The sequence below is a fragment of the Lycorma delicatula genome, chromosome 3 (genome assembly GCF_047948215.1).
Source record: "Lycorma delicatula isolate Av1 chromosome 3, ASM4794821v1, whole genome shotgun sequence".
Taxonomy (NCBI): Eukaryota; Metazoa; Arthropoda; class Insecta; order Hemiptera; family Fulgoridae; genus Lycorma; species Lycorma delicatula.
Window position 1 is genome coordinate 153,349,823 of NC_134457.1, and position 69,936 is coordinate 153,419,758.

The window sequence follows — 69,936 nt, forward strand, 5'->3', positions numbered from 1 at the left end:
CTACTGCAACACAAGGGCCGTATGCCATCAAGTGTTATGGGTGCTATGTGGAAATAAACTATGTCGATATCATTTCTCGGAAAACTCCATAATCGGTTGTTTGTAGAAAGTTACGAGAAAGCTACCTTGTGTAGATCAGTACATTCACAGCCACCGACCGGACTAAAAAGTAACGGCATCCTCGTTACCGCACCAGCTGGTGTGGCGAACACGTTTTGTAAATATTTTATGTCAGTTTCACAAACATCATCTTACTCATCTGAGTTTATCATTTATAATTTGCAGGAGAAAGTGTGCCTTCTACTGACGGAGATTTACAAAATGAATTAAACATTCTTTTTTCTTTTGATGAACTAAGGTGTGTGTTGAAAAATTCTCATGATACTTCTCCTGGAAATAATAATATCAGGTTCAGTATGTTTTCTCACCTCCCAAATAGTTCATTACAACATCTTTTGTTTATTTACAATAAAATATTCTGTGACTAGGTGTTTCCAAATTCCTGGTCAGAAGTGTTCAGGAGTAAGTCTACTGGTGGAAAGTGTTGAGGCATTCCTTTGGAACAGACGGAATCAATACATATTAAATGTATTAGATGGAATACGTAGCTCGTATTAAAGCACAACTAAATCAGCCAACCTTTGATGTGGTGTTCTCTATTGAACATGTTATTTGATACCAGGAACAGCCAAGATCTAGTTCTCCACTAGGCATCAGAGCTCACCGCCTTTTCTCTGCTCTAAATGTACAATTACCTCCAGTCCTTACTGTTGCTCCATCTTATAGAGCAACGAGATAAGACCTTTGGTCTTTAATAATAATTAACATGAAGTTAATTACTGCTATACTTTATATGGATGGTTCTACAAATGTTAAATTCTGATGGTTATGCTTTTGTGATTGGCAACAGAACATAGATATTTGGCCTTCCCAGCATCGCCATTATTTTCATTGCGGAGCTGCATGCTGTTAAGAAGGCTTTACATAAAATTAGCCCAGCATTTTGATATGTACTTGTTTGCTCAGATTCCATGAGTTCCTTGCATACAATTAGTGACCTGTACTCCAGACACCCGGTTGTCTGTGAGATTCAGTGTGTTATTTCGCAACTGAATTTCGAATCTGTTATACAGCATTGCATCACAAGTTTAAAATAGGGGCTATCGTGCAAACTAGGGGATAATGAAATATTGTTATCTTGTATTTTACGATTTGTTAGAGCCATCCGGTTATATTAATATATTTGATTACTGTAGTGTATTTCAGCTATTTATGCTATTTGCTGCAAAGCAGATGGTAATTTTATTATTTTAATTGAGATACAGGCTTTTTCCTTTTAAGATGTATTTTTATGTTGCTGGGTTTTAGTTTTTAATTAATTTTTAATTGTATATTTTTAAATTTATTTTATTACAACTATTACATTGATAACGCTTTTGCGTTATCATCACCCAAAAAAAATCAATCTATACACTTCAATTTAACTTTCTGGCCAATTTGCAAATCTATAAATGCTGCACCAACCTCTATCTACCTCTGTTCAAATAACAGGTAGAAAACTGACATAATTCAATATTTCTTGTCACTGATTTGCTGCTGTTAGCATAAGCATGAAGTAACAATAATGTTTATTAGTTCATATTACATAAAGAGACTACTTCACACTTACACTCTAAACTCCTATATCAAATTGTACTGTAGTCTATACTTCTTCACTCGATGCAGTTTAGTTTGTCTGAAGTTTAACTTGTTTACTAGACCTTTACATATGTATGTACATTTCTTAAGTGTACTTTCAAAATAAACGGGCAGTGTTCTTCCAAAGGTATTTTCAAAACTAATCATGCAGATGCTTCTTTAATAGAATTACTACTATTAGAGTTAATTGTGTTCATCTTAAAAATTTTAAGAAACTCATTAGTATGTAGTGAAATAAACTTATTTTTTATATGGATAGAATTTGCATTTGTGATTAATATCTTTATACAAAGTTACTGATTTCTATGAAGTGATTTGTAAAAGTTGGCTTTATTGTTGTGAGTATGACCAGTAATTTGAATCTGTAGGTAGGTATGAACAAGTATTCCAATAATTTTTAAGTGAAATTGCTTTTCAACATTTTATTTATTTTAATGCACAAATAAGCACCTAACACATTCTAATGATTAATACGAGGATAAGTCAATTATTATCCGCAATGTAGTTATAAATTTTATTGCAATACAAATAGGAAACTTACGTGTCATTTTTCAACTTAGTCCCCTTGCATTTCAACGCACTTGGTCAATCATTGCACAAGCTTCCTGATCATAAAAGAGGGTTTTTGGTTGAGCTGCGAGCCAAGATTGCACCGCTTCTTTCACTGTTTCGTCTGAGGTAAATCGACGGCCCCTTAATGCCTCTTCAAGTGGACCAAGCAAGTGGTAGTCAGAAGGGGCAAGATCCTGATCTTGCCCCTTCTGACTACCACCGTATAGTCCTGAGCCTTCTGGCTCATACTCCGTATAGTCCTGACTATACCGAGGATGAGCCAGTACTTTAAAGTTGAGTTTCTGGAGCGATTCAGTAGTGTGGGCAGCAGTATGTAGACGGGCATTGTCGTACAACACAACACCTTTTGACAGCAGTCCTCGGCGTTTGCTTCGAATTGCAGGCTTCAGCTTGGCAGTAAGCATCTTACTGTAATGCGCACTGTTTGTTGTCCTGCCTCTTTCGTCATAATGTTCTAGTACTGGGCCTTGTAAGTCCAAAAAAAGTAAAAAAAAACCGTAAGCATCAGTTTTCCTGCGGATGGTTTTTGCAGGGCGAATTTGGACGTTTCCATTCCATACTCTGCCGTTTACTCTCCGGCTCGTAAAGATGGATCCATGTTTCGTCACCAGTGATGATTCTGTCTAAGATGTCCCGTTTGTTACCATAGCGATCCAAATGTTTTTGGCAGATATCCAAGCGTATTTGTTTATGCAACTGTGTGAGTTGTTTTGAAATCCATCTTGCACAGGCTTTATGAAACCCAAGTCTGTTGTGGATGATTTCGTAGGCAGAACCGTGACTAATTTGCAGACAATGTGCCACTTCATCAATAGTTAGTCGTCTGTCTCAGAAAACCATGTCACGTGCACGCTCAATGTTTTCCTCATTTATGGCGGTAAACGGTTGTCCGGCTCCTTCGTCGTGAGTAACACTTATGCGAACATTTTTGAATTTTTCAATCTATTCGTAGACACTCCGTTGCGGCAACACTGTTCCCGTACTGTACCGAAAGTCTTCGATGAATTTCGGCCCCTGATACAACTTCCGAGAACGTTGCTCTTCTTTGGTGCAAACAGAAAGCGGAGCTGCCATGGTTAACGGCAGGACAGCGATAATGGAACTAACCTAGCAGCATCAAATCTGCACAGACATAACAACAATTAAACCATGCATGCGTCAACAAAAATATAACTAAATTGCGGATAATTGACTTACTCTCATATTTTATGTTTATTATGGTATGCTTTATAATATACAGAATATGAATAAAATATTAGTGACATAAAAAGTACATACCACTATTATATATCGAATACCACTCATATTCTCAGTATCTTTTTATAATTACTCAGTAATACTCAAAAACATTAAACAAAATATAAAAATTTAGTACGTGTAACATATATTAAAATGTATAATTTTATTTTTCCTCTTTGTGTAAAATTTCAATAAATGAAAAAATTTCAAAAATCTTTGAAAATGCATCTGAATTTTATAATTAACATCTATAAAACATAAAACAATGAAAATTATTTAATGTAATGATAAATATCAGATTTTATTAAAGTTAAAATAGTTTTTTTACACACACATGTGTGTACATGCATGCACGTACATGCTCACACATACATTCAAACATCCTTTCTATTATTTGTGAGTACAAAAAATAAAAATTTGAATCTGTTTTATATTTTTATAGAGATGAAATATTTGAATGTGTAACAACTTTCAAAACCTTCATGTTTGATTATTTAATAATTAAATAAGTCACGGTATAGTAACAAATATAGAGTTTAAAAGGAAAATCATAAAGAAATTAAGAGTGACAACCAGTAAATGGAGTGGAGAACAACATTGGAGAAAGGGTACTGCAGTCATTAAATTTGAATGCTCAAGCTACAAGCAGCAGAAATGTAGCATCAGTTGAGAACAAAAGTAAAGCGATACTTGTGTTAATGGTAATGACTGTAGATGTGGTCTGGCTTCAATAGGCTTTTCACAGTGAGAAAAGATGTCAGCAGAAGGTTGCTCTTTTGATTTGTTGAGAGTAGAAAATGGACAATAATGTCAGTATCTTAGTAGATAATCTTGACTTTCTCTCTCACTTTTACTCTTTTCATCCATCTTCCTTGATATCCCTCCCTTCTCAAATTTTCTTGGTTAAAAACCGTATTGTATAAGATTTTTACGCTTAAAAACAAGATTTTTAAGTGTTGTTTTTTATTTCTATTGGTGTATTAATAAACATAACTTAAAACTGTTTCTGAATTAATTGCATGTTTTCTCCATAATTGTAAAATTATATTATTTTTTTTATAAATTTCTTCTAATTATAATTTTAATTTTCCTTTAAAACATTTTAAGGTAGTTCAATGATTTTTTAATTAAAAATCTCTTCAATTAATGTCATTTTATAATTTTAAGGTTAAATTTTACTATATTATTAGTGAATGAATATTTAACAACTTTTTAAAAAAACAAATAAAATTTGGGTGGACAAGATTTTTACTTTATGGAGTATGAGATAACTGTGAATTAAGATATTAATGTTACATCAAAATGAGAACAAAATCATTAGCGTAATTCATTCATTGTATCTCCCCATATGAAAAGAATTCACTTTCAATATGAAAAAAAATTCATTCTATAATATAATTTGGCACTTAATCCCTGGATGATGAAAAAATCTCATTAAATTTACAATATTCTTTAAAAAGAATAAAGGTTAAAATGGAGGAAAGTTTTATACAACATTCTACTCATTTATAAGATTATTTTTTGATAGTCAATAAATATAATAAAAAAATATCTTTATTTATGCAAAATTTTACAATATAAAGGATTTGATTTATAAAGTTTAAAATTTATAAATTTTATAAAGTTTGATTTATATCTGATGATATAAGTATCATCACATACCTAATGATACTCCTAATAAATAACCATCAGAGGAATTCTCAAGGATAATAATTTATAAATAATAGCATAAAAAATTAAAATAATGAACAAAAAATAAACATAAGAAGCTGCAAAAATCACTTCATTAAAATAATAGAAAATTTATTAGTACTTAAATATTAGTTAAATTTGTAATGTCCTTGTACTCTTACACAAGACAAATTTGTAGTCCATTTCATGCCATTAGGAAAAGAACAATGAGTTATAATAATATAATATTAGCATTAAACAATGACAGAAAAAGAAAAAAAACACTAATTAGTAAAAATTAACAGTAAGTGTTACTAAATACCTTCATTACTTAATAGGTTCAAAATGAACAATTAAGCTCAAAATAAATCATAAATTATAAGTGGAAGTGTAAAAATTAAATTAATAAACAGCCTGACTAATAATAAAATGTATGACGGTTTGTATTAATGTGAATTGTATCAATATATTAACAGAATAAAAAAATATCAAATACACAGTTAAAAATAAGCACAATTGTCTTTGTCGTAATGAGTACTTTATTAAACATAATTTGTATTTAAAAATAAACACAACTAATCAAAATAAAATTAGTAATAGTGCAATTATATAATGTAACGAATACAATTAATATATAATTTGCTTAAGTAATATACAAATTAACAAATACAAATATGGTTATCAATAAAACAATTAATACTACTTTACATGCAATTATTGAAAAAAAAGTTGTTTATAAGATGGTTGTTTATAAATTAACCTTCAGTCAAGTAATAAAAATAAACAAAATAAATTGAAAAAAATTTACTGTAACAAAAGCTGCACACATACTTATATTAATTTTCAAAATAGTACCTGGCCAAATTCAAGCTCTTTTATTGTGATACCAGCTTGTCTATTTGCACTTCAAAGAATGGCATCGCCAAAGTACCCATCCATTCATTGATTCCATCCATGAGTTCATTATTGCTTTTGAAGTATTCGAGAAGCCAGCCAATTCTTCAGTTTTGTGAACAGATGAAAATCAGGGCTGTGAGGGAAGTGACCAAAAATTTGCCACTTAAACTTGTTTACTACACCCACAGAGCTAGCAGATTTGTGATAACATGCATTTCCATGCAAATAAATAATGCCGTCATTAGCATCCCTTGCCATTTATTCTGTATTGCTCTCCTAAACTTTGTCAGTGTTTCACAATAAACATCTATGATTACTGTCATACCCGGTTTCATAAACTATGCCAATGAAATTCCTTTACAATCTCAAAATACAGTAGCCAAAATTCAAGCAATTTTTTGCTTGAATTTTTTAGTTAATTTGGTAATTAGAATCTAAAACTACCAAAGAGTGATGAATTTTACTTTGTCAAGAGTTATAAATTTGAACCAAATGTGATATTAAACAAGAGTTTTTCTTTCTTTATGAGAAAGATAACATTTTTTAATACATTTAAAAAAAAATTTCAATATTGCAATTCAATGTGATTTCAAACAATAGTAATTCAGAAGTGATCATCAAACTGCTATTATAACTGCTAACATTAATTTTATAAAATCTCTTGGTATTTGCTTAAGATGTCATAGTAATTTTCTATTGTTGTAGGCTGTAGGTCAGATATGTTTTGTAATACTTCAGGAGTTCCCTAGGAAGTAACCTAAGCCCTCTTTTATTTTTATTATTAATCAACAACCTCCTATTCATGATATGTCTCAGTTATTCAAGATGTTTTATGTATGCAGATGATATTAAAATTTAGCTGGATCCTTTCTAATGATGACTGCATTTTGCTCCAGCAGGATATGATTTTAAGAGGGTGTCATAAAAATGGTCTTGAATTAAGTATTATATAAATGTAAATGCATACATTTATCATGAAATTATGAGATCTAAAATTATTCTATAAACGATACAAATTTGAGAGAAGTATTTGTGATGAAAGACCTTGGAATACTGGACTCTACACTGACTTATTCACAACAGGTTGAGTCCTTAATTAATAGTGCAGATAAATTACTTGGTTTTGTAATTACAAAACCTCTGCATGATTCACTTGACTCCGTACGATACACACAGTTCCTAACGGTTCACTCAGCCCCATCTATACTATAAAAGCCAGCTCCGCACTAGAATCTGGCATTATCTTTTATAACTTATCATTCATCATTGATATATTTGTGAATTACATATACAAAAACTATAATAAATACAATTTCTGTTCATAATTAATTCAAGGTTTTTTATTTAAAAAGTTTAAAGCTTTTTAAGTTTAAAAAGTTATTTAAAAGTTTGTCTCTTGTTAATAAATTAATCCGACTATTAATATATTTAATGATAGTTTATCTCATGTTGTAAAGTTGTCAACAATTGCTCATTAGTCATAGCAAATGAATAATTAAAACCAGTATGTCTAATTATATCTTGTTTAGTTTAATTTTGTGTAATTTAGTTAATATAATTAGTTGTAATTCAAATAAGCTGTAAAATTTATTAAATATCAATAAGGTTTTTATATGGAGCAGTCTGTTAACGTTTATATTATTGTTAAATAAATAAATTATTACTAAGGATGAATTGGTAATTAAAAGAGTGTATTGCAGCAAATTGAATTCAAAAAGGCAAAGCTATCACTAAATACACTTTTTGAATACTTATACTTTTAAACAAATATTATAAGACAGACTGTTAAACTTTGAATGGATGCATGTTTTTTTCAGTACACGCAGTAGAATTTTTTTCATTTTATCCCTCAAAAAGGCCTACATTTACATTTCGCATTAAAATAATTGCAAATTAGAAAAACTAATCTAAAAGTATCAGTTTATTATTTTAATTTTCTTAAATTAAATTTGGTATATAGAATTGATAATGGCCATTTTCATTTTGATAAAAAAAAAATACATAAACCTCTTCTTCTACCTATGCTTTAAAACTTGAAACCACCCAAAACCAACTTCTGACAGTTCTTGTACATTTAAATAAATTAATTTATACTTTAAATATATAGTATGTATAGTTGTACAGTATTTTGTTTTATAACAAAAGTTATTATCAAACAAACTTAAGAACCATTACAGTAACTAAAATTAATTTATATTATACCTCAGTACACATTAATTACCTTTATAGAGATTTTTTTTTTTTTAGAAAGCTATTTTATTTAAACAAAAGCAAGTGCTATGTAAATCATTTTGGAAAAATAAATTATACTAATTACAAAAATATACTATATGTTTGAGTTGGCATTATATTTCATAAATAGATATATATAATAAACATATTTCATAAGGGGTTTTTTCATTTTCTAAGGATATTATGGTTTTTTAAAGTATAAGTTGGTCTTATATATTTCTCATTTTATAATTTATGAAGGTTACATTCACTAGGTACTCTGCGGTATATTCCTGGACATTGTTTTCCATCTGACAGCATTAATTCTGGATGTAGGAACGGCTAGTCGGGTAGGTGGGGGATGGAGTTTTGGGTTGCTACCAGTGTACAACTAATCATTCATCATTGCTAAATTATTACTCGATGACAACTCTAATTCTTCCAAATGTGCATTTCCAGAACTGTTTGTCCACTATAAATAAATCAAACAGAGCAATAGTTTATAGTTCAGTTTATCTGTGTTTACATGGACTAAGGTTATGTAACAAATTATAGTGTGGTAGGTAAAAATAATAAATATGAAATAAAAGATGAGAAACTAATGTGATATATGCAGTGCAGTAGGAAAAAATTCAGGTAATATTTTAATCTGTCAACTGATATAAAATCATAAACCATATTGTCTACAATATGAATAAAAGATTTTTTCATTTTAACAAATGATAAATTTTATATGCTGACATTTTAAAATCTTTTCAGAGATTGAAATTTCTGAATATTATTTTATTTTCATTAGTTTACTAATATACTTCTCTTATCACCACAGGTTTATGCACTTTGAAGAGGTAATTTCCTAAATATTGTTTTTGTTAATTGATTAATACTTTCCTAAACTGTAGCAGCTAATAATAGATTTCTTAAAAAAAGAAGATATGCTAAAATATTTATTTTCAAAACATTCAATAATTTTTAATCTACTTTAAGTATTAAGCTTTTGTAATAATTTTTCAAAAATAAGTTCAAAAATGTTTTTTTTACTTTCTTATCCATAAGGAAGCAGTTGAGTACCATGTATTATTCAAAACTAATTTTCACCATATATGAATTTATGAATCTTAAAACAAAAAGAAATGGTTTAGCTTGACACCTTCAGATAATGGTGTGCGCGCATGTGTGTAGATTATTGGTTATTTGCATTTATTGTTTTACATCAATGAACAGTTAATTTAATGTTAATTAGAGCAATAGTGTGTCCTGTAGTCTATTATGTTAGGTACCATGACTACCATGGCCTCCCTCTTGATGTTTTTAAGTACATCAACATATCCCTTACACTCTGCAGATACAACGACCATCTCCACTTTGTGGGTAGAATCTCTACTTGCACCCGACATGTCAGTTGCAATGTCACTCCCGAATACACTGTAAAGTGCACATCTTCATGGTGACCAACCCTCTCCAACACCTTCCTGATCAGGAACAATACCCTGAGCCTGACGACAACACATCTGTTTGGAATCTCTTTCAGATGCACCTTTGCCGTTTTGAAACCATCCAAAAGCACATTTAGTGTGTCCTCATTGCTACCATCAGAGTCCAACGATGATGCTGTTCCACAATTGTGAGCACACGTCCTTGTCAACAATAGCTACAGAAGACCAGAGAGTGTATACTTTGCCCTTCTGCAGCTTCCTCGCCTTAATCATACCCAGGAGCGGCTGGCTGATGTGAGCAAGCGTACCCTTATCTCTAAGTCTATCCAAATCTACTATGATGAGAACATCTCCGCCATCATAAATTGGTTGCCCCTTCTCAACGACAGACCTCGCCAAGAAGTTCTTCCACTTCTTGAGCAACAGCACCTTTAACCTGGAGTAGAACAATAAGCAAGCCCTCATCCACTTTGTCTCACAGCCTGCCATCCATCTCCTTTACTGGCATGTGTCCGGCAACATCAATGCCATTTCCACCTGGGCTAACTGCCCTGGAAAAATCTCTTAATTCCTCCACTGGAGCCTACAACTCAACCCTGACTTAAGTTCTTTTTTAGTATTTCGGTCGAAGTGTCTGAGCATACTACCCACATGACTGGCAACTTTTTCGACCACTTCAACTAATGGCTCGGGCACCACATTGAGATCCTCGATGGATTACTTCTACTTTTGGAGACAGTCCAATGAGTCTGTCTGTTTGGGCGACTTCAAAACACCATGGCTATCCCTGGGTTTGTATCCAGGAATGTGCCCTCACCTTCCCACAGTCACAGTCCCAGCCTTGGAAGTTGAAGCTCCAACCTTCTCTGATGTTCAGGGGATTGTTTAATTTGTACTAGGACCCACTGCAGAGTCCGAGCCTCCTTTCGAAACTGGAGACCACAGCGATGACCTTTTTGGCTTAAACATTTCCTCCATCATGAATCAATAAAGGAGGTTCAAGAATGATAGGGTTTAAGAGTGCATAAGGAGTAGAAATAATAAAGTAGTGGAAATTAGAGGAATTAAAAAGAGGTTTAAGGGAGTTATAAAGGTTTTACACAGTTAGGAGGGGGCAAGAATTGACCCCTGGCAGAACAAGAAACAAAGAAAGTAAAATGAAAATAAAATTATCCTTGACACTTTCCTACACCTACTACTTGCAAAGTAAAAATTTTCCATTTAACAAGTGACGTCAGCAAATACAATTCAACCGGCAATAATCTACAAACTAATTCCAAAAAAACAACCACAAAGCTGTTATTCCCAGGCCGACATCAAACCTATGACATGTATATATGCATAGCGACAATATAATATATATTTTAATTGCCATCCTGTATTGTGTTTACCAATAAAATTGGTAGATTTGTGTTGATGTTAGTTTGGCGTGAAGAATCCTTGTTGTGTATGATGTGTTCAAAGAGAATGTGTGATTTTTACTGTGTTCTTAAAAACTTTTAAAAGGTTTTATTAATGTGAACTTGTTGCATTATTAGATATTATGTAATATGTAATAATGCTATGTTGTTTTTTCATTAACGTACATCAACACAATATGACAATTTTAGACTTAAGCAATGAAGGACAAAAGTAGACTCTTTGGACTAACTCAAAATATACAAAAAAAATAAGACGTAATAACATTAATCGAAATGAATAAACATAATTTAATCACCTACACTCCTTCAGTGGATTTCCAAAGATTCTTCAAACACCAGCACAATGTTCAACAGCACTACACTCAGCATTTCCTGAAGTCTTTGAAGAAGCTTGATTTAGTGCAAAAGCTAGCTCTTACAAACATAAGAGATATTTTATTCACCTTAAAATAAAATATCTAAAATACAATATATTTTAGTTAAATTGAAGTCAGTTTTATGCTTTTTTAAAGATAGTGCATTTATCTAACTTTTTATTTTATTTACAGGATGTCTTGAATAACAAAATTGAAATATTTATCACAGCGGAAATTAATTATGAGAAATCACTTCCTTAAGAATAAGTAATTTAAATAACAGAATAATGTGGTAAAATGTATTAAATAAAAAAAAAATTTTATCTTAAGAAATGTTATTGTTTTAGGAAAAGAATTGTTAAATTTATAATTTTCATTACTCAGTGGCAGATCTCCACCATCTTGTACTTAAGGTTACAATTTAACAAGAAATAAAAATTCTGGAGTTTCCATTCTTCAGTTGTTTCTTACTTGTAGTTTTTTCTTCAAAACTTTTAACATGTGCAAAACAATCACCAATTTGTTGAGATTTGGTTTTTAACTTGGTACTGAAGTGTAACTACTCTCAACAATAAAAGATAATTCTTTTTATCACTTCATACTATAAAAATAATGGGATTTACTTTCATTTCATTTCAAAAGAAATAGGGAGTTTTTGTTTTAATCTGACATTAAAAATAAGAATTATTTTAACATTTAAACCTAATTTATTCATACAAACTACGCATACACATCTACATCTTCAAGCTCAAATAATCAAGAAATTTTTAAACTTGTGATAGTTTAAATATTACACAAGTCTATTAGTTGTTAATTGCCTCCATAACATAGAAAAAATGATTTGAACACATTAAATGTTGAAATGAAATGTTAACAGTTTCAAACTATCAAACTTTATTTTAACTTCATTTTTAGTAATGATAATGAGACTTTACTTTAACTAGAAGTTACACTGGTTAGTAATCCAAATAACTTCAGTTCTAAATACTGGATTGCTTTAGACTTCAGAAATATATCTTTCCAGTTCTAGTTTCCTTCACAGCCTGTAAAAAGATTAGTTCTTCCAATATTTTTTATATTTTTTCCATATCTTTTCTAAATGTTATAAAATTATAAGGAATTTAATGTTCTTGGAGTTCGTAGCTTCTCTGTATCTGAAGACTGGATTCAGGCTAGATGGCAGACTGTGATTTATTAATTGACCAGTTAAAAAAGGGTGGTTTTTAAGGGAAATGAAAAAGAAAATATTTTGTTTGCAAATAATGCAATTTAATCCATACAATTGCCCAAAACTATTTTTTCTCATAAATATTTCAGTTCATGTATTCTTCAAGAGATAATAATGACACATAGTTATTTTATATGCTAATAAATAATTTATCTGTCATATGGCTTGCTATGTAAATTTAGTGAATTATAACGTTGTAGCTATGAAATAATAATGTGATTAATTTAAATATTCACTACTATTGCATAAGAGTAATAATAATAATAATGTATTTTTTTTTATTTATTTACACATTAAACTGACATTATGTTCATAGACACCTTAATCTGATTAAAATAGTTACAATTTTTTTCTAATTTATCTTTGTACCAGATTCTTTTATCAGTGTTTTGGATTTAACTGCATGCATTCTAACATTTATGTTTATCTTAAGTTTGACTAGAGAATGGGATTTTTCTGTTCAAGCTTTTCCTTCAGAATTGAGAAGTCAGAGGGTTCTAAAGACATTAATCAGCCAGCCTATGAAAAACTCATGATAGAAATTCGAGTGATTAGTATGGTAGGTGGGGGCCTTTCATCCTCTTCTTATAGAGTGATATATTAGGTCTTTATTATCAGCACTGTTTAATAATAAAACAGAAGATCACCTAAACAAAAAAAATTATAGAAATATATATATATATATTTTTTTGTAAACGTTTTATTAATAATATACTATTGATATAATATACTAATTGAAAAATTCTAATTAAACGAATAACAGCAACCACCAGATTCCACTAATGAACAAGAAGAAGTTTTTTCTTCTAATGTTTCTATATGTTATCAATGATAAACATGATGAAGTTATTAAGTACTCTGTATGGTTTTTCTTAAGAAGTTCTCTCCCCATAATTTTTTTCCTATTATTATACTCTCTACTGAAATCGTTTAGCCGTATGTTTTGATTGCAATGACCCATCATAAAACGTATCGATCTGATCTTTTGCTAAATACGCTCAAACCAGTGCGCTAGCGCAGCTGTAAAGTATAAACTTATGAAGACTTAAAAGAAGAAAATAAAAACTACATAAAAAACCTTTCAAATACCACTCTTATATTAAATGTACTAAAAAGTAGAAAATAAAAATTACGTAAAAATTTTTTTTAAAACACCACCTTAAATTAAACTCACTAAAAGGTAAAAAATAATTAATTTTAGGATGATATCTCAGAATGGATTTGACAAACAAACTTTGATGCTATGTAAGATTATGTGAAAGTCACACAAGATTATGATTCAAATTAAAAATTGATGTTTTTGCCAATTTTTTCATATGCGCGATGATTGGCCGAAAGAGGGGTAACGATTTAATTTCCGGATAATAAAGATACGATCGATCAAGGGTGTACCCGATGAGTTAATGCTCGATCTGCTAATACATCATGTATCGATCATGTATACATCATGAATCGTGAAAATCGGACGAGCGGTTGCCGAGATATTACGGTGGCACCTCATCGCACCCCCTCTCCAATTTCCGAACGGCGCCTCTGGGGCATCTGAAAATCCGGCGGGTACAACTGGGTGTGAGGACCTTATCAAGATGGGGGACGAAAAATTTTTTCAGAGCGCTAGGACCGACCGTTTTCGAGATATTTGTGATTTTCATCCGAAAATTCGGATCCGGTAAAAAAGTACTAAATTTTCCCAAAACTGCGGTCGCGAATTTCGGATCCAAACTAACAGAAACAGGCTAGGTTATGTTTCACTAAGAAAATATGCATTCAAACCAGGTTGCATAAATTCAAGGGCCATTTTTTTCACTTATCACCTTAGGAATATCTTAGCGACTTGAAAATGTTGCTAAAATGTGTTGTTATCATGAGCAAACCTATACGCAAAATTTCAGAGCGAATGAATAAGCGGAGCGCTTCAAAATTTGACTGACAGGTTTTGTGCCATGAATCTCACATAGTCCAAGAGCGAGTTAATATAATAGTAATAAATACATTTAGACCTAAACACTAACCCACCGGGTTGTTCTAGTGTTGAACGCTCTCCCGAATCAGCTGATTTGGAAGTCAAGAGTTCCAGTGTTCAAGTCCTAGTAAAGACAGTTACTTTTATACAGATTTGAATACTAGATTGTGGATACTGTGGTTGGGTTTCAATAAACCTCACATCTCAAGAATGGCCGAACTGTGCAAGACTACACTTCATTTAAACTCATACATATCATCCTCATTCATCATCTGTAGTAATACCTGAATAGTAATTCCCAGAGGCTAAACAAGAAAAAGAAAGACCTAAACACTAAGAGAAACAGTCGATTAGTCTGCATAGTATTGTATAACACATCTATTTCAGTATCGAATAAAGAAATAAATTAATTTAATAATACACTCAGATTAAATAAGTAACTAATAAATATAAGACATGAATTTGTTTATTTATTGAAATAAACAATAGTTGTTCTGAATATATACTGTCCTTAATCGAGTAGTATTATTATAAACCCCTGCTAGATAAACAGCAAAAGCTATACAACTTTATTTCTTTTAATTAGTCGAGCTTTCTTTAATTTCTTTTATTTATGCCTCGAGCTTGTTTAATACTAACAATTTTTATTATGTATATAGTAAAGTGATACTTAAGTCTCAAAGGCAAAACCTTACTCCATTAGTAAAAAAGTGTTACGAACTTTAATTTGGGTTATGAACTTTAATTCAGGGACCAAACAAGGGTCTGGGCCCCCATATCTGTTATTTATCGTGTTCTAGGCTTCTCACTGCATGGAAAAATCGACATGTCACATGTCATTTGCTATCCCTATAATTTGAAGGGAACCCAAAGGTCACTCTTCTGACTGTTATTTCTGCTTAACTAACATTAAAGGGATTAAGTCAAAATCAAAACATACAGTTGTGTACCCTGACTTGCAATCTGCAATGAGATTAGTTCCACACTGCAAAGAATTGCCCATACCAAAGCCTCCAGAACATGTGACATTAGATGAAGAGAGCTCAAAGTCTGATGGAAGTAAGAAAGAAAAAGAAATAAATTCTGGTGATAAAACCTTTGAACAACGCAGTTCATCTGAGCCTCATTTACTGACTCAAGAAAATTTTAACAATCTCATATGAGATTTAAAATTATCAAAAAACAATCTGAAACAGCTTGCTCTGGCCGGTCATAATAGATGCACTTGCTGAGAAGCACATCAGTGGCTATCTGAAATGTACAGTAAATGAGAGGAACGTCAGTAGCTGAGAGCACATCAGTGGCTACCTTCATGAGAGGAAGCCTAAATCAGCACGAAAGACAGCGGGGGGGATAGAGCTCGGTCCTTTGGCCGCTCCTCTGACCTCGCGTTTGACATGTGTTGAAATTGCGGCATGAAGGTGATGTGGAGCTAATATCCCGTGCTGATGATTTAGCTCTTTTGGTTGTTGAATATAATGAGCAGGAAGTAGAAGAAACAGCAGTGGCTGCGATTGAAAAAAAATTAGGAGCTGGTTTGGCGAGAGGGTCTTGCACCTTATGCCGAATAACTCTTTAGCTGTTGCATTCACTGAGAGAAGGAGACTTAAGGGCATTAGAGTTTGCATTGGTGACACACTTATTTTCACATCTAGGAGCGTAAAATACCTAGGTGTGCAACCTGTTTAATGCACATCTTAATTCAGTTACCGAATGTGCTGAAGGGGCGATCAGCAAGCTGAGCAGATTAATGAGCAACCGCAGGGGCCTGAGATCATCCAGAAGATTCATATTGACAGTAGTAACATCCATAATTTTTGATAACGACCAGAATAATTGGTAAAAAAGAAGGATGCCAGCGACTGAGATGAGACATAAGGATTTGGGTAGGGATTTCTGAGGGCAGCCCTACTCATGAGATTGTGGCTCGCTTAGGTGGTCCACTCTCAATGTGTGACCGGGGACCCTTCATGCTTGGATACTACAAGACCAGAATCCCAGCCAGAGCCTGCGTGGGTGGGCCCTGGTTAGAGACATGGCAAAGTGAAGATCGAGTCTAGGGTGAACAACCCCCATGGGCACTTTGTCGGATCTCATGGGGTCTCGACAGGTTTGAGGCAAGGCATCCACTGAGGTTGTGCAATGCTTTAAAAAGCAGGATCAACCTCAGAAGTTAGGGAAAAAAAGGCTGAAATGCTACCTGGCTAAAAGGATGGAATCACCTTCAAAAGAATACAAAGATATGTACTTCTTGTAGTCGTCATTCTGAATTTAAAGAATATTTTTCTGAAGAAAATGGCTTAGGGTTTTGTAATCATTTCTTCTCTTATGGAGATACTTTGTAATGAACATAATCCAACAGAATGGCACTTGTTCATTGATTCCTCTAAAGTTAGTTTAAAAGCTGTGCTTCTGCATAATGGGAATAAATTCCCATCAGTACCTGTGGCTTACTCTGCTAGTATGAAAGAAACATATGTAAATTTTTAATTTATATTGGAAAAGCTTCAATATGCAGTGTAAGAATGGAATATTTGTGGTGATTTGAAGGTAATTGCACTTATTCTTGGTCTGCAGCTTAGTTACACAAAGTACTGTTGTCTTTTGTGTGAATGGGATAATAGAGACAGAAAAGAACCATTTCATTAGAAAAGAATGGCCCAAACATGAATCACTCATTTCTGAACAGAAAAATGTGAAACATAACCCATTGTGTAATACTAAAAATGTGTATCTACCTGCGTTATATATCAAAATAGGATTAATAAAGAATTTTGTCAAGGCTATGGATAATACTCCTGGTTTCATGTACTTAAAACAGAAGTTTCCTAAAATTAGTGATCCAAAAATTAAAGAAGGAATATTTTTGGGTCCATAAATATGATCACTAACGGATGATGAAAAGTTTGAGGAACTATTGAATCCACTGGAGAAAGTAGCTTGGCAAACATTCAGAAATGTTACTCAGAGTTTGGGAAATCAAAAGGCAGAAAATTACCGTGATATTGTCAATGATCTTATAACATCTTATAAAAATTTGTGTTGTAATATATCCTTAAAAGTACACTTCCTGCACTTACACTAGATTTCTTCTTGGAAAATCTTGGTGCAGTGAGCGATGAACACTTTCATCAGAAGATTTCAGCTATGGAAAAGAGGTATCAGGGCAAATGGAATCCTAATATGCTGGAAAAAAAATCCTAATCCTAATAACAGAAAATTGTCATTTCTTACTTTCTAGGTGAGTATGTTTGAATATTGTGTGGTTGAGAAGCATTAAGTTTTAGAATATTTGAAATTATAAATGCCTCTCTCTCGGAAACCTTGTGTGATGTGGGGAAACCAATGTAATATTTGAATTCAGGAGAAAAATATCAGAATCACATATTTTTCTTCCTGAAACAAAAAAAAAATATTTTTTGTTCCCCAGTATTAGCAATATTAAAATAATATTAATTTTATCTACTAATTAACAGATTACCTAGTTATTTTGTGCTAACTCATATAAACATAGTTTATCAAAAGTAATTATCAAAAGTTAACTCAGTGTGTTGAACCAAAGACAAATATTTTTTTATTTATCTTGAATCAATTAGTAACATATATTGAACATTATGCTATTACACCTTCATAACATTTTATGGTTGTTGCATTATAGTCACTAAATTAAACACTCCACTTGCCATTCCCCCCTAGTTGAATGATATCATCCTCCATTTAGTCATCTAACCATTTTGCTGTTTTTATTAGTGGTCTGTAGCTAATAGTAGTTCAATAACCATGCACTTCATTTTATAATTGCAGCTTCTAATAATAGCATTCTTCATAACTTTTTGTAATAATTTTTTTAGTGTACTATATTGTTTTTTTCACAATGATTGTAATAATGACCAGGAAAGTGTTAGTAGTAATACTACTGTAATAGTACTACAGTATTCGTGTTAGTAGCAATGGAAGTGAGTAAAGTTTGAGGGATTAATTAGATTCATCATTAAAAAGTAATTCATGTGAGGTTGTTACGTTCATTTAGCTGAGATGCAAACAAGGAGAGAAATTAGCGAAGGTGACAATGTATCTTTTTATCTCCCAAGAATCTATTTATACGTAATATAGAAATTCATATTGTAATATATATGGGTAGTGAAAATCTTGTATTACAATTTTTTAACAACTAATTAAATAAAATAAACAAACCAATGTGCCAATCAATTTTAAATTGCTCCTACTTCTACTCTTGAGAGTTTTCGTTGCTCTGATAATTCTCTAGGTTGTACTAAAAAACATGAACAACGGCTGTATTGGATGACGATGTGTTACACTTGTGACATATAGCCTATACTTTGGGCATATACATAAAAGATTTTGTAATTATAAGATATATATTCACTCTTCAGACAACAATAGAACTTACGATCCAAATATTCACCCAAATTCAATATTAAATAAAATATGGGATGCTCATTATAAATGAAAAATTCATGTTTTAGTGTATAGTAAAAAATCTTTAAATGAAATTGATATAATTCACCAACGACGTGAGTTTTTTAAAAGTGCAAAACATGGATTCTCCCTAACAATCTTGAATGAACAACATGTTGCGTGTACAATATGCGAACAAGATAATAGGTTGATTTCTTAAAACAGATAAATAAGACGATACAGTAACTATGTTTTTCGCTTACAGAGAGGTTTTAGTTTATTGTAATATTTGTTTAACTTTTTACAGTGTTGTGTGCTACACAATTGAATTTTATTCTGTTTAATTTCAGTTGATGAAAGTAAACATTTGGTTTTTTTTATAGCTTAATGTGGCACCATTGATTATGATTTAGTCGGCTGATTTATCGGCATAACCTTAATTATGAAGCTAACCTTTAAATACTCTTACATATAGTTTATTCAGGATAAATAAAATTGTAAGAAACTAATTACGTTAGAAAGCAATAACATGCAGTGCGTTGATTTTCTTGAATTTCAGGTTAAGTGTTTTTAATTTTTACTGTGGGATTCAGTTGTTTAGTTTTACTAAGAAATGTTATTAAGGTTACAAAACTTGACGGCATGGCTATACCGGGGAAATGTAAAAAGCTTTTTGTAATAAACTTGTTTTGTTTTTTTGGAATTTATTATTTTTCCGAAATCAATTATTTAAAATAATAACAAATATTTTAAATACAGATAACTTATCATTTAGAAATATTTAATTATCCAGGAGAAACTAAATCTTTTCCAAATTTAGTGTGGTTTTTTTTAATTGAATTTTTTATTTTCAAGTTAGACCAATTTATTCTTTTATCCAACCGTTCAAGCTTAATCATATATTTTTATCAAAAACGAATTCTAGTTGTAGTTGTGTTACCAGTCTTAAATTGATTATTCTAAATCTATTATATTTTGGGAATTTATTTTATTGTATGCATGAATGATCTTTAATGTTAAATTTTAAGTAAACTGGACTATGAGTTGTTTTGATTCTTCACTTTGGAAGCTTTTGTGTTGCACAGTATTTTATTCAGCCCAATACTTTTGGTAGTTTGTCGATATTGAAATCTTTATTTCTTGTTCACACAGATTGGCAATGAAAACAATTTAAGTTAAGAATGTTTCCTTTCTTTCTATATTATAATGATATGGTTCTGTAATCTCTGAAGAAAAAATGTAATGAACAGATTACAAATTACATACATTCTTCAATCGAGTACTAAATACTTATTTTGTTGTAGAAATGGCATTTATTCAATTAACGTGGTTAAATCAATGTTATGGTACTGGTTTGTTCATGATTATCTTATAAACTTTGCTGTGTGCTAAATATTTTCAGTGCTGATTACAGAATATTTACTACAGTTTAGTCTTAAACAGTAAATATTTTTATTAAATTAAAAAGTAGAGTAAATTGTAGTCTAATATGTGAAATTTGATGTTCTGATCTCACCACTTTTGTAAATCTGTTTAATTCTTTATTTTATAGTATGCAATCTTAAATTTGCTTACTGTAGAAAAACTTTTGATGAAGTCCTGCTGATTTTTTTTCTTTTTGTAAAAAAAAATTACTTTTTTATTATTAAAAGAAAATTTTTCATTAATGATTTTTTTTTTTCTTACTTCCTGGTAAATTATTAATATATTTATTTTATGGTTGAAGTTTGTTTTTGAAGAAAAATTAAATTCTACTTAAACATCTTTGTACTTTCAAAATCTGGTAAAAACTTTGCAATCAAAGAATTTCTGTATTAGATGCTATAATCTTAAAGTTTTAGTCCACCTGACACAAGTTATTCCCAAAAATGACATCTGATTCTCAAAGAAGATATCAAATGAAATTAAGTTATTGGCGAATGCCATTAACATTAATTGAAGTAATTAAGTAGCTGAGTATTTCTTGCATTATTGTTGTTATTGGAACTTGATTAAGTTATTGTTATAAGATAAATGCTATTGAACATTTGAGGAAACACAGTTGGTAATTCTCCTTGCAAAATTAGTTAATATCTAATTGACAGTACTAAAAAATGTTTCTAGAAACATATTATATTTTAACCAAAATTACATTTTTAACAACATTGGTCAGTACTCCTCTGTAATCGTGAATGAATTGAGTATGAGGTAATCAAAACAATAAGATTTCTTAGGACCTTATTCAACATGGATATAAGTTCTTTTTGTTGGTACAACATAGAACACATTTTGAAAAATAATGGTTCAAATACAACAAAGTCTAAATTCTTGTTACTTGTGGGGGTTATCACTATTGCTTAGAATGCCTAAGCAAGGAATGAGAACTTCATGGACACTACTGTATTGTAATTTTTCTAAAGGTAAAGCACATTTAAAAAAAAAAAAAAAGACTTGATATTTCAAGATTTTGATTTTTGTTAATTGAGACAAGAAGACCGCAATCTTTCTTTCTTTTACTTGTTTATTAATTTTTTATGAAGGCAAAACACATTTCTAAAGAGAATAGTTCAGACATCAACAAATTCATTTTTTTCTGATTGATGAGAATTAAAGGGCATTAGCCCTTTGGCAGACAAGACGGTGTGAACTCCTCTATTAGTAATTTTTTAAAGTAAGAATACATTTGAAAAAAAACTTAAACACTTTCTTTGGCTTTATTAATTTATGTTAGAATGACCAGGAAGCCTGAAAGTCTTGGACAATATATTTTTTTATGGTAAATCCATTTTGGAAAAAAAAGAAAAGTTGAATAAATTTTGTTAATTTAGGGTGTATGTAATTCAGCGTGTCTGTGCCTACAGCATAGAAGTTAAAAGAAAACATGATACTTTTTCTACCATTTGATCAAAATTTAACTGTATATTTGTGAATTTGAATTATCTCTTACTATTATTATTATAGCATCTGTTATTATTAAGCTCTTACCATCTGTATTTTCTTGTAACTTATTAACTTGTGTTAGCAGAAAAACCTGTAGATAATTAGTAAATTTTAATAGTTAAAAAAAAAACACGGAATTATTTTTACAGGATGTTTTAAAGAAAATGAGGGATCTAGATGATAAAATAATTTACACTTTAAATACAACCATACCTACAACAGCAACATTTCGAAGTCAAATTGATCCTTCAAAAACTTGTCAAGATTTATATAGTAAGGTCAGTATGTATTTATTTTTAATCAAAAATTAAACAAATGATTTTAAGAACCTCTGAAGATGTGGCCTCTTAAAATCACTTTAAAAAATTCTTACAATCACATTCACTCTGTAGAATTTGTGATAGTCCTACTTGATCTTATCATTTTATAAAAAGAATTGAATTTTGTAGAAAGAATTTGAAATAGGATAAATAGTGAAATGCCAGTTCACATTCAGTACTAGTACAAGATGAACGTGCAAAGGAGGGTGCATAAAGGATGCGTCAACAAACCTGCAGGGCTGTTTTATATTTTCATATTCTGGTTTAGGTAGATGAATGGTTCAGAAAAATGGATTGCTCTATTTACATGTTTTTGTGGTGGTCAGTGCCAACCTTGGAATATCACCCTGATCCTGATTTCATTTCACATTAATTCAGTAAAAGAATTATTTTAAAAATATTATTTATATATATATATATTCTTTCTTTTTAAAGTCGGTTTTAAGATTCATATTCCTCTGTACTGTTATACAAATATAAATAAATAACTTTGATCCTCCAAGTACAGAATAAAATTAAATTAGTTAGGATGACACTTACCTTATATCATTATATATACACAATAGCACTTTCATGATTTTCTCGCATCTTCAGTTGATCCAAACTTTTAATTGTTCATGTAAAATTACATATTATAAATACACAATTTTAATAAAACAGAATCTTGATAAATACAATAAAACAAAATTTGTTAAAACTTTGCATATATACTTTAAAATCAGTTCAAATCAATATGGAATTAGAATTAAATTTTTTACCCTGTAAATTATAAATTTAAGATCAAAAGTTGAAGTTAAAAATTCTATTTATAAAAATATGTTGTCAAATAATAAAAATATTAATTAAAAGTTAAAATGATAAATGTGTTTTTAACATTCGTTTTTAACACATTTATCATTTTAACTTTTAATTAATATTTTTATTATTTATGTGTGTGTCTATATGTGTATGTGTGTGTGGTTTGGCTAGCCAATATTATATTACTATATAGGATTTTAAATAAATTAAACTAAAAATTAACAGTATTTGATAAAGTGCTGCTATATATTGCACCCATTATAATCGTGTCATCCTCATACTCTGTTGGTTGATTAAGCTGAATCCATTTTTATATTTATATGTATAAAATCTCTCTAAAACATCTAAACCCCTATTATAATTATTATTATTACTCAATTAGATTTTCTTATTTTTAATATTTCCAAATTAGTGTAAATATCAGATATTGAATGTTTATTAACAATAAGATGGTCAGAAACAAAAACCCAATTTTCAATTTTTATATCTGGTTTTGAAAGATCTAGTGGTCTTTCCTATATAAGTATGGTCACAGTCATTAACATTTTATTTTGCAAATTCCACCCAAATTATATACACTATGTGAATCGCATGTCTAATGTTTTTTAAATGTGGTATGCAGGTTTAAATTAATTTTATCATAAACCTTTGTAATATTTTCAACTCTGCTGTCAGTATATACATTGTCGATTTTTTGTGTTTAATTTATTGATATTAGACATGTATTATTGTTAATTTTTAATATTTGTTTATAAACGCAAATTCAGCCTCGTGAATCTGCAGACAGAATTTGATGGAAACATTCTTATAAATATTATTTAAGTTGGTGATACATTGATAAGAATTTTAATAAATTCAAATAATCAGCACAGTACTGTATTAAAATACATATAACATGTTAGAAGAAAATTGTGTTTAATAATAATGGGCTTCCCATGGGGACTTTGTATCAGGCTAGAGTGGTGAGGTGATGCGAGCACTCCGTGCGAGTCTAGACCATAAATCATCACCATCAACTGGTAACAAATGGGTTGCCCCTGGGGCACTGTTTTGGTGCTGTTATAATATCTCAGCAAACAATCATCTGTTTTTCAGAATTCAAGCAGAGTATTTGTTTGTAGGTTGAAGGCTAACTTTTGCATGCATCAGGGTCACTCTTGATCTAAATTGCGAAGACAAACTTTTAAAAAAAAAAAATAAAAACTGGTGTAACCAGGCAAAACAATCGATTTTGTTTAATGTTATTAAGAATAAAACCACTAGCAGATCAATTGCATACTGGAACAGTTCAGATGGGAATAATTCGACCTTCTCCCTACAGCCTGAACTCAAAATTCAAACAGGGTGTTTGCTAAATAGAAAATCACAATAGAATCTTATTAAAGAGCAGTGGTGGTTGTCTGCAATGTATTTTTTTTGGCAGTTGTGTTTTTTAATGTGTATCTCTTGTTTTTTAAGTTTCATTTTAAATAGTTGAAAATTGAATTAATGGGTACTTTCACCTTTCCAGAAGTTTAAATTAAGAAAGTTTAAATTAAGTTCCATTTAGGTATAATAAGATTATAATAGCTTTCTATTTATACTACATCCTAATTAAAGTAAATGCATTTTACCGTATGGTATCGCTAAATGAATGAATTTTAATTGGAATTGGAATTTCAAAATTGGGAAAATCTATTTTTTTGTTCCTCTGCATTTTTGTATAAGGTTATTCTCCTGGTGAGAGGTTTTACTTGAAATATCTTATAATGGTGGGTGTTGCTGTTTCTCCATCATTATTCTCTAGTTGGTGAGAGGTTTTACCTGAAAAATTGGAATAATTCACCCATAAACTTTTCTCAATGTTTCAAATCATCATCTAAAACACCTTCAGTACTTTGGGTTTACTTTTATTTGTAATTTCATTACAAATAAACAAACAGACACTTTTGATTGGTTGTAAAAATGAGTTTTATAAGAGTATTTATTACTTACATAATTTTACTGTAAATCTCTTAAAACATTTTTTCTATCTGTGTGTGTGCCACTAGTCACTCTGCAGATATATCAACATAATATTGAATTGAATTGTAAGAATATTGAAAATGTAGTTTTTTATCTTCTCATGGTACTTCTTGGTAGTATGACAGTATTTTGCTAGCCGTTCCAAAATCTTGGAAGGTGTTCTTCCACATAATTTTGAATCTCTATGAGGCAATGAAGTGGCATTCCATTTTTTACAAAAAAAAAAAATTTTTTTTTCTACAAAAAAATTCTCAGCATAAGCTGAGAATTGAGTTGAAGCATAAGCCATTCACTTAAAATTTTAAGATAAATTCTTCCAATTACTTAGTATTGTGAAAAATATGTATCTGTACATCTTGTCACAGGAAATAGTACAAAACATGCCTATTTTAGGCAAGTCTTGCACAGTTTCTCTTAGATTTTTTTGTTCCCCATAATCTTACATTCTGTATATGATATTTCCCCTAATGCTGATGAGAGAAACCACCTTCATCAGTATGTTTCTGTATGTCCACACAAAATTTTTATATAATTTTTTATCACTTAAACTTTGCAATTTCTGAATCTATAACAAAGCCATTTTCAACCAATCTCATAATTTGTAATTCTGAACTTGCTAACCTAATTTATAATTGCCATAGATAAACTACATGTTTTTATTTTATCCATTATATGAAATAAACTTACAGTACAGGTGTGAAAAATTATCAACAGGGTGGAATAATGCTATTTTTATATTTTCCCAAACACATGAATTTTATTAAAAATGTCATACTTTTATGAACTAGCTACAGGAACAAGAAGTGCAGTGTCTTCAAAATCTGAATCGTAACACTGTACATTATACACTGTTTGACTTCCAGAAATTATACTAATCAACTATTGAAATCTGTTTATGTTTATGGCTGTTATTTAATTGCAGATGTTTAAGTCAATCACACAAATTGTCAATTTAGAAATAAAGCCTTCAATTATTTTTTTTTAATATTGTACTTTAACAAAATTCATTACTGATTAGACACATGTACATTGAAAATGGTGTGAATAATAACATGTTGAAGATGGATCTGATTTTAATGAAAGATAATGATAGTGAATGCACATGAATTCTTAAGTGAATGATCATGTTTGATAATAAATTTATGTAAACTGATATTTTATGATTTCCTTACAGTTTTCTGAAATTTCACGATCAGTGCAGCATGACATCACCACACTTGTACAAGTATATATGACTATGGCAATCTACAAATAAAGCTAAAGCTATTAAATGGCTAATGATGCAATTAGCTGATATGTAGAATAAATGTTTAAATTTATTTTGCAGTTTGTAGAATTTTATATATATAAATTTTAAAATATAATTTGTTACCTTTTTCTAATCGCACTAGGTCTCTGTTACTAAAACAGAATTAACATCATCATTGAATCTTAACACTCTGACCACTCTGACCAAAAGGTGAACCATGTCATGCAAACATGACAATTCAAAAAGGACTTCACAACTTCAAAAGCATATATAAATTTATTGAAATAAACTTGCAGATTTGGCTGAGATCTCATTTTATAAAAAAACATAGTCAGTTGCTCAACATTTACTTTTCGATATGGCTTTCATTTGTAAAGAGATATACATCCCACCTGAAGTCCATTTCATTTCATACTGTAGCCAGCAAGTTGGGCATTACCTCTGCAGCTGAGGCATTAATTCGAAGTCCAACAAGATCAGCAGGCAAAGGTGGTACATAAACCTAATCTTTAATAAAAACCCCACTAGAAAAAATCTTTTTTTTTTTTTTTTGTCTTCAGTCATTTGACTGGTTTGATGCAGCTCTCCAAGATTCCCTATCTAGTGCTAGTCGTTTCATTTCAGTATACCCTCTACATCCTACATCCCTAACAATTTGTTTTACATATTCCAAACGTGGCCTGCCTACACAATTTTTCCCTTCTACCTGTCCTTCCAAAATTAAAGCGACTATTCCAGGATGCCTTAGTATGTGGCCTATAAGTCTGTCTCTTCTTTTAACTATATTTTTCCAAATGCTTCTTTCTTCATCTATTTGCCGCAATACCTCCTCATTTGTCACTTTATCCACCCATCTGATTTTTAACATTCTCCTATAGCACCACATTTCAAAACCTTCTAACCTTTTCTTCTCAGATACTCCGATTGTCCAAGTTTCACTTCCATATAAAGCGACACTCCAAACATACACTTTCAAAAATCTTTTCCTGACATTTAAATTAATTTTTGATGTAAACAACTTATATTTCTTACTGAAAGCTCGTTTAGCTTGTGCTATTCGGCATTTTATATCGCTCCTGCTTCGTCCATCTTTAGTAATTCTACTTCCCAAATAACAAAATTCTTCTACCTCCATAATCTTTTCTCCTCCTATTTTCACATTCAGTGGTCCATCTTTGTTATTTCTACTACATTTCATTACTTTTGTTTTGTTCTTGTTTATTTTCATGCGATAGTTCTTGCGTAGGACTTCATCTATGCCGTTCATTGTTTCTTCTAAATCCTTTTTATTCTCGGCTAGAATTACTATATCATCAGCAAATCGTAGCATCTTTATCTTTTCACCTTGTACTGTTACTCCGAATCTAAATTGTTCTTTAACATCATTAACTGCTAGTTCCATGTAAAGATTAAAAAGTAACGGAGATAGAGAACATCCTTGTCGGACTCCCTTTCTTATTATGGCTTCTTTCTTATGTTCTTCAATTGCTACTGTTGCTGTTTGGTTCCTGTACATGTTAGCAATTGTTCTTCTATCTCTGTATTTGAACCCTAATTTTTTTAAAATGCTGAACATTTTATTCCAGTCTACGTTATCGAATGCCTTTTCTAGGTCTATAAACGCCAAGTATGTTGGTTTGTTTTTCTTTAATCTTCCTTCTACTATTAATCTGAGGCCTAAAATTGCTTCCCTTGTCCCTATACTTTTCCTGAAACCAAATTGGTCTTCTCCTAACACTTCCTCCACTCTCCTCTCAATTCTTCTGTATAGAATTCTAGTTAAGATTTTTGATGCATGACTAGTTAAACTAATTGTTCTGTATTCTTCACATTTATCTGCCCCTGATTTCTTTGGTATCATTACTATAACACTTTTTTTGAAGTCTGACGGAAATTCCCCTTTTTCATAAATATTACACACCAGTTTGTATAATCTATCAATCGCCTCCTCCCCTGCACTGCGCAGTAATTCTACAGGTATTCCGTCTATTCCAGGAGCCTTTCTGCCATTTAAATCTTTTAATGCTCTCTTAAATTCAGATCTCAGTATTGTTTCTCCCATTTCATCCTCCTCAACTTCCTCTTCTTCCTCTATAAAACCATTTTCTAATTCATTTCCTCCGTATAACTCTTCAATATATTCCACCCATCTATCGACTTTACCTTTCGTATTATATATAGGTGTACCATCTTTGTTTAACACATTATTAGATTTTAATTTATGTACCCCAAAATTTTCCTTAACTTTCCTGTATGCTCCGTCTATTTTACCAATGTTCATTTCTCTTTCCACTTCTGAACACTTTTCTTTAATCCACTCTTCTTTCGCCAGTTTGCACTTCCTGTTTATAGCATTTCTTAATTGCCGATAGTTCCTTTTACTTTCTTCATCACTAGCATTCTTATATTTTCTACGTTCATCCATCAGCTGCAATATATCGTCTGAAACCCAAGGTTTTCTACCAGTTCTCTTTATTCCGCCTAAGTTCGCTTCTGCTGATTTAAGAATTTCCTTTTTAACATTCTCCCATTCTTCTTCTACATTTTCTATCTTTTCTTTTTTACTCAGACCTCTAGCGATGTCCTCCTCAAAAATCTTCTTTACCTCCTCTTCCTCAAGCTTCTCTAAATTCCACCGATTCATCTGACACCTTTTCTTCAGGTTTTTAAACCCCAATCTACATTTCATTATCACCAAATTATGGTCGCTATCAATGTCTGCTCCAGGGTAAGTTTTGCAGTCCACGAGTTGATTTCTAAATCTTTGCTTAACCATGATATAATCTATCTGATACCTTGCAATATCGCCTGGCTTTTTCCAAGTGTATACTCTTCTATTATGATTTTTAAATTGGGTGTTGGCAATTACTAAATTATACTTCGTGCAAAACTCTATAAGTCGGTCCCCTCTTTCATTCCTTTTGCCCAGCCCGTATTCACCCACTATATTTCCTTCCTTGCCTTTTCCAATGCTTGCATTCCAATCTCCAACTATTATTAAATTTTCATCTCCTTTTACGTGTTTAATTGCTTCATCAATCTCTTCGTATACACATTCTACCTCATCATCATCATGGGCGCTTGTAGGCATATAGACGTTAACAATCGTTGTCGGTTTAGGTTTTGAATTTATCCTTATTACAATGACTCTATCGCTATGCGTCTTGAAATACTCCACTCTCCTCCCTATTTTCTTGTTCATCACGAAACCTACTCCTGCCTGCCCATTATTTGACGCTGAGTTAATTACTCTAAAGTCACCCGACCAAAAGTCGCCTTCCTCTTCCCACCGAACCTCACTAATTCCTACTATATCCACGTTTACCCTATCCATTTCCCTTTTTAAATTCTCTAGCCTACCAACCTTTTTTAAGCTTCTAACATTCCACGCTCCGACTCGTAGAATGTTATTTTTTACTTTTCTGGTGACCCCTTCCTTAGTAGTCCCCACCCGGAGATCCGAACGGGGGACTATTTTACCTCCGGAATATTTTACCAAGGAAGGCGCCTCCATTATTGTTATGTGAAAATGCAGAGCCACATTTTCTTGGAAAAAAAAGCAGCTGTAGTTTTCCATTGCTTTCAGCTGCGCAGTACTCAAGAGGACTGAGTGATGTTGATACGGCCGTTTAAGTCGTCCTGACTCACGCCCCTAACAACTACTGAAAGAGCTGCTGCCCTCTTTCAGGAATCATTCCTTAGTCTGGCTCTCAACAGATACCTCTCCGATGTGGTTGCACCTTCGGTCCAGCTACTCTGTATCCCTGAGCACTCAAGCCCCCTCACCAACGGCAAGGTCTCATGATTCATAGAGGAGGCTATGAATCATGAATCATAGAGGAGGCTAGAAAAAATCTAGCAGGGTGAAATCTGGAGAGCAAGTTGGTCGTGCAATTGGACCTTCACAACCGATCCACCTACTTGGGCGAGTATCAAGAAAATCTCAGACATCTAGGCAGTAGTAAGGTGGTACCCTGTTTATCTGATATTAATGGCATCCGTCTTGGTCATCATTATCTTACTTAGAAATTAGAAAATTTGGAAGCATGTCCCAGATATTGTTGCCTCCTGGAAGAATGGCCCATACCGTGTTTTGTGTAGGTTAAAAATATCATTGACCGTAGGGCTGTCACAAATGTGCTGCAAAGTTTCATGAGGGTTTTCACTACCCCATATTCGGCAGTTCACTACCCCATATTCGGCAGTTATGAGTGTTTACTTTGCCACTGATGTGAAAATTGATTGTTTGTTTAAAAGTGTACTATGTATCATTTCCACCCAAACTGCAGCCAAGCTTGTCATCATCTGAATGTGTTGAACCATGGTTAGTTTGTATGGCTTAAGTGGAGTCGTTTATGTAACACACTGTTTGTGGAATGCCATTCTCACATAACACATGTCAAGTCGATTTCTTCATACTGTTTCTGTTGAATGTTTGTTACTAAACAACCTCTTTACAAAGATTTAATGCCAAGAGTAAATTGTGTGCCTACTAGGAGGCTCTCTATGAAAATTATGTTGAACTGCAGTTGCAGATTGCAAATTGTGAAACGAGCACTTTCTGCACGAGTAAATGTATCCATTTTTAACAACACTGGTAACACAGCTCTGATGGTCAAAACTTGATGTGTTTTGCTATGTAATTCAACCGAATCTGTAAGTTGTCTCAATAAATGTTTTATGTGCTTTTTAATGCTGTTTAGTTAATATTTACAACCATTACCATAAGATAGTTGAATATGAAGTTATTTAAGTACATTAAGCAGGTGAAAAATCTACATAATTTTTGACAAAACAAAAACAATAGTTATTTTAAAACTCAAATATGCTAGTTACAAACAAAAATTTTTGAGAGAGTATTTCCATGTTATGAAGGTGCCTTTTTTTAAAACTTAGCTTGTGCTCAAGCCAGTTTATGTTTACTAATGTCTTAATTATTTTAACCAATGTAATACATTTATTGTATTAGTTTTAATTAGCCTTAAAAAATCATATAAACTAAATCTAACATAAACTACCTAACTAAAGACAAACTGAAAAATTGAAATATTACTACTTAAAAAACTTAAATCTTTATAACCAAATTTCTCTAGTATTTGGTTTACATAAAGAATATTTAAAAATATTTAAGAATATCTAAAAATTCTTTCCCAGCTTATTACGAAAATGAGAATTATGGTTTACATAAAGAATATTTAAAAATATCTAAAAATTCTTTCCCAGCTTATTACGAAAATGAGAATTAAGATTTAGCACCAAATTTAAATTTATGCACAATTTAAAGTAGGGATTCCCAACCATTTTTTGACTATGGACCCTTTAAAAATTCACTAAATTGTGGTCCCCACATTTTAAAGATTAAGAATATTATATTGTAAGAATATTATTATATTGGGATGCCATAATAATGGGAATGATAACTGTAAATCAAGTACTTACATATTACTAATAAATACTCAAATGGCCTATCAAATACAAATATGCAATGTGCCATTGTATATTTTTAATAACTAAAATAATTCTCTCCAAACATTTTGGAGAGAGTGAGATCTAAGGTTCCTTCGATCAATACTGATTGATTTCGTGTTTTAGATAGTAAATATTAGGTCTGAGCCAGTTTTCACCAAACAGCTACTTGGAAGACTGATGTAGAATAATCTTTAAGCTGTTCTTGGAGTTCTATAGCCCAATTTTACTTTCAAATGGACCTGCTATCTACGTATTTTGAGTAAATTATTATGAAATAATCTTATTAATCTTGCATTAATTAAATCTGTCCTTGTATCATAGTTAAGTTATTTCTTTGCAATTGCAAGGGAATCCTTGTTAAGCAAATCTTATCAGATATATCCAGCCGTTGTTAAGCAAATCTTATCAGATATATCCAGCCTTCCGTGCAAGAATAGTAGCTGTCTACAGAAAGTTTGCTTTTGTAAACTTTTGTCATGGATCAATAACTAGGCGTACAGAAACGACAGCAATAACACACTCAACCAGGCGTACCAGTAGCAGCAGACTTGCATCCTTGCCCACCTTTTGTCATGAATGTCCATTCACTGTTCTTTAAATTTCCTACACCACCTGTACATTACGATCACTCAAAGTTTTCACTATACACTCCCCACACCACCTTGTGGTGGGGGGTGGCCATCAGGAGCCAGGTCTATATGTATTGTGATAACACCATCTCACAATGCATAGACCTGGTTCCCGCCTATTTAGTATTTACTTACATTTAAACACAAAAAAAAAACAGGGTTTTTTTTCAACCTCTGATGAAAGTTAATCCTTGTACATCAGATACTGTCAGTCCTAAAGTTCAAATTTATGATGATAACGATAAACAACATTTATGATACAAGATTCATCTCTGCCTTCACTGTCAGTCCTAAAGTTCAAATTTATGATGATAACGATAAACAACATTTATGATACAAGATTCATCTCTGCCTTCACATAGTTGAGGCAGTTTTGCAAAGCATTTGATTTAATATTCACAACTTTTATAACTGCAGAAAGTACTTCTTCAATCTTTTGTCAGTGAATTGCAAACAACGCTGTTTTTTTTTAAATATGCCAGTCCTGATTTGTATTATCTTCCTGTCATTTAAGCTGCCCAATTTGTAGGATAAGATTCTTCGTAAAATTTTTTAACTCTGTTCTTTGGCCATTCTAATTCTTAATTACAATGTATCACTTATTATTTTATTACTCTTCTGATTCGTCATTGATGAAATAACTGAGCAGGATGAAATAAACAGGTAAAATACGTTTTTCTCATTATGAACAAACCGGTTCACTGAAAGCTAATACAGTCGGTTAGTCCTCTTTATCTTTGCATTAGTTTCCAAATGTATTTTCAGCTTTGATGCAACCAAGGGTGCATTTTTTTCACCAAGGGTGAATTTTCAGCAATACGAATATCTGAACTAAATGTTGAAAAATATAAACAAATGTTCATGAGTTACACCTCACTTTCAAAAACAAACAATTATTAGTTACATACCTATTATAAACTTCTGCTTCAAACACAATGCTTGATATTAAACTCAGAGTACTTCATAGATAAATTATAATACATATTAGATTGGATGAAATAAAAGTGTAATGATTTTAATAATAAAAATGGTAGTACTCAATTTAAAAAAAAAAAAAAAAAAAAAAAAAAAAAAAAAAAAAATCGCATTCAGCTTTATAAATTGGAACTCACTGAATTCCTAATCGCTTCAAAGTTAAATAGAATTTCTTGGTTCAAAGGAAGAATTTTTGAATGATGTACATGAATTTGGATGAAGGTTAATTTGGACATTAGCAACTAAATTAGAGTAGCATTGATAAATTATTTTCTTCTTGTGTAAAATAAATCACAAATTTTGATCTAGTTCATATTAGTTAATTTTTTATAGTAAGATGGATTTTTACTTTTTGGTTCATTTATTTATTAGATATTGACCAATTATAACAAAAGGGAGACTGCAATTAAAGACTGCATTGTAGCAACATCTGATAGGATAAAAGATTTGAAAGAACAAAACTATAATAAAGAAGATTTGAAAGTGAATAAAGCATTAAAAAGTGAACAAACAAAGGTAAAAAAATTTATTTAGAAAATTTTAAAGTACTAACAATGATGATAATAATAAATAAAAAAATAAAATGTGTGTTTTTGTTGTTTAGAAAATTTAAGCAGTTTGATTTGGTTCGGTGTTTTGTTGAATCTTCTAATAGTTAATGAAAAACAGTAATCAAAAATATTTAGCATCAATCCCTGGAACAGTTAAAAAATACTGTATTATTGTGGCTGTTATGCTATTACAGATTAACATGCCTCAAATTCATTGCTTATAAGTATCCCTGACCACCAATATGCCTGACGTGAAGATCTGCAGATGTGACAGTCTACAAATACATTCATTAATGAACAAGGGACACAGCTGCCTTCTCAGTATCAATAAAACTGCTAGATATCAGGTGAAATGTCATATGAATCAATCTATCGCTAGATTTTTTCAATTAAACGACCATGTAGGATTTTATATACGCATGGATAGATGTACCATTTATGTGCTGACAATGATTCCTATAGAAATTAAACTCTTGTTTTTATTTCAAACAAAGTAACTGTAATATTGTTGCTGGTGCTAGCACTACTTTATATTGCTCTAGTACTAATAATAAAATATTACTAGCATTCCAATCATTTGCAACAGTTTTTTGTCTACAAATACCAAGTAATATTAGTAACATTTTTACGTGGTATTTGTAAAAAACCACGTAAATACTTTTTATTTACAAAGTATTACTTTGTAAATAAAAAGATCACCAAAATTAAATATCAATAAATAATAAAAATCACCAAAATTCTTGTTAATTTTTAAGTGGGTTGTTGCATATTGGCATTTTTGATATTAGCTAGCTGCCTGTAATAAATAAAAATTGTTGTGTTCATTACATTCCAGTAAATAAACATTTCAGTAAAGGTTTTGCTGAAATGAAAATTAGAAAAACCTTCCCAATTAATAATTTCCATAATAATTCTTTTTACTTCTTCCCATTAGTTGGCCAGGGATATTTATAAGCAAATGGATTACAGTTAAGTTAGGGGATTCATCTATAAAATCTATATAAAAACTATTGGTAATCATCTGAAAAATTAATTCTGGTTGTTAATACTATTCATTATCGTCCAACTTTACAACATAATTGATATTATTACTTAATTCAGTACAATATTTTTCAGATTCAAGAAAGGACCACTACCTTCCAATCCATTTACCAATTTTTTGGAATAAACTTTTTTTCTTATAGAACCAATATTATTATTATATTGATATCTTTTAAAAATAATGCCATTAAAATATTTAGAATTTTCTGAGTTTTCATCAAGGTGTATAAATGAAAATGTGTCATTTCCAGTAACATTTTTTTTTTGGTGACAGTTCCTTGATGATCTATTCAGATAAATCACTGCATTTTTAACATAAGAATTTACAACAATTTTTCTTTTGGTATGTGTTTTGGAATCTTTTTTTAACAGATTTTTAAAAAGTGTGTGTGTGTTAGATATTTTTTCAATTCCCCTAGATATTATTCCCTTAATGATAGGTAGATCTGTTATAACGGACTGTTAAAACAAAATCAAGCATTTTCTTTTAAGTGTAGTCAGAATTTTCTAATATAAATTTTAAAAATCTAGCAGTAACAAGGAAAAATGGATTATATAAAAAAATATATGTATTTCATTTTCCTGATATTAAATTCTGCATCTTACTTTTGCTTGACCTTATTTAGAGTTTGACCTTATCTACTGTCAGACCATTTATTTTCTTAATACTTTACACACAGGGGCTTTTAAATAACTTGTGATATAATAGTACTTAAAAATATATTTCTTACAAATTCTATTCAAAAAATTAACCAACTTTTTAAACAACTGCCAAATCGCATCATTGCCTAGTTAGTGGTGCTGAGTAGTGGCATAAAAAATAATCTGCTCAATCGCTTCATCCTATTGTAGTTATTTGTTTAGTTAATGCAGTTTTTTCATATGTACTTGGAAATATTTGAAATGGGTGATATTCATGAACAATTTGCTAATAAATATTCATTTTCCTGAAAATTGCCTCCAACATTATGCAATGATGCTACTCATTAAATGATGGATCATGTTCATGAATTTGTTTAGCTTTTTCGGTGAAATTAAGAGTAATTATATTCCTTAAATGCTCTGCCCCCCTATCTGGCTCCAGTAGACCACTCTTATTATCTAAACTGAAATTCTCTTAGGAAGAACTACAGTGTAAGATGATTAAAGATATACGAATGGATCTACTCGTAAATTGTTTACACTAGTGACAATAGAATTAGTATCAGTGAATCACTTCAGAGGAATGGTACTTTGAAGTAGATAAATTATATAGATGAGACATATCCAAAAAAGTTGTAAAAAAAAAGAGTTAAAAAAGTATAAATTTTTTAACAACTTTACGTAAAATAAATCTATTCATGCTTTTTACTCATATGAGATTTTTTAAATTTACCATATATTTAGATATATAAAACAAATTTTAATATATATTCTATACTATTTAGTTATTTGGCTAGTACCTAAGATTATCATTCTAAAATTTATATTCTAATATTTTTAAATATTAATTTTACATAATAAATCTTTACTACATGATAAAAATGTACATGTTAGAAATTTATACTTCTATTGTTTTATATAGGAATATATATAAATATATATATATATATACATATTTTTTTTTATATATTTCAGCTTCGTTTATTAAAATCTGAACTTAATGTTGAAGAAGTAGTTAGAGAAAGAACATTTAAAGTATATTATGAACGATGTCGTCAGTTTTATAAACCTGCAGATCTTAATTTATAGCAAATATCTATGCCTATCTAATGGCTAACTAATTTAGAACTTTATCTAATTAGAATCATTAAACTGCCTGATGCGTGTTTGTTGCATAGTTATAGTGAGAGTACAATGATTGAAATGAGTTATAAGAAGAGTGTAAGTCATGAGTCATATTTACTCATTTTTCTATAATTTTATAATTATACAGGTATGTGTATTATTAAATATTGTGAAATTTTTACTGCAATAAAGAAATTTCATTAATAATTTTGCTTAATTCATATAATTTTATTGTGTGCTAACTCAGCTATAAAAGTAAAGAAATATTTACATATTTTTTCTTTCAAGTGCTGCTGCTGCAGCAGCTCTCTCTTCATCTATCTTTTTACTCATTTCTTTGTGCCAATCAAGATTCATTTTTTGTAAAGACTCTCCTCTTTGTTGGGCTCTACGGCCACTCGCCATCATGAACATGCATGCAATAAGAGTAGCAACTATAGAATAATTAGAAACCTTTATCCTCATTTTGTTTTTTGCTTTATCCAATGTTTCTGCCCTATTACAAAAAAAAAAAAAAAAATTAATGCATAAATATTTTATAAGCTAGCTAAAATAAAAATGTCAAGTTTACTTTTAAAGTTAATCATTCATAAAATTGCATAATCAACGGCTGTTAAATTTTTATAAAATATAAAAGATTGTTAATTGTAGCAAAAGAATTAACAGTCAGTGTATTTGTTATAAAACATTTCTATATTTGCAGGGAAACATTAAGTAAACATATGTACTCATATGCTCTAAGGCATTGATTCCCAAAGTGGTGACCCCCAGGGGTCCACGGGAGACTCGACAGGGGTCTACATTGGCGTGACAAAAAAATGGGGATTCACAATTCGTAAGCGGGGGTCCATGAAAATTCATCTGGTTTCGATAGTGAAGAAATAAAATGTTGGCTTGATTTTGCATATCAATCTAGGCAGATAATGTTTTGAGAAGCTCAGCGACTGTTACTTGTAAAAACTTGCATATTCCATATTCAGTACAACAAACGTGTCGAGACTTGCAAAGCGCTGCCGCCGCCGTCCGCAACGCTTGTTCAGACGTGCAAAGGGACAAAATACGACTTGTGGTGTGTGTGCTAGCAATCTTGCATGAACTTGTTTGATTCTTCACCAATATAAATACGATTGCCAAGGATAAACGTTACTCATTTGTTTCCGAAATTTTGAAAAGAAAAGTAAAGTGAATAGATGTTAGCGTTTGCCAGTGTCGGCAAAAGTAGTAAGTACTTACCTGCTTTTTTGTTATACTTACTTTTATTTTATTTATTGTTTATTTATTTATTTGATAATTTATTGTACACGTCAGTAAACAAAAAATGCACATATTACAAAAAATACGTAGGTACAAAAGGTGAGGCTTATTCCTAAAAGAAATCTCTTCCAACCCACCTGCGATAAAGATATATTTATGTTGTAATAAGTATATTTGTAATGTTTGCGTGTAGTAGGTACATATTAAAAATTAAATACTGAACAGAGCCATTATTAGAGACTTCCATAAAAGAACAGAAAACCAAGAAAGGTTGAACTTTTTGTCCCTACTTTATTAGTAATATTTTTTTTACCCGACTGTGTGGTGGTTCACTAATAATTATATACATTTATACAACGTGTTACAGAATGAGGGTTATAACCGGGAAATGTTATGTTCAGGATCAGTTTTTAAGTCGATTCTAATAGTTTGTTTTTATATATCTGAAAAAAAATTTAGACCAAAAATTAATAAAAAAATCAGTAAAAAGTGGTTAAATCACAATATTGAAACGTCGCGCGCAGCGCAGTCACAGCAGCGGGGGCTACGCTACCTACGCGACATCACAATATTGTAATGTTACCACTTTTTACTGTCTCCGTTTAAGGATTTATTAATTTTTGGTCTAAACTTTTTTCAGATATATAAAAAAACTATTGGAATCGACTTAAAAACTGATCCTGAACATACAATTTCGCAGTTGTAACCCTTATTCTGTAACACGTATATTTTCATAAATTGTACCTGTCTTTACATACTCGTAACGTGCATCAAAGTAATAAATAAATGATTAAAATTGCAGAGTTGTAATATCAAAATATTGGTTATTTAAAAGTATTTTCTATAGAATTTACAGGAAATATAATTAATGAAAAAATGTTTTACATCACATTAAAATCGGTTCAGCCATTTTCATAAAACTTTATTATGGATCTTACCGATTTATTGCTTTTAATAATTAGAATCAGTTTGCCGCTGGTACTTTATTTCATTGCAATAATTAATTAATCCTATTCTGTTAAAATAGTCATATCCTGTTAAGTAAGACCGCCATGAGATTACTAAAACAAAGTTTTATTTTTATTTACCGGTAGGTAACTGATACGAAACATGACTGAATCTAAGAAGAAATGTCGACTGTATAGTGTTTATTATTTAAAATTTGGATTTCTTCCATCAAAGGGAGACAAGCGATTGCCTATATGCCTTTTGTGCAGCAAAACTTTGACCAATGACTCTATGAAACCATCGAAGCTTGAAGATCATCTAAGAAGGTGTCATATCCTGATAAAATAGGTAAAGATTTGAAATATTTTCAAACATTGAAGGAAAAATATGAAAAGAGACCTACTGTGCACAGTATGTTCGCTTCATCGATATTATAACGATATCGTACAATATTTCATTACTTATAGCGAAATCTGGAAAACCGCACACCATTGGAGAACAGTTAATTTTACCTGCTGTTGAAGAGGTTTTAAAAACTGTTCTGCACAAATCTCCATTTGACATTCTCAAAAGAATTCCTTTGAGTAACAACACTGTACAAAGACATATTGATGAAATGAGCTCTGATATTGAAAGTTTCTTGTGTAATTATCTGCAAACAACTCATTTTTCTATTCAACTGGACGAGTCAACTTTACCTGGTAATGAAGCATTATTATTGGCATATGTTCGATTTGATATGGACGAAGAAATTCATGAAGAGCTACTATTCGCGAAAACTTTGGAGACGGACACTAAAGGTGAATCAATATTTAATGTCCTGAGTGATTTTTTAACGAAAAATCAATTCCATTCACAAACGTCATTTTGGTGGCAACAGATGGAGCTCCTGCCATGGTCGGGCGATATCGTGGGTTTATAAGCCATCTTAAAAGAATTATACCAGAGGTAACTGCAATTCACTGTGTCATCCACCGACAACACCTAGTAGCGAAAAATCTGAGTGATAGATTCCACCAATCACTTCAACTTGTAATTAATACTGTTAACAAGATAAAAAGCAATGCATTGAATACGCATTTATTTGCCCAATTGTGCGATGAAAATGATGAAGACTTCCAACGATTGCTCTTACATACTGAAGTACACTGGTTGTCGAAAGGTGCATGTTTAACAAGATTTTACTCACTTTTTGAATCAGTTTAAGAGTTTCTGGAAGGTAAAGATTCAGATTTAAAAGAAAACCTGATCACTTTGAAAGCTGACATCGCGTATTTGACAGATTTGTTCAAAAAATTTAATGACATTAACTTACAATTACAAGAGGACAGTCTCAATTTAATAAAAATAAAGTGTGTAATTTCAGCTTTTGAAATGAAGCAAAATATTAGTCGGCGCGTATTTTCCCAGTTTTCAAACTTGTCACAGGTATTTAATTGCCCTGCATGATGACTTCAAAATCAGATTTGAAGATATTCTGAATATGGAAATACCACCATGGATCATAAATCCATCAAATGGATTTATGATCCATCAAAGTGGAGAATGTGATATTACAAGAGGAGCTACTTGAGCTTAGCATTAATGAGGAGCTGAAGGTGAAATTTAAAAGAGGGTATCAAACATTTTGGCTGCAGGCAGAAATACCAGAAAAATATCCTGGATTGTGGGGAATTGCGAGAAAGCTTTTGATAGCGTTTCCCTCGTCATATCTTGTCGAAAAAAGTTTTAGTGTAGTTACAAACCTTTTATAAAAAAAAGGAGCAGATTTAATATCACAGAACGGGGAGATTTGCACTTATTCCTAACAAAACTGAAGCCAAATATTGATAATTTGCTGTCAATCCATCAAGTACATCCCTCGCATTAAAATTGTAACTATGTTGTGATTGTAATTGTAGAAGTTACATTACGCTATTAATGATTCATTTTAATTATATTACGAGAATTTTATTATATTACATTGCAATATGATAACAATAATTAATAGTGTAATTATTATATATTTGAATAAATGCAACACAAAAAAATATACTATTTTTCTTTTGCTTTTTACCACTCTGAATGGGAAGTTTTCTAAATAAAATAAGTGAGAATTGATTGCTTTCTTGTGCTGTGAGTAGATGTCAAAAATGTAAAGTTGGATGGAAGCATTTTCTTTGATTGGCCAACTTTACTTTTTTGACATCCACTCACAGCACAGTCAATCAAAAATTAACCAATCAATTCTCACTTTTTTTCAGAAGCTGTTAGTTTGTGGAACTCAGCCGCAAATTTTCATAGTTAGATCTAATCTTCACATTTTCCGTCGACTGGAAATATGGTAGAAATGTAGCTGCAGGGGGTCCACCTGAACCAGCAAAATTTTGAAAGTGGTCTATGAGAAAAATAAGTTTGGGAACCTCTGCTCTAGGGTTTAAATCTGGTTTTTTTTTGAAGACCATTCATTTTCATAAAACCAAGTATTTTTAAATACTTGTTTTTACTACATAAAGGTTTAAAAAAAAGCATAACTTAATATTAAATCTGATTCGTTAAACTTATTGTAAGTTTAAAACACCTTCTTTCTTGCTTGCGACATGGTTGATTTTTTATTAATTTCAATTTTGAAATGAACATTCACTGACACAGGGAGAGTTAAAAAACCGCTTAGTAAAATTACAAGATTTGAACAAGTTGAAGATAGATTATTTTCATAAATATATTCAAACACCTCAGTGGGACTTATTTTAAGGTTTAAATAAATTTCTATTGCTCTTTATTCTTCAAAAACCTCCTTTCTATTAATATCTTTTTTCTGTTGGATCTGTCAGCTTTGACTGCAAATCTATGCAATGTTTTTGTAAATCTGTATTATTGATATTTTTCATGCTGCTAATATTGTATAACATTTTAAAAATATCTGTATACTCTTTTAACATCTCAATTCTATCCTGTAATGCGTTTGTAGTATCAATAATCGAAAAGAAAAAGGAAATTTTAATATTGTTTTCGGGGTGTCTGGGATGATACTTTCATCATGATGTTTATTACCTAAGTTTTCTTTTTCTTCTAGATGAATCTGTTTTTGAAATTCGTAAGTCTATAAAATATTTTCACTTTTTCTAATGCTTCCACTGCAGATTGAATGTTTAATTTATAGGCTCTTGTAACAATTTACTTACTATGTTGATTCGGTTTAATATATTGTGCCATATAACAATTGAACATATGAATTTAAATGGTTTACAAACACCATTTGTCATAGTTCTAGTATTCATATCTCTCATTTCATCTTCACTTATCATCTACCAATGTATCAATTTTAATTCGACTAATAGTGGCCTCTATCTGACTTTCCCATTGCATTTCTGATAAAGGTGACAAGGTGAATTTTGACAATTTTGTTGTTAAAATGTTCTATCGACAATTGGATAAAGAGAAAGACACATAACTCTTGAGCAGGATTAAAACAATTTACGGTTTCAAAAGAAATTTTTGTAGCATCATTTACAACTATATGTAGGCTGTGAGCTGAACATTGTACAAAATAAACTCTAGGGTTTAAATCTGATATTTTTTTAAGACCATTCCTTTTTCCTTTCATGTTTGTGCTGTTATCATAACCTTACCCTCTTAAATATTGTATGTCCAGTTCTAAGTTTTCAAATATTTTAATTACAAAATTATAAAGTCCTTGTCCAGTTGTGTCTGTTATGGGGCAAGAACCCAGAAATGTTCATGTAATTTCTAATGAAGCTGTACAATAAATAAAAATAAATAATAATTATTTGTTCAGTGTGAAACACGTCTGGAGTACAATCTAATATTATAGAAAATTATTTTGATTTTCATATCACTTCAAAGTATTTTAGTTTCTACTTCAATGGCTATTAATGAAATTATTTCATTTTGCATTTAGGATCTAATATAGTGTGGTAGATTTTTAGGTAGATTTCATAAGAAAGCTACCTATTGTAATGGGTACCACCATGATTCTACTTCCAGAAAATGTTGACATATCTTCGCATTTCACATCCCCCAGACCCCCAAAATTACCATCAGTTCAAAAGTTTATATATATTTCATATTTCACTTTCTTGTGGACACGATAATTGCCAAAACTTTCTGCCAATCGCTTTCAAATTGATACATAAAATATATTGACTCAAAATCTCGGTAGAGTTTGTTAATGGGTATAATCAAACCATGGGGGTGGAAATGGGGGAAGACTTAAAAAAAATATTGCTATAACTTTCTTATTAAATAAAATATTGAACTCATTCCTACTATTCTTTGGATAAGGGCCTAAAACTTATCTAAGTAAGGTCTTTTATTATCACCAACCATTGGCCCAGAGGGTGGAAAAAATAGGATTGCAAGACAAAAATCATACCTCCCTTAATAGTCACAGTATCGAATCTGTTTAAAGTGGTCATTAGTCCTATAAACATTTCCTAAAACTATTTTTGATATGACCAACCCTTACAGCAAGGGATGAACAATAAGATTGCTGGAACTGTAAGAAGATGGGGCTTGTTGTATGCCGAACATGTGAAACTTTTTTCACATGCAACCATTATCAGGAGATTGAGTAAATTTGAAGTTTTTCTTAATTTTAAGGTGGAAATCTTTTTTATATCCTACTTAGCACAGGTAAAATCTACCTCCACCTTCCAATGTGGCGAAAGGTATTTTTTTTACGATTGTAAATCATAACTAAAAAACTATTGGTCCTGGAAATATGAAACAAAAAGCAATTTAATCATATTTTCTCCAGGGAAAAGATTGATCCAGTGGTTTATTTACCTATCTCTCTTTCTTCTAAGAGAAAATTACCAATAAAGTTGAACATGAAAAACAGTGAAATTTCACTACTGGTAATTTTTTTCAAGAGGCAAAGATAGCATACATAATTATATATGTTAGTAGTTTTACCATAAATAATAATGATGATATGCTTACCCCTAAATTTTTATGAAGTTTTAAAAACTAAAAAAAATTCATATTTTGGCTTCAAATAACTCTGACGGGGCTGGAGATAATCAGTTTGCACAACTTGCAATGTTTTTGCAGATGTTTATGGCAAATAAAGTTTCTTGTATAATGTACTAATAAAAAAGTTATAACCTCTGAAAAATCATGAAAACCTGTAAATGAAAGTTTATTATTTAGTGTGTTTAACAAACAGCTGAGATATCTCTTCTGATAATTCTCTTGAAATTGTGTGAGAATAACCAGTCACTGTGGTTAGTTGATGGAGGTGATACACCCAAATTGCTACAAGTAGCATCCAACTGTTCAGTATTGTGATGTGGGCAATGTATTGCTCTTGGTCTTCGCATTCATATAGTTCTTTGTTCTGCTGAGAAAATGCTTTTGAAACAGTTAACACAAAGAGACTTTTCATGAATCATATTTAAATTTGGAAATATGTGTTCTTTAAGAGCTTGCTCTAATGTTATTTTTCTTAGTTTTTTTTTTATGAGTTCTCAAAGGGTCACTATAGAACTGTCTATACATCTAAAAGAATTTTGACAAAAACATCTGATTTTAACACATTTGCAAATATAATATTATGTAAAACTTATTTATTTAATAAACATTTTCAAACACAGGATGAAATTTTAGACATTCTATAAAGATGTGAACAGGTCACTGACTAATGCCAGACTTACCAGTGTGTAACTGCAAAGCTAAATGATGCAACAAGAATAATGAGCATATTGCAACATGAATTCTCCTAATAACTGGAAATGACTTCAAGGGCCTGTTATAACATGAACACTGCAGTTTAATGGTTCAAAAAAGTTTACTTAAGTATAAAAATATTAAAGTGCTAAGAAGACCAGAAACCCCATTAGAGCACTTATTTAGAGAGTCAAAATGGTATCAGTTTTAACAGGTTTTCATGATTTTTGAGAGTTTATAACCTTTTTATTAATATAAAACACAAGTAACTTTTATTTTTGCCATAAAAATCTACAAAAACACTGCAAGTTGTGCAGATTTGAGATTTTTATCACTAGCCCCAATAGATTTATTTGAAGCCAAAATTTTTGTTTGTTTTATGAAATTTCAACATTTTTGCTTATTGGTAATTTTTACCAATATTTTATTGGCAATTTTCTCATAGAAAGTGTAGAGATAGATAAATAAACCGCTGGTCCAATCTTTTACCTTGAGAAAACATGAATAAATTGCTTTTTGTTTCAGCCTTCCAGGACAAATAATTTTTAGTTATGATTTTTTCTGTAAACCCTTACAATCACAAAAATAAGTGTGCGCATTGTAACAAAAATGCCACCACAGGTGAACTGCTTAAATAAAAAAATTAGAAAAAATAGTTTTAAGGTTCTGAGACATGTAGGAAACAAGAGGGTAAGTTTCCTGAATTGGTCAAGCAACCACCCTTGGGTCACTTAAAATGGATTGACCTCAGTGTGCAGTAGGCAAGTTTCATCTCCAGTCACAATAGTCAGAGGAATTCTTCACCCTCAGGCTCATAATAGTTGAGAAACTTCCTAGTATGATGTACTTTGTGTTTTGTGTTCGTCTGTTATAATTTTCAGTACCCACCCCAAGCACAGTTTTCAAAAGTTCAAAAACAGTTTCATACAGCACAGTTTGACAGACTTCTGGACACATTTGATTAAGTACATCCACAGTCAAACAGCAATCTTAGCGAATCAGTCATTCAAATTTGTCAACAAACTTTTTCACAATAGACAGTCTGCTCCTATGTTCATGGTGAATATTTTTCTACAATTTTTTAACTCCCTACAACTCTTATTTTGTTATTTTTTAAACACAAACAATTTCCCAGTGGAAGTTGGCGGGCTTTTCATTTTTAGCGATAACGAGAAATCAGATAAGGGCTCACACTTCACAAGGCAGGATTGGGAATTGCCAGGTTCATGTTAAGAGATGATTCTGATGTAACAAAACAAGCTACTGACTCCCAGTTTGGCTCTTTCTCTACACTTGGATCTCCTTTCACATAGGAGAGCAAACTTTGAAATGAAAAATTTCCCTTGATCTACAGACATGTTGTAACCGTACTTTCCAAATACACCTTGTATGATAATACACTGATTATACAGAACCTCCAAATAGTATTGGTTGTTGTTGATGATTTGGTCTTCGGATATGAGAGCACACTCCACAGTAGTCAAAAATACTATTACTGTTAGCATCACTTTCACTTTGTTCTTCACTTGCCATGCTTTCTTTGGTCTTGGGATAATAGTGAATTCCACAATGATGAAATGATCGACATCAATGTTCAATTTGTGTAACTATAGCTTTGTTCCCAAAACATTGCTTATCTTAAATTTTTTTGACTTGGGTTATCATGAACCTTTTAGCAGAACTTGATGCAGTAATGTTATTCAATTGAGTTATTTTGATTATGCACAAAATTAAAACGCAGAAAGCATTTGTTCTTACACTAACACACACAATGGCTGTAGGAACAAATACTGAGCAAGATTAAAAAAAACACATGCTTTCTAAGTGATAGTGATAGCATTGAAATACCTTAAAAAAGAAATACAGATGGATACTACTTGAAAAGATTTCAAATAAAAATTATGCATTCTATTCTTTGTAATTATAATGTACAACTACATAACACTATTAATAACAAACAACATCCAATTTTGATAAATCAGACAATAGAATGATTTTCATATAGAATAGACTAAGAAAGATCCATTATGCTTCCATTGCAATTTTCAGCAAATTATCATACATAAAAGAAAGTTTTTCTGAACAATTTAGCTAAAAATAAATTTTCTTTTAAAAAAGCTATATTACTCCATTGACAGGTTTTTAAATAATACTAATCAAATAACTCTGAATTTCCTGCAACCTTATTTATTATAAATAATGTTTACACAGATATTTTTCCATTTAATGTGTTCAAAATTATTTTATTTTGTTTTGATTTTATGTATATTTTATTATGTATATCTTATTCAAATTTATAATGATAATTTTACAAACTGTCTCTGAAGCAATATAAAAGCTCCAGCATCAAAGGTAATAATACATAAATGAGATAAAATACATCTTAATCTAAATATAATTAATCAGAAATCTGTCAAATCGAGTCTAGTTCATATTAGTAATTATTACATAAAAGGTAGTATGTGGCACATTAATGGTTTGATTCACAACAGTAATACAAAATCTTGATCATATTATAAATTTTGAACACTATTTCAATTTTACTGTAACAAGACAATTATAACAGACATGAGTAATGAATTCCTGCCAATTAAAAAGAAAGTAGTATAAAATATAATGGGAGGAATAGGAATCCAGAAAGGGTCTAAAAGAGAAACCCTTTTAGTAAATGTAACAAGGTCCGTTTAACAATCTCCCCTAGACCTTTATAATAATATTGCCCGCTATGGAAGCATAATGGATCTTTTTTAATCATAGAAGTATTATTCTATTCTACATGAAAATCATTCTATTGTCTGATTTAACAAAATTAGTTGTTGTGTGTTGTTATTTTTATGCGGTTGTACATATTTATAATTATAAAGAACAGAGATTGCATCATTTTATTTATGAGATCTTTTCAAGTAGTATCCAACCGTATTTCTTTTTAAGGTATTTGAATGCTATTTCTATTACTTGGAAAGCATGTGTTTTTTTTTAATCTTGCTCAGTATTTGCTGACACACCTAAAAAGATGTTCCGTGAAAAGAGTTACCGGACCTAGATTACGAGTGCATGGGAATGAAAGGGCTCAGTCAATCATTCTCATGCTCAACTGGGGTTTGGTCCTGTAGGTTCCCTGGAGTATTTATACTCCAGGGAACCTGCAAAATTTATGATGTCTGCAAGAGAGTGCTATGATCAGTTCTGTGAGGTCAGTGAAGGAATGAATTTCTAGTGAATTAAGTTTGATGCAATTAAGGTAATGTCGCAAATAATTCCAATACATGAAAAAAAGAAATGGTTTAGTGAGTTTGTGAGACTATACGTGAAAAAGATAATGTACTGAATTTCATTCATAAATTGTTAAGGGTAGTTTTATTTGTGAATACCAAAGGTATTTGCAGTTAAAGAACTTTATACTTCTCTTATTGTTATTATTGTTGTTAAAACAAGGCTAGTGGTTAAAAGTGTTAGACTACTGCTTGTGCTAATGTATTTTGTCAACAGGACTGAATTCTGCTTTTCAATATTTAACTACCTGTAAATAAATCCTGACCATTACTTTAAATTTTGTTTTGTATGTAATCAATCACTATTTGTTATTATTACTATTATTATTGTGGTTATGATTACTATGATTATTATTGTTTGCTGTTATCATTATTATTCTGAGTTGTGTACTATTGTCATTTAATATTATTATTACCTTTGTCATTATTGATTCATCGTATTTTATTTATTTTCTTAAACTAATAAATTGTAATTATATAAACATTTTCAATTGTCAATCTCTCAATATCCTGATTGAGCCGTGAATATGAAAAATTATTTATTCTAATTTAGAAAACAAAACATTAGTGACCTGAATACTCTCTTTTTCTATTTAAGCCTCCAGAACCACCATTAGGTATTACTTCGGAGAATGAATGAGGATGATATGAGGTATGTAAATGAATTATAGTCTTGTACAGTCTCAGGCAACCATTCCTGAGATGAGTGTTAAATTGAAATCCAACCACCAAAGAACACCGGTATCCACAATCTAGTTTTCAAATCTATAAAGTTAACTGCCCTTGCTAGGATTTGAACCTTAAAACTCTCGAGTTAAAATCAGCTGATTTGCGATGCAGAGTTCAACACTAGACCAACCTGGTGGAGGTTAGTGTCCTGAATGCTGGCAACCCATTTCTTCACCTCTTTAATGAAGATATTTTTACAGAATAGCTTGTATTTCCTGCATACCAATTGTTGGGTAGAGTATTTATTTATTTATATTGCTTTTAAAGCAACTGTACTAATTGGGATGCTAATTACAGCAATTTCATTTACCTCAATTAATATTCATCTGTAAGGATAGAAGGAATTAATAAAAAGTCTTCAAGAAAAGAAATACTTTTAGGTTTACTAAATTTGAATAGAAAATTATTAAATTTACAAATTATATTTATACATGAAGTAACAACTAGGTACTTCTATGAAGATATTTCTGACCTTTTTTTCACATCTTTGAAGAAGTTAAGTTAAATAAAAAGTTGAAGGAGGTAGTTTCTTAAAAAAGTTTTACTGCCATTATATATATATATATCCATTATATATATATATATATATATTATTTATTTACTTAAAGACAATTAAAAAAAAAAAACAAATGTTATGTATAAAATGAATGAATTGATAAATATTATCAAATGTTTAGTGTACAGAAATAATTATTGTTTCAATTTATATCTTACTGGTTGATTTATCAATCAGTAATTTCTTACCACGGAACAAATATGCAATAATTATAAACAATTATTTTTCTAACTTATTTTTTATTAACTTTTAAGTTTACATTAACATTTTATAAACTAACAACCTAAGTAATGTAAACTGTAGAGTAGCAGAGCAAACCATTATGAACATGATTAATCTTTTGATTATCAACATGACTAATCTGAATAAATAACTACTAATGACTAATCTGAATAGAATCAAAGACGTGCATAATGAGACAAAACTGTAACTGCAAAACTTGGCACAAATAAAACCCCAGATTTCATCACATTTGTATAACATGAGATTTACAAATTTATTAAATTTGATAAAAAGAAACCATATTAAATGAACAAACGTATCATAGATTGAGATTACACACTTTAAGGATTTCCTAACTTTTTTTAAGATTGTTGCTATTAACCAGTGTGCTACTGGTTAATCCACTAAAAATACTGTTAATTAGCTGAAAAGGTTTAAAATTATATGGAAAGAACACTTACCATATAATGTGTATCATGTGCAAGCGTTTTACATGATGGTTCTTATTCTCTCCTCAATTTCCCTTTTGTGGCAGGTGTTTTTTTGTCTATTCTGCTCATGTTTTTTTTGTCAGTAATTTTAAAAATTAAATTCTGACTTTAGAAGGATTAGACTTGGGTGACTACTAGTACTGCACCATTTGAATATAAAATTCACAAATAGTTTTGTCAATGACTGACAGACAGTCAGTCTTGCTTTCAAGAGGTGAAAGCATACAAGGTGGGGGTGGTCCTATATGCACCATTGGAAATATGAATATCTAACCATTGGGATTCTGAATAACCATAGGGATCTGGATTTGAATAGATGAGACAGAACCAGAACCTTGTGGTTTTTTCAAATTGTATCTTTTAAGATATTTTTTAGATAGGAGCATTTTTATTAACACATAACCAGGAAATTTATAATCACCAAAAAAAAAGAATACTGTATTACATAATATATAAAAGAGCCATTTACATAGTGGATAGAGATGTACCAGTTTTGTAAAAAAAAGTGAAATTTTATTACAATAAATATCAAAGAAGGAAGTCATAATAAACATCAGATTTTATGATCCAGTAGCCTTGAAACTGTTTAAACTCTATTAATTATTACAAGCCTTAACTCTATTATTACAAGCATGACAAAAGTTAAAGTTATGTTCCGTAACTGCAGACTGGTTTATTGGTTTCCTATTACATATACAAAATAAAATATTTACTTTTTTATAAAACTAATAATGATGCCAATTAACTAATAATACAATATCATAAAATATTTAGAACTATTAACCTGAAGCTAAATTTAACTAACATTGCTAATTAGCAATATGAACAGTACAATATTCTATATCAAACTCATACAGAGTAAAGAATAAAATTTATACCGTAACATGACCAACAAATAAAGGAATTACTTTTAAGAATATTCTTTTTACAGAATCTGATCTGCTGATATTAAATTCAAACAATGAAAAATTGGACCTATTTTAAGGGAAATTTTATTATGTTATTTACTTTTAAAAAATATAAATATATTAAAAATAGAAGTATTATATATAAAAAAAGAATTTAGTCAATTGTTTTAAAACCATTCATTAATTAAAATTATAATATCTTTTTTAAATATTCTAAAAAAGCTGATAGAGATCGTTTTTATATTCTTATTAGATAATATAAATCTGTCAGTCATTGACAACTATTTGCGAATTTTATATTCAAATAGTGCAGTACTAGTTACCCAAATCTAATCATAGTTCGAATCTTATCCTCCTGAAGTCAGAATTTAATTTTTAGAATTACTCCAGACTTAAAAAAAAACCATTAGCAGAATAGACAAAAACACACCTGCCACAAAAAAGAAATTGAGGAGAGAATAAGAACCATCATGTAAAATACTTGCACATGATATACATTATATGGTAAGTGTTCTTTCCAAAATTTTAAATCTTTTCAGCTAATTAACAGTATCTTTAGTGGATTAACCAGTAGCACTGATTAATAGCAACAATCTTAAAAAAGTTAGGAAATCCTTAAAGTATATAATCTCAATCTATGATATGTTTGTTCATTTAATATGGTTTCTTTTTATCAAATTTAATGCATTTGTAAATCTCATATTATACAAGTGTGTTGATATCTTTGTTTTTATTTATGCCAAGTGTAAAATATGCATTTTGCAGTTTTGTCTGATTATGCATGTCCTGATTCTATGAGATAGTTTGCAGATGGCAATTCTCATGTGTTTAGTGCCTGTATGTATTCTTTATATCTGTGGATGAATATTTATCTGCCTAATATAATATTTAGAGCAACTTCTAAACGTAATTTGTATACTCCTGGGATTCAATGTTAGTCAGTAAATGTTCTGTAAGAATTCTATGAAATCTTGTGTATTGTGCTTGTAATGTTAAGAGGAGCAACATAACTCTCCTGAAGATGTTCACAGTTTTTTATTACTGTTCCTTAATTTAAGAGTTCTATATTTTCCTTTATTAGATGCATTTTTGATTTTGTTCTATATTTTATGTAATATCTTTGTTTATAAGTGTGGATGGATAGCCATTATCAAAGATATCTTATTCAACAAAGTTCTTAAGGAAAGTTAATTGTCAAAGGAGTATGCATTACATATTACAACACAGTAAGGAAGCTGCATGTTCATATTTGTGCTGAACAATTCAACATGTCAGTATACTTATAAGAGTTTGACATTAACTAACATTTGGCAAAAGCAACATGTTAAATAAACAATTTTTTTCAAAGCTATACAAATTGAAATTAACTATTTAGTTACATACTAAAGCAGTCTTCTAAACTTTTTAAGATTGGTGCAAATATCAACAATGCTTGGTATTTCGTAGCACAAGTTGAAAATATAAAGACCTTTTGGAGGAACTATTTCTATGTAATCATTAGATTATTCATACATAAAAGTGTTTTCATGTTTTATCAACACTGTTTAGAGAAAATTGGCCTCTGTTGCATATCAATAATATTTTATTAAAATGTGTAGATAAAAATTAATGTTCAGAAAAATTTATAATTTACAAAAAATGTTTAAATAATTTACAAAATTTTACAATTAAAAAATAATAAACAATACAACCAAAATTAGTCCATATTAATAATATTAACAAATACTGCAATATTTTAAAAGTGTATCAATATTTAAAAATATTGTACTTACGAAATTCTATCTGGAACATCTGACATTTTTTTAAATCTTCCAGTCCAAACTAAGATTCGTTTATGAAAGTCTGTCGGAACTACCATTTGTCGTACTGAGAAATTCATAATGAAATATTTTAGTATTAATTTTAAGTAAAATTTGATAAAATTATTTAATAATTGACTTACACAGCAGGTTTATCTTCTAAACATAGAATATATATTTTGGTACCCAGTTGATTAATTTAAAATAAAGCATTTTTATTTTAAATTACTTGTCTATTTTCAGTAAAAAAACCCTTTGAGCAGTACTTTTATTATTTATTTAAGTCTATACTTTTAATAAATTTTTCTCTCATTTTATCTATAAATAAAACAAGTTTTAAATAATCACTATTAATTTCTTTTACTTTTCCATAGCAAGATTTACAAACATCATCATTTGTTGTATAGATTTTACTGTCAGTTAATTTCTTATCTGAAAAATGTTGTGTTATAATTGGCCACATGTATTTTTACAGCAGACCATACCATTTTGATTAGATTTATTCAATTCAAGATGGTAAACCACAATCCTAAGAACTTATTGTACTTTTTTTTTTCTTAAATTAACTTTAGTGTCTTCAGTTTTATGTAACTTAAATAATTCATATAAGGTACTTTATATGACTTTAGTTTTGGCAAAGTAAATGGAATATAGTTCTTTCCCAGATATGAGTCATGTCACATTTCCTTGAGTTAGAATTGAATCTGTGATCTCAGTACGGACCAAGCAGGGCACATCTTTCTTTTTTATTATTGGATGTCTATTATTTGCTTCTAGTCAGTTAATTTTCCTATCTTTAGTTTCTTTCATCATGAAGTTATAACAATTATTGGTAATTTCATATGTTTGACTGTACAAGTTTTATTAAAATTCAGATTTAAATTTTCACCATAACAAACAAAAAAAAAAGCTATCGCTAATAACCATAAAACACAAAACCAGGACTTTTCTGTTACACTTAGCATGTGAACTACAAAAATTTACCAAAGCTACAAAACATAACAAAGAGTGTGTAAATATTTATTACCTGACTGTATAACATTGTGAGTATATATAGTGTGTTGCTCACACTAGAAATTATATGACACTAAAAATGAAACAAAACTTATTTATTCAAGATGTAAATGGATACATTAAATAAAAGTAATAAGACATGACTAAATAATAAACTAGATAGTTTATAAATAAATACAATAGTCATGGTTTTATGATGCACTTACAAGTATCACTTTTTACATTAACTGCTTTTATAACAATGGTTTTTTAATAAATACTTTTGTACACTGCTATTAAAGATGAATAAATATGAAATATATAAACAAAATACATGTGCAATAAAATTTCTTACACAGCCTAGTGAGTAAAACCCACCGGGTTGGTCTAGTGGTTAACATGTCTTCCCAAATCAGCTGATTTGGAAGTCGAGAGTTACAGCGTTCAAGTCCTAGTAAAGCCAGTTATTTTTACACGGATTTGAATACTAGATCATGGATACCGGAGTTCTTTGGTGGTTGGGTTTCAATTAACCACACATCTCAGGAATGGTCGAACTGAGAATGTACAAGACTACACTTCATTTACACTCATACATATCATCCTCATTCATCCTCTGAAGAATTATCTAAACGGTAGTTACCGGAGGCGAAACAGGAAAAAGAAAGAAAAGAAAGCCTTGTGAGTAAGATCTCACATTATGGTTCAGTTATTTATTCCTCTGCTAAAAGTACAGTACTTAAGGGGCTCCCATCCATTGTAACTTTGTTCAACTTTCTACCAGTGCATTCCAAAGTCTAGTAAACATTTTAGCAAACTGTAGTGAGCTTTCAACCTGGCAATGATGGATCAGTTAATGATCTACAGAATGCTAGACTAATATACAGTTTTGTTTTATGAGACGCATGCTTATGATTCATGTTATATTACCATGCCTTTTCCATAACTACTTCAGTAACTATGTATTTTTCTTGTGTAATTATTTTTAATAATAAATGAAAATAAATTTTTAAAAAATTTGACACAAATGAATCTTTTTTCAATTTCTTTTTCTATCATTTGTGAAATGGAAGTTTGGTCAGCAATCCAACAGTTTTTACTAACAATGCATATCTACACATTTAAAACAGAGGATTGTGACTTCATTTAATGCTTAACAAACATCATGCATTCATCAAAACTAGGACCTATCAATTTCACATATTATGATACTGAGATTTCCTGTCCATTTATAAATAATTTTGGTATATTACGTGATTGTAGCAAGAAAACATTCAACAGTTTTAGAAAATGCTTGATCACACATTGATTACAAAATCATCTGTATAATGGGGTTTTTAATGAATTTTATGGTGTTATTTATAGTTTAGTATGAGTGTAAATAAAGTGTAGTCTTGTGCAGTCTCAGTTCGACCATTCTTGAGATGTGTGGTTAACTGAAAAAAATACCGGTATCCACGATCTAATATTCAAATCTGTACAAAAATAACTGACTTTACTAGGACTTGAACGCTGGAACTCCTGACTTCCAAATCAGCTGACTTGGGAGGACGCGTTCACCACTAGACCAACCCAGTGGGTGAACCTATCTCATCTCAACCTATCTATACTGTCCTGGTGTAATAAAAAATATCTTCTCATGATATCACACAGTCTATTATTCATCATTTTCTCCGTACTTTTCCATAATACATTTGCAAGAGATAATAGGGCAGTATTTGAGAGTGCAAGACTCTCAAAAAAATATTGTACAGTTTAAAAATATTGTTAAAAAAAAATTGTACAGTTTAATGTATAAAAGAAAATGCTAATACTTCCTGGAATAGTATTATTATATGAGTGACACTGAAACTGAGTATTACAATATCAAGAACAACGATAAGATCAAGCAAAAAGAAACAAGTTATGTAATCTGAAACTGTCTTGATGCATGTGGGAATTATGAATGTAAGGCACAGCTTAAAACGGCATAGCTTAATGTAACAGCTTAAGACGGTGAATGATTTCAAATTCTTAGGGAGCACGATTATTAAAATGGTATATCAAAAGTGAAATAATATAAAAGAATAATATTAGCTCAAAATTTTTAACACCAGTGACAATCAGAAAATGAGATATCAAAGAAGGAAGAAGTGATGCTTTTCTAAAGACACTACCAACCTATTTTAACAAATGGTGCCGAGTGCTCTTCTTAAAGAAAGAATCTACATTCACTGTTAAGCAGCAGAAGTGCAACTCTGCATTGTGTCAATGGTGAATTAAGGTACAATTACATAATTATCAAAAGGAAGTAGAAATTCAGAACTTGGAAAATTAGATGTATGAGAGAAGTAAACAGTTTGATTTTAGTACAATGAGGTGGTATGATTACTAATGCCTGCATTGGAACTGATAATAAATAAAAGTAAACACTAAAATATTAATGACCAGATGGACTGACCAAATTAAGAAAGATGAAACATTTAAGTAAATTTGAAGATTTGGTTTGAAATGGAAGGTGGAGGAAAGAATTAGACGTTATGTAAAAGATGACTTCCAAGAATGAAAGAGAAGATAGCAGAACTAAAATTACCTATACCAAATAAAAATGACTTTTTTTTACTGATACACAATATAGGACATATTTAAATTAATAAAAAAAAGTTGTTTTACAACATTTTAGTTTAAAAGGCTAATCAGTTTATATCATATAAAAAGGCTAATATTTCTTAAGATTACATTAACTACTTCAGGATGTCCAAATTCTCTTTTGCTGTTGATCTTACACATTTGTGCTGCTATTTCTGACTTAGTGTGCTTTGATTGAAGCCCAACAATTAAGTACTCTCACAATATCCAAATTCAAAAAGGTAACAGAACTGTCAAGCATATATTAACGTGAAAATATATTTATACTTCATAGAAATTTGAAAATTCATCCTAGCAATCAATCTGTTTTATTGATATAAAAGAAAGAAACTTTAACCATTAGACAAATATCAGTGTTAATACTTAATATTAAATTGCAATAAGAATAAAGTTTAAATAACTAAGGTCTGTATATACCCCATTACATGATCATGTCAAAGATTAATCATACTGCTAAATGTTTTGTGACAGAATAATTTTTATTGTTGTAATAAGTTTATGTTTAATATTATGGGAGAGTAATACAACTTAGTTTGTAAAAAATTAGGTGGTGTTACTAAGATTCTGGATATTAACTAATACATGACTATAATTAATACAAAGCTACACATATGGCCATAACATTAGAAACCAAACAATTTTTTATGACAAACAACCAAATTTATTTTAGACTGATATTTTAAACTTATACATTATATTTTCAGTCCATCTGCAGGCATGTTTAATGATAGGGGCTGATTCAATATTAAATCTACTGATACTACTGCAGGTGATATATATATTTTGGCATGGTCAAAAGGTAAGTATATTACCTGCTTCTTCTTCATTTAGTAGACTGTTTTTAGTTAAAGCATGTTATTTCATACAGTTAAAGTGTGATAAAATGTGGTCCTTATTCAGCCATATATATAATATCTAGATTTTCGTTATTATTAGTGAATTTGTTATTTACTGAATTTGTTAGTATCTTGGATTGGTATCAGATACCAAATACACCAAGATTTGGAGTTTAAGTTTTTTATTTCTATTATGTATGTTGTATTTCTATTATGTATGTATTTATGTTTGTTGTATTTCTATTAATAGTATGTTCCTAGGATAAGCTAATTTTTATTTCATGACTCATAGAACATGATTAAGAAAAACACAACCAATACATTATATAAGTTCAGAAAGGCTTTAGTTCTGCATATCTGACTATCAGAGAGGTTTAAATGTATGGCAGATGACATATTCAATTCCAAATATGCATGTGATTTTTTTCCATAAATCATTTCATTCAATTATTTCTAAACTAATAATCTGAATGAGTTTAAGTTGATCACTTTTCTTAGTAAACATGGTATGAGTTCTTGTTATCCTTGAAGATAATTATGTCATTTCTGGAAGCGTCTTGTTACTCAAGTTTTTTAAAGTTTTATGTGAATCAGTTCCCAAACAAATTGTTATATATTCAAACTATTTGTGCAAACGTAGTATTACATTTTACAACAATAATCCTAATTTGCCCAAAGAACTTTATTTAGTACAAATTCTGGTGATATGGAAAGTATCAATACTTATAATAAGTTGACTAATTTATTATTTAATATTTTAATAAATTTTGCAGTTTCACCTGAAAAGTTACAAAAGGATTTGTTTCATATAATTTTTTTTTTTTGTTTGTAATTGTACACCAAATAAAATTATTTTTAACTATCTTAAAAATTATTGCACAACTGATATACCGATAAATTAATAAGTTAAATTTACTTACACGATTCCATTCCATGGGAAACCGACTCTTTTGGATTAACATCAGGAGGTTTCTCAGAAAAACTTTTTGCATTAATCTTTCCTCGAAATCCAGCTTTTGTTGCACAAAAAAGATATTTTAAATTCAGAAATTTTCCTCTCATTAATGACATTGTGTTTATCGACAATAACTTTAATAATTAATTCCTGTGAGATGAATTGACTTGTTTGAAATAAACGGCATGAAATTCACAACCACCGTAATCGTTACCATTCTCTATCAAGCCCAGCTGATCCAATTGCATGAATTGTTGTGACCTTTTCCCTATGATCTGGAAAAGGGTAGATATCGATGTGTATTACTAATACGATTTGTCTATAAATACCATTGTTTATAAGTATGTATTCCGTACAATCGATACGATACTACATTTGTCGATAAACATCGAGTTAATTCGCGTTTAAATAAACGGTATGGTTATGTTGAACAGCAGTATTTTGTGTAATAGTAACATAATTTTAATAGTATTATTGTAAAAATATAAATCAGTCTTTCAGAGATTTCTTTTGTAATTTGGAATTCTAGTAAAATGTGGTGAGTAATTAATATTTTATTTTATTTTGAAAGTTAGGCTTCCGTTTTAAAAGTTTTATGAAATGTTGAGATTACGTTTTGAATATACTTGATTTTTGTATTAATTTGGTGAGAGAGAATAGTCTGTATTCATAGTATAGTATTATTTTAAATTGATTTTCTTTAGTTATACTCCATGAAGTGATGCTGCTTGTAGTACTGTAAGTGATGCAGAATTGTAGTAGGCTAATTTAAACAAGTGCATTCTGGAAAAACGTTTGTAACTCAAAGTATGCGTTATTTTGTGTAAATTTTTCCAACTTTTTTCACGTTTTACACTCAGCAGATCAATAGTAGTGTTTTACATTGTTTATAAATATAATTCCAGCTGTTGTTTCTAGGATTTGAAACAAATTTCCTTTGTTTATTTGTTTTTTTCTAATTGAGGAAAGATACATTTCATGAATGAATAGTAAAGGAATGTGACAGTATTTTAGAATTGTAAACAACTCGATCTGAAAAAATAAATTTTTTCAGATCGAAGCAAGCATAGAAATTGTACTTTCACAGGACCTTTCAACGCTAATAATGTACCTCCTTAAATGACTGTCTGTGGCAGTATTGTTTATTTCACCAGTCGTAGAAATGTTTGAAAACTCCGTTTGCACTTACTCAAGTAATATATTAAATTAAATAAATGTGGTTCTTTGATGTTGGTTTTTGTGTTATATACATAATGGATTTACCATTTCTAGTTTCCCGGCAAAAATATTTTAAAACACCTACAATGGAATAAGTAACACAGTCAATGTATTATTCTGGCATAACTATGTTGATCTCATTATCCTTTAATATGAAGAAAACTTTGAGCTCAGTTTATCTGGTAGTTAGTTTTATAATTTTACTTCATGTTATAAAGAAATTAAATTTGTTAAGTAATATGTTTCATGTTAAGTAAGTAAGTTTTGGGCAGCAGGTGAAATTGAGAGAAGGGAAAAAATTGTGTTGCTTTAAAAAAGTGGATCAGCTACTACTTCCACAGGAATTTCAAAAACACTTATGTCATATATTATTTTTACTCTATAATTTGACAATTACTGCCTACTTCACAAGGATACATATCCATTTTACTTTCTTTTTCTGTTTAGCCTCTGGAGCCACCATAAGATATTACTTCAGAGGATATGTATGATTGTAAATGAAGTGTAGTGTTGTACAGTCTCAGGTCGACCATTCCTGAGATGTGTGGTTAATGGAAACCAAACTACCAAAGAACACCGGTATCCATGATCTAGTATTCAAATTCGTATAAAAGTAACTGCCTTTACTAGGATTTGAACCTTAGAACTCTATCAACTTTGAAATCAGTTTATTTGTGATGATGAGTTAACCACTAGACCAGCCTGGGGGCTGTATCCATTTTATTGATAATTGCACCACCTTTTCTACCAATACTTATTCAGTCAGTATTAGTATTTATGCCATAAAATCAGTAGTGTTGTAATATAAAAACTCCTGCACAATATTTTAGATATGTTTTCGTTATGATAATTTGTTAATAATACTATGGTTAAATTAACTAATGATAAAATTACACTTTTAAAAGTTAATTTAAAATTTATTAAAATTTTATAAATTATTTAAATAAAATTATGAACACATAATTTTAATGGGTACTTACGTATTAACGCCACTGCAGCTACAGCTTTATTTAAAAATAAAGTAGTCAATCGGATTTCGGTGGAAAATGAACAGTCTCTTTATTAATTTTAATAAATGGTTATTTATATTTATTTATTTTATAAATATAATTTAACCAAACTTACCTTACGCTCGCTAACCTTGACTAATTAACACCATAATTTTTTGAGTATTTATTTAAATTCAGTAATTATTGCAGTTATTTATTATTTAAATAATCTAAACACTCCTGTTAATTAGTCAAGGTTAGCGAGCGAAGCAAGCATAGTTTAAGTTTGGTTAAATTATATTTATAAAATAAATAAATATAAATAACCATTTATTAAAATTAATAGAGACTGTTTATTTTCCACTGAAATCCGATTGACTACTTTGTTTTTTAATAAAGCTGTAGCTGCGGTGGCGTTAATACGTAAGTACGTTTTAATGATTAAAATAATAAAGCTACTAGTATTAAATATTTTATTAAAGTTTAAAATTAAACTAATTAAAAAATTAAATATTGAGTATGTTATAATTAGTGCATTTACATACTGTAACTGATTTTTATATCTTGTATCTGACCTTATGAAATCAATTTCTTAACTCTTGATAATTCAGCTAACAGACACTCACTCATCTTTAGTTTCTCTCTGTTACAACACTACGTTTAGCATTCATGTGGTTAATCAAACAGCTAACTTCAGTACCCATGACATATCATCTACTGCTGAAGTAATTTTCAATTTCAAACACTTCCTGGCAATATATCAGTTACATATGTGCATAAATATATATATATATATACGCGCACACTCGCGCGCCTTTTTTTCAGCTAAATTAATTTTTCCCCTTTCCTGTATTAGTTATGCAGATAATTGTGACCCCTATCTGCGTAGCTTTTTTTTTTTTAATAAAAGTACAGAAACAGCATGTTAATAGAATTTACTTTTACTTCTACTTAAGATATGTGTATAACATTTCAAACTTAAATAGTATACATTCTACAGTACTGATTAATAAATGTTTTAGCATGAAAAAGCAGGTATACAGTTAGCTTAAGAGGTTTTGTTGGTGTGATAGATCTCAAAACATGGATCCTAATGTAACAATATATAAATGCTCAGCACTAGAGAAATCTGAATCTGATGCTGTCATCTAATAACCCTGCAACTTCATTAACGATCACATAAGACTATTTTCTGCCATGTTTGAACTGTTTACTTTCTATAAAACATATATATCCGTAAAATACAAATTGAAAACAACAAATCAAGTACATACAAATTAACAAAAAAAAAAAAAAAAAAGCTCGTATTATAAACACGTTGTTTTTTTAACCACATTTGGAAATGAAAACATTATTGAAAAACAAAATAAATTTCATTAAGTAAAGAAAACTTACTGTAAATACGATGTTTTTATAATAAATAAAAAAAAAAAAAAAAAATGCGGAAACGTAAGTGTAAACTGGACAACATAGAAGGACGCGGCGGAAATCGGAATAACAGCAGTGTGGTGGGAGAACAGGCTACAGTAAAGGATTGTTCAAAGCAGCTATTTCTCTTGGCAATTATGTTAACGAAATTGGCCTGTGAGTAGCATTTTATAGCCTAATGATACTATTCTCTTATATTATTACTAAGTAAACTGAATCTGTCATTTTACAATCAACGGCTGATAGCAATACACTAAGCGTACTATTATGGCAAAACGCCGTGGGACTGAATTTTCAGTGCCGTAATAGTACGGCAGGTTAAATATTTTACAGGCTGCACTATCAACTTTGATGCCACAACAATGACAGCTCTAATTTAAATCATTCTATTCTTCTTTTAGCATAATTTGCTTTATTACATAATAGCGAATAGCATTCGTAAGATGTATTGTGAATCACCTTAATGTAGAGCTAATGTTTTGAAAATTATTAGTTTTAAATTTAATTATTTAAATATATATACATGTCAAATTTAATTGCAAAACATTTGCAAGCAATATACCAGTGACTATGTTGTTTCTTGATATGATTCTTAGAAAGGTGACTCATTTTCTGAGATAATATTTGGTTTGTCCGTGTTTATTTTTACGATAAATAAAATTACAATACGTTGTGATTTTAAAACATATACGTTGCCTAACATATTTTCAGACAATTATAAGTCAATTATCATTATCGTTTTTCTGTCACATTATTATAATACTTGTTGAGAATAGGCCTACATTTATAATACTGAAGTAGAAATTTCCCATATATTGAAACTTGGCTGCCCGTCTTTACTTTATAATTTGTCCTTAAGTTGGTTTTTTTTTTGTAGTATATTTTGACACCGAAGGATACGTCAGTAATGATGATTGCTTTCTTGCAATGTTGCTAAGCTTGCTGCAGTGGAATCAGGAAATTGTCATGTGATTTGTTTTTATTGAACATTGATTCTTCAATAAATTTCAGCATATTTGTATAATTTCTTTAATTTGCCCTTCCAATTTTTAATTTTTATCATACTTTTAATTGCTGGATGGATTCATAGTAGATGAAAATGAAATTATTTCTCAAATTTTGTTTTACATGATACAGTATTGTAGAAATACATTCATTACAAACGTAACTATTTATACATTCTGTATAAAATACATGTGACATGAAAAATTAGATATCCCCTATAGAATATTGGGATTACCATCAAAATTAAAATACCTAAAAAAAAATCCTTTAAATTAAGATAATTAATTAACATGTGCTGTCCGCATATTTCACACCATATATAACCTTATCTTATTTAATGATAAATTCCTTCAAACATTGCATTTTATTAATTGAACAACAATTTCTCTATATTACCTACGTCAAATCACTAGGATAATAATTTTGTAATAAACTTAGCTTTATTCTTGCATTTCTTGATTTCTTCAGGTAGTAAGTTTTACATTTTTAGTACTAAATAAGTGAAGAAATATTTATATATTTCAATTCTTATTTTAGGGAGTATAAAAATGTCTTTTCTGCATTATTTTTCTTTATCTTCTTCATTATTGACTCTATTATTCTAAGATCCTTAAACATTTATAAATACATTTAGAGGAAAAACATTATGTTTCTTAAAAAGGAAAAAAAGATTTTGCCAGTTGATTTTTATTTGAAATTAATTTAATAAACATGTTTCTAAGCAGTAAATACTGGTTCTATATTTGCATATGTTCCTTTCCAACATGATAGGCCATACATTAATCTTGACTCAATTAGTGTATGATGTAACATTTTTAATACCTTGGAGAACAAAAATTCTTTGAAAAATAAAATCTATGAATACCTACACATAATTAATTTTTTTTTATGCTCATTTCATCCAAATATTTTGTATCTTAACCTATGGTATTGCCGGACATAAAGTCTTTTTAGTGACAGTTTAAATTATGATATGTAATATTTTCTAAATAGTTCGCTGACCCTTTTAATTGAAAAATTAAATAATTAGTTTTTGCTACATTTAATGTTATTTCATTCTTTGTTAACCATCATCTAATTCTAATCAGGTCTTCTTTGATTCTTTTATTATCTCCACATTCTTTGCTTCATACTTAAGTGCTGTATCAGCAAATGTACCCTTGAAGTTGTGTTAATAATAAATAACACAATAACACAGCGAGAGGAGGTTATTATCTGCTGTTTGCGAATAGGGCTCACTCATGGATATCTGATAACACAAACAGATTCACCACTTTGTGCTCGCTGTGACTGCCAACCAACAGTGCACCACATCCTTGAGGGTTGTATCTGTTATGCGGCATTGCGTCACAAATTTAAACAAGGGACTAACATGTGTACTATTCTAGGGGATAATGAAATGAATTTATCTTATGTTTTATGATTCCTCAGGGCTGTCCATTTATATTCAAATATTTAAATTACTCTGTTTCAGCTATTTATACCATTTGTCATAAAACAGATGGTAATTTATTATATTGTTATCCTTAGCATACGCTACAGGTTTTTTTCATTTTAAGATGAATTTTTATTGTTTTTTTTTTAATTGTGAATTTTTAACCCTAAAACATTTAGTATAATATATAAATATGTATAATATAATATATAAAATATGGGGAATACCAAGGGGGATTTAGGCCATGGAGAGGTTGCCCGGAGCAAATAATATCCTTAAAACTTATGATGGACTTATATAAAAGACGGAAAAAACAACTAATAATCACCTTCGTCGACTTTAAAAGGGCCTATGATTGTATACACCGACCATCCATGCTGAATATTCTGAGAAACCTGGGCCTTCACCCTAAACTCGTAAACATGATAAAATTAACTTTAACCAATACCCAGTCCAGAGTGAAATTCAGAGGTGAACTCTCTCAACCCTTCTACATAAAAACTGGATTGAGGCAAGGAGACGGCCTCTCACCACTCCTTTTTAACTGCGCCCTTGAATTTGTCATGAGAAAATGGTATGAAATAAATCCCAAAAATATAAAAATGGGTACTAAGAAAAACTCCATCACACTAAATTGCCTAGGATTTGCAGATGACCTCGCTCTTTTAGCAAATAATATTCAAGAAGCCAAAACACAAATCATGAGCCTTCAAAACCTAGCACAAAAGATAGGGCTTCATATCTCTTTCGAAAAAACTGAACTAATGGCCATAGATCCTCTGGTAATAGAGCACATTACGGTAAACAATCAGAAAATTAAAATAGTAAAACAATTTAAATATCTAGGGGAAATAATAACTTATAATTTAAATGAAAAAGTGACATGGCAAAACAGGACAAATAAAATGATTAAATCCCAAAAATTAACTTGGTCAACATATAACAAAAAATGCCTTTCTGCTAAAACAAAACTTAAACATTATAAAACTGTAGTACAGCCAGAAGTCACCTACGGAAGCGAGACCCTTTTCAAAATCACTCAGAAAAACCGAATTGAAAAAATTCTGAAAATAGAGAGGAGAATTGTCAGAACGTGTATCAATAAAAAACACCAAAAAGAAGGCCAATGGTGGATTGTGCCAAATGAGGTGGTGTATCGAGAAATAGAGCCTGTTACTGATACTATGCGGAAAAAAAGAATCTCTTTCTTCGGTCATCTCATAAGGACACCGCAAACAAGACTGTCAAGAAATATCATTGAAAAGCTCTGGTTCCAAAAGCTAGAAGTAGGATGGATCAAAGAAATTAGAGAAGATATGAAAGAATTGGGAATTTCCCTGACTGACCTACAGAATAAAACTGGAAAAATTACAAAGCTAAAAGATAAAAGCATTAGATTTAAACAAAAGACAGACAAACGACAAAATACAACGAAGAGGGTGTTTACGGATGAAGAAAAGAAACCAAGATCTGAACGGATGAAGAAATACTGGGCAGCTCGAAAGAGTAAAATAACACGCTTTTCTCAGAAAAGATCCAACTAAAATTGACTTAAGTGGTCCCATGTTGGCCGTAAAAGCATAATAATAATAATAATAAATAATAATAATATATAAAAATTATTTTTTATATTATAAAAGATGCTTTTTTTGTAATTTAAGGATTATGAATGGAAATTCCAAGGTAACTTAGAATTTCTATTGCAGTTCGTGAGCCAGAAATGTGTTATTTTGGGTGAAAGAAAATCCTTATTATGCAACAGAGTTGGAAAGAAATTCACCGTACATCATGATATGATCTAGAATGGCAGTTCAACATTTGTTTGGTCCTTATTTTTTTGACAGTGTAGTGAATGCCCAAACTTATTTAGAGATGTTGGAGGCATGATTAATACCACAGCTTCAAGAGAAAGATCTCATGGAATGAGTATGGTTGCAACAGGATGGAGCACCTGCACGTTTTGCTCTATCAGTCTGCACGCTTCTGAATGAAACATTTTCAGGATGTTGAATTGGCCAAGGTATTTCAGTGTCACCAGCTTCATTATCATGGTCATGAAATTTCAGCTTGGTTTTCCCTGGAATAAATTTGTTTTGGTAAACTGAAACAATAGTTTTGCTGAACTCTATACATACGATTACTGGGTCCATAACAACTTGTCCATCAGTCATTATGGAGTAAATGCTCTCTAATCCATTTTACATTTGCTGATGTACCTACAAAAATTTAATTGATTTAACTTTACTTTAACAGTGACTAGTATATGAACGAGAATAATTTTTACTTTTTTTGGCATTTCAGTGCAAGAGCTAAGCTACAAAAAGAAAAGTATGGTTTTCAGTCAAAATATGGGGTATGGGTTTTTGCATTTCTCAATATTTCATGACCCAGGAACCTAAAAAACAAAAAAAGGGGGTTATGTTTGTATGTACATGCATACACATGTTTGAATCTTAATAACTTTTGACTGGTTAAATCGATTATGATGAAATTTTGTCCAGAAACTTGTGAATATGGGGGAATTTGTTTGTAAAATTTTGGGGTCAATATCGCCAGGGGGTGAGCCGGTTTTTTGGGGGTTAATTTTCTCAAACGTTTGCAAACATAACCCTACTTTATACTTTACTCAGTACATGCATTACATGTTTATCTTACCATTTTTAAACAATTTTGTCCTAAAATTTCCCCTTTTTCAAAAATCAAAAAAGCTACATTTTTAAATATTGCTTACTTTATAATTGAATTGTTGCATGTCTTCCTAGTCATAATAGTAATGCAAGTGACCAAAAAAAACCTTTGGGACAATATTGGGGATGAGGAAGCGTATCAAAGTTTAAAGATATAAATTTTTTGAATTTGTCAAAACCTTTTTGGTTATTGAAACTTTTATTATTATTAAAAGTTTAAATAATAAAATTGTAGTAATAATATTACAGTAAAATTTCATAGTAATTGACATCCGCCCCTCCACAAAAAAAGTATACCTTAGGAAACTTTTTATTAGTTGTATTTTTTTTTAGTTACCTCCATTTGACATAGTAAACAGAAAAATATGAAAAAATTCTTGGGAGGTGATTTTGGAAGTGGGGATGCAGAAAAAATACTGTTTTTTTTATTGAATTTTTAAAACTTTTTCAGTTCATTTAAACTTATAAAGATAATTTTGCAATAAAACTTCATCATAAATTACCTCTCGCCACAAAAAATAATCCTTAGGTAACTGTTACTTTCCCATCTAGATAGTGTTATAACAAAGCCTTAGAAGAGAAAGTATTGTAATCACTACAGTTTAGGCATGTGCAGTTTTTACCAGATCTTGATGTTTTGACACCTAAGGAATCCAAAAAACCAAATGAAAATTTTCAGGATGTTAATGTTTCATATGTACATATGTTCAGTTGTGGCCTCTAAATCACCTTATATCTCCAGAAATATTGGACCAACTTTAACCAAACTTGTTCAGATTACTTCTATATATATGGGACACATTGATGCCATTAAATTTTCAACATTTGAAAATGTTGAAAATGTTTACTTATAAATGTTAACTTATAATGTATAGGGGGTGAGGCTGTAGACCAAGTTCATACTCATTATCTTGAGATTTCGCCTAATGAGATCATATTTTTCTTGGACACATTTGTTAACGATTAAAAAGTAACAATATCTGCAAAAATAAATTTTTGCAAAATCGCACCCCATCCCAAGAAATGCTTTGTAGATGCACAACGTAGCAGTTGTCTGCTACATTGTGAAATATAAGTTGTGAAATTACATTAATTTAATTAGTGCTGACCATCACCGCTAGTTCCGCCACACCCACGCGAACTAAAGCGCATGCATACCATATTTAATTAGAATCATTGAATTAAATAAACAAAAAAATATATTTAAATAAAATGAAAAATATTTTTAATTAAGTTGTTTGTGTAAACCGTGCTTAAGAAACAACCCTCAGTTGCAAGACTTTCCAGAATGCGGCTTTAGCTGCATGACGGCAAAGTCCTACAACTGTGTTGTCAGCTTTTTTCATGTACACTTATTTTTCCCCTATGTAGAAACTAACACCCAATACCAGGAGATTATTATAGTTTTGTTGTCATTTTTTTTTAATAAGACAGTGATCAACTTTCTAAGTTGAGATTATGTTTCTGATTTTATAAATTTATTAACATTTTACTCTTCATGCTAAAATAATAATGTTAAGAAAGTTTTTCATAGCTGCATTAATTACCAATTTAGTATGGTTATTAGAGAAATTTCTAGCTGATTTATTCTAGGGTTATCCTACTAAACTTGACACAACAATTTTGCGTTATTCTGTACATTTGACTGTTTCTTTTTCAGCCATTGCTAATTAAGTGCTAAAGAGTTGAAAAGTAAGACTTGATATATTGCTTACTCATCCCTGTTTAACATGACTGATGAGATCACAAATTACAAACTACTTATCTAAGACTCATCTGCTCACCATAAAAATACATTCTAATAAAAAAGACATTTATTGGAGGTGCTTAGCATCGTGATCACCCCATTGACCAAAGACTATCAAAAATTTGACTGAAATAAAACAGACTATCTGTTTTATCAGAGAATGATATTAAAATATGGCTTATCAAATAAAAGAAAAGTCAGGAAGTGTTGTAATTAGATACCCGCAGAATGATTGGTGTTGAACTGAACAATAATGAGACTGCATAACACACATCTGATTCAGATTGGTCTGAATCTACCAAACTCCGTCACAGAAAGACTAGCACTATCACATCAGTCTGATATATCAAATTAATCAGGTATCATTCACACTTACAATTGTATTAGAATTGTAAGTGTGAATGATACCTGATAATTTGATATCATTGTATTATTTATGATCATTTCAAATCACTTTCTTGATTGGCTTCAAAATTGACTAAAAGGTAATTAAAAAATAATAATAAAAGTAATTATGTACAAAATTTTATTAAAATATAAAAGTGTTTTTACAAAATGACCTATTACATAAAAATTATTTTACTTATAAAATTAATTAATTATAGATTATAAATAATAATAATAATAATTATTAAATCTAACTTATTCTAAAAGATTTATATATTGTATTGAATAAACCTTTTATATTATTTACATTAATTTACCTGATATCTAGAATTAAATGGTGTGTGTGTGTTTGTGTGTGTGTGTGTGTGTGTTTGGTAATTAACTTTTATAAATAAATTATAAATTAATTTTCATTAGGAATACAACTTTTTTAATTATTTTAAACTATTAAGTACAGAAGCATAAAATTGTTAGCATCTAAAGTACAATTTTAAAATAAATTTCTTACTTGTATTTTATAAAAATGAATATTTTTTAATATTATACAATATACTTTGTTAAAGAATATGTGTATAATATTACTTTGTTAAAAAATATATGTTTAATATTTACATAATTTAATGTGCTTAAATAACATTCTTTGATAAATCAAAATTTTTAATCCCACAAATAAAACCATTGGGTATTTCTGATAATATTTTCGTTTATTTTGAAATATTTGAAACAACTTTTATTTATTTTTTATTAATTTGAAACTCATGTAGTTCTTCACTGAATAGTAAAATGAAACTTGAAAGAAAATATATAGTTGCAATAATAATAATAATTGCACAGTTCCATTTTTTGTTCTATTTCCACTTTTTCCCTCGTTTAGGTTTATCAAAATATATTATAATTATTTAATAATATGATTATTTTAATCTTTTAATTTAGCTGAGTCATAATGAC

At 30.1% G+C, this 69,936-nt stretch overlaps 2 protein-coding genes across 2 annotated transcripts; one reads left to right on the forward strand and one right to left on the reverse strand.

The window, feature by feature from the left end:
- The first annotated feature begins 19,510 nt into the window (after window positions 1-19,510).
- Ccdc58 (Coiled-coil domain-containing 58) lies at window positions 19,511-37,038 on the forward strand. The gene is made up of 4 exons (XM_075360823.1): window positions 19,511-19,668; window positions 22,178-22,306; window positions 33,845-33,988; window positions 36,682-37,038. Exons 1-4 carry the CDS (start codon window positions 19,639-19,641, stop codon window positions 36,793-36,795), a joined length of 417 nt encoding a protein of 138 aa, XP_075216938.1. The 5' UTR covers window positions 19,511-19,638; the 3' UTR covers window positions 36,796-37,038.
- LOC142322117 (UPF0389 protein CG9231) lies at window positions 33,984-58,352 on the reverse strand. Its single transcript, XM_075360822.1, has 4 exons — window positions 58,058-58,352; window positions 52,654-52,747; window positions 37,103-37,327; window positions 33,984-34,167 (listed from the first exon to the last, which is right to left on the reverse strand). Exons 1-4 carry the CDS (start codon window positions 58,206-58,208, stop codon window positions 34,161-34,163), a joined length of 477 nt encoding a protein of 158 aa, XP_075216937.1. The 5' UTR covers window positions 58,209-58,352; the 3' UTR covers window positions 33,984-34,160.
- Window positions 58,353-69,936: the final 11,584 nt, after the last annotated feature.

Excerpts from the sequence above, each read along its gene's own strand:
- Ccdc58 (XM_075360823.1), top strand. The coding sequence starts at position 19,639 with ATGCAGTGCGTTGATTTTCTTGAATTTCAG. Across the intron at positions 19,669-22,177 it reads TTGATTTTCTTGAATTTCAG|GATGTTTTAAAGAAAATGAG; the intron begins GTTAAGTGTTTT and ends TTATTTTTACAG. Across the intron at positions 22,307-33,844 it reads GTCAAGATTTATATAGTAAG|ATATTGACCAATTATAACAA; the intron begins GTCAGTATGTAT and ends TTTATTTATTAG.
- LOC142322117 (XM_075360822.1), bottom strand. The coding sequence starts at position 58,208 with ATGTCATTAATGAGAGGAAAATTTCTGAATTTAAAATATCTTTTTTGT. Across the intron at positions 52,748-58,057 it reads TTCCCATGGAATGGAATCGT|TACGACAAATGGTAGTTCCG; the intron begins GTAAGTAAATTT and ends TGAATTTCTCAG. Across the intron at positions 37,328-52,653 it reads GATGTTCCAGATAGAATTTC|GGCAGAAACATTGGATAAAG; the intron begins GTAAGTACAATA and ends TTTTTGTAATAG.